We start from the raw sequence: 71,820 nt of genomic DNA, 5'->3' as shown, positions 1-71,820 counted from the left end.
AGAGGCAGGGAATCGGATGTGCGGAATCAAAGATGGGGAATAAGAGGTGGGGAATCAGAATCCGGGAATCAGATATGGGGAATCAGAGGTGGGGAATCAGAGGTGGTGATTCAGAGATGGGGAATCAGAGGCGGGGAATCAGAGGCAGGGAATCAGACGCGGGGAATCAGAGGTGGTGATTCAGAGATGGGGAATCAGAGGCGGGGAATCAGAGGCAGGGAATCAGACGCGGGGAATCAGAGGTGGGGAATCAGAGCTGGGGAATCAGAGGCGGGGAATCAGAGGCAGGGAATCAGACGCGGGGTATCAGAGGCGGGGAATCAGAGCTGGGGAATCAGAGGCGGGAAATCAGAGTTGGGGAATCAGAGGCGGGGAATCAGATATGGGGAATCAGAGGCGGGGAATTAGAGGCGGGGAATCAGAGGCAGGGAATCAGAGATGAGGAATCAGAGGCAGGGCATCAGAGGCAGGGAATCAGACGCGGGGTATCAGCGGCGGGGAATCAGAGCTGGGGAATCAGAGGCGGGGAATCAGAGTTGGGGAATCAGAGGCGGGGAATCAGATATGGGGAAACAGAGTCGGAGAATCAGAGGCTGGGAAACAGAGGAGGAGAATCAGATATAGGGAATCAGAGGTGGGGAATCATAGGTTGGGAATCAGAGGTAGGGAATCAGACGCGGGGAATCAGAGGCGGGGAATGACAGGCAGGGAATCGGATGTGCGGAATGAGAGATGGGGAATCAGAGGTGGGGAATCAGAGTCCGGGAATCAGATATGGGGAAACAGAGGCGGGGAATCAGAGGCGGGGAAACAAAGTCGGGGAATCAGATATGGGGAATCAGAGGTGGGGAATCAGAGGTTGGGAATCAGATGCGGGGAATCAGAGGCGGGGAATCAGAGGCAGGGAATCAGAGATGGGGAATCAGAGGCAGGGAATCAGAATCAGAAGCGGGGAATCAGAGGCCGGGAATCAGAGGCCGGGAATCAGACGCCGGGAATCAGAGGCCGGGAATCAGTGGTGGGGATTCAGAGTCCGGGAATAAGAGGCAGGGAAACAGAGGCAGGGAATCAGATATGGGGAATCAGAGGTGGCGAATCAGAGGCAGTGAATCAGTGATGGGGAAGCAGAGGTGGGGAATCAGATGTGATGAATTAGAGATGGGGAATCAGAGGCGGGGTATCAGAGGCGGCGAATCAGAGGCAGGGAAACAGAGGCGGGGAATCAGGGGCGGGGAATCAGTGGCAGGGAATCAGAGTCCGGGAATCAGAGGCCGGGAATCAGATGCCCTGAATAAGAGGACTGGGAATCAGAGGTGGGGAATCAGAGCCCGGGAATCAGAGATGGGGAATCAGAGGCGGGGAATGAGATATGGGGAATCAGAGGCGGCGAATCAGAGGCGGGGAAACAGAGGCGGGGAATCAGATATGGTGAATCAGAGTTGGCGAATCAAAGGCGGTGAATCAGAGATGGGGAATCAGAGGCGGTGAATCAGAGATGGGGTATCAGAGGCGGGTAATTAGAGGCAGGGAATCAAACACGGGGAGTCAGAGCTGGGGAATCAGAGGCGGGGAATCAGAGTTGGGGAATCAGAGGCGGGGAATCAGATATGGGGAAACAGAGGCGGGGAATCAGAGGCAGGGAAACAGAGGCGAGGAATCAGATATGGGGAATCAGAGGTGTGGAATCAGTGGTTGGGAATCAGAGGCAGGGAATCAGAGGCGGGGAATAAGAGCTGGGGAATCAGAGGCGGGGAATCAGAATTGGGGAATCAGAGGTGGTGAATCAGAGATGGGGATTCAGAGGCGGGGAATCAGAGGCAGGGAATCGGACGCGGGGAATCAGAGGCGGGGAATCATAGCTGGCGTATCAGAGGCGGGGAATCAGAGTTGGGGAATCAGAAGCGGGGAATCAGATATGGGGAATAAGAGGCGGGGTATCAGAGGCGGGGAAACTGTGGCGGGGAATCAGATATGGGGAATCAGAGATGGGAAATCAGAGGCGGGGAATCAGAATTGGGGAATCAGAGATGGGGAATCAGAGATGGGGAATCAGAGGCGGGGAATCAGACGCAGGGAATCAGAGGTGGTGAATTTGAGATGGGGATTCAGAGGCGGGGAATTAGAGGCAGGGAATCAGAAGCTGGGAATCAGAGGCGGGGAATCATAGCTGGCGAATCAGAGGCGGGGAATCAGAGTTGGGGAATCTGAAGTGGAGAATCAGATATGGGGAATCAGAGGCGGGGAATCAGAGTCGGGGAAACAGAGGCGGGGAATCAGATATGGGGAATCAGAGGTGGGGAATCAGAGGTGATGAATCAGAGATGGGGAATCAGAGGCGGGGAATCAGAGGCAGGGAATCAGACGCGGGGAATCAGAGGTGGGGAATCAGAGCTGGGGAATCAGAGGCGGGGAATCAGAGGCAGGGAATCAGATGCGGGGTATCAGAGGTGGGGAATCAGAGCTGGGGAATCAGAGGCGGGGTATCATGGTTGGGGAATCAGAGGCGGGGAATCAGATATGGGGAAACAGAGTCAGAGAATCAGAGGCTGGGAAACAGAGGCGGAGAATCAGATATAGGGAATCAGAGGTGGGGAATCATAGATTGGGAATCAGAGGTAAGGAATCAGACGCGGGGAATCAGAGGCGGGGAATCAGAGGCAGGGAATCGGATGTGCGGAATCAAAGATGGGGAATAAGAGGTGGGGAATCAGAATCCGGGAATCAGATATGGGGAATCAGAGGTGGGGAATCAGAGGTGGTGATTCAGAGATGGGGAATCAGAGGCGGGGAATCAGAGGCAGGGAATCAGACGCGGGGAATCAGAGGTGGTGATTCAGAGATGGGGAATCAGAGGCGGGGAATCAGAGGCAGGGAATCAGACGCGGGGAATCAGAGGTGGGGAATCAGAGCTGGGGAATCAGAGGCGGGGAATCAGAGGCAGGGAATCAGACGCGGGGTATCAGAGGCGGGGAATCAGAGCTGGGGAATCAGAGGCGGGAAATCAGAGTTGGGGAATCAGAGGCGGGGAATCAGATATGGGGAATCAGAGGCGGGGAATTAGAGGCGGGGAATCAGAGGCAGGGAATCAGAGATGAGGAATCAGAGGCAGGGCATCAGAGGCAGGGTATCAGACGCGGGGTATCAGCGGCGGGGAATCAGAGCTGGGGAATCAGAGGCGGGGAATCAGAGTTGGGGAATCAGAGGCGGGGAATCAGATATGGGGAAACAGAGTCGGAGAATCAGAGGCTGGGAAACAGAGGAGGAGAATCAGATATAGGGAATCAGAGGTGGGGAATCATAGGTTGGGAATCAGAGGTAGGGAATCAGACGCGGGGAATCAGAGGCGGGGAATGACAGGCAGGGAATCGGATGTGCGGAATGAGAGATGGGGAATCAGAGGTGGGGAATCAGAGTCCGGGAATCAGATATGGGGAAACAGAGGCGGGGAATCAGAGGCGGGGAAACAAAGTCGGGGAATCAGATATGGGGAATCAGAGGTGGGGAATCAGAGGTTGGGAATCAGATGCGGGGAATCAGAGGCGGGGAATCAGAGGCAGGGAATCAGAGATGGGGAATCAGAGGCAGGGAATCAGAATCAGAAGCGGGGAATCAGAGGCCGGGAATCAGAGGCCGGGAATCAGACGCCGGGAATCAGAGGCCGGGAATCAGTGGTGGGGATTCAGAGTCCGGGAATAAGAGGCAGGGAAACAGAGGCAGGGAATCAGATATGGGGAATCAGTGGTGGCGAATCAGAGGCAGTGAATCAGTGATGGGGAAGCAGAGGTGGGGAATCAGATGTGATGAATTAGAGATGGGGAATCAGAGGCGGGGTATCAGAGGCGGCGAATCAGAGGCAGGGAAACAGAGGCGGGGAATCAGGGGCGGGGAATCAGTGGCAGGGAATCAGAGTCCGGGAATCAGAGGCCGGGAATCAGATGCCCTGAATAAGAGGACTGGGAATCAGAGGTGGGGAATCAGAGTCCGGGAATCAGAGATGGGGAATCAGAGGCGGGGAATGAGATATGGGGAATCAGAGGCGGCGAATCAGAGGCGGGGAAACAGAGGCGGGGAATCAGATATGGTGAATCAGAGTTGGCGAATCAAAGGCGGTGAATCAGAGATGGGGAATCAGAGGCGGTGAATCAGAGATGGGGTATCAGAGGCGGGTAATTAGAGGCAGGGAATCAAACACGGGGAGTCAGAGCTGGGGAATCAGAGGCGGGGAATCAGAGTTGGGGAATCAGAGGCGGGGAATCAGATATGGGGAAACAGAGGCGGGGAATCAGAGGCAGGGAAACAGAGGCGAGGAATCAGATATGGGGAATCAGAGGTGTGGAATCAGTGGTTGGGAATCAGAGGCAGGGAATCAGAGGCGGGGAATAAGAGCTGGGGAATCAGAGGCGGGGAATCAGAATTGGGGAATCAGAGGTGGTGAATCAGAGATGGGGAATCAGAGGCGGGGAATCAGAGGTGGGGAATCAGAGGCGGGAAATCATAGCTGGCGAATCAGAGGCGGGGAATCAGAGTCGGGGAAACAGAGGCGGGGAATCAGATATGAGGAATCAGAGGTGGGGAATCAGAGGTTGTGAATCAGAGATGGGGAATCAGAGGCAGGGAATCAGAGGTGGGGAATCAGAGGCGGGGAATCAGAGGCGGGGAATCAGAGGCAGGGTATCAGAGGCAGGGAATCAGATGTGGGGAATCAGAGATGGGGAATCAGAGGCAGGGAATCAGAATCAGAAGCGGGGAATCAGAGACCGGGAATCAGAGGCCGGGAATCAGAGGCCTGGAATCAGATGCCGGGAATCAGAGGTGGGGAAACAGACGTGGGGAATCAGATATGGGGAATCAGAGGTGGGGAATCAGAGGTTGAGAATCAGAGGCAGGGAATCAGAGGCGGGGTATCAGAGCTGGGGAATCAGAGGCGGGGAATCAGAATTGGGGAATCAGAGATGGGGAAACAGAGATGGGGAATCAGAGGCGGGGAATCAGACGCAGGGAATCAGAGGTGGTGAATCAGAGATGGGGATTCAGAGGCGGGGAATCAGAGGCAGGGAATCGGACGCGGGGAATCAGAGGCGGGGAATCATAGCTGGCATATCAGAGGCGGGGAATCAGAGTTGGGGAATCAGAAGCGGGGAATCAGATATGGGGAATAAGAGGCGGGGTATCAGAGGCGGGGAAACTGTGGCGGGGAATCAGATATGGGGAATCAGAGATGGGAAATCAGAGGCGGGGAATCAGAATTGGGGAATCAGAGATGGGGAATCAGAGATGGGGAATCAGAGGCGGGGAATCAGACGCAGGGAATCAGAGGTGGTGAATTTGAGATGGGGATTCAGAGGCGGGGAATTAGAGGCAGGGAATCAGAAGCTGGGAATCAGAGGCGGGGAATCATAGCTGGCGAATCAGAGGCGGGGAATCAGAGTTGGGGAATCTGAAGTGGAGAATCAGATATGGGGAATCAGAGGCGGGGAATCAGAGTCGGGGAAACAGAGGCGGGGAATCAGATATGGGGAATCAGAGGTGGGGAATCAGAGGTGATGAATCAGAGATGGGGAATCAGAGGCGGGGAATCAGAGGCAGGGAATCAGACGCGGGGAATCAGAGGTGGGGAATCAGAGCTGGGGAATCAGAGGCGGGGAATCAGAGGCAGGGAATCAGATGCGGGGTATCAGAGGTGGGGAATCAGAGCTGGGGAATCAGAGGCGGGGTATCATGGTTGGGGAATCAGAGGCGGGGAATCAGATATGGGGAAACAGAGTCAGAGAATCAGAGGCTGGGAAACAGAGGCGGAGAATCAGATATAGGGAATCAGAGGTGGGGAATCATAGATTGGGAATCAGAGGTAAGGAATCAGACGCGGGGAATCAGAGGCGGGGAATCAGAGGCAGGGAATCGGATGTGCGGAATCAAAGATGGGGAATAAGAGGTGGGGAATCAGAATCCGGGAATCAGATATGGGGAAACAGAGTCGGAGAATCAGAGGCTGGGAAACAGAGGAGGAGAATCAGATATAGGGAATCAGAGGTGGGGAATCATAGGTTGGGAATCAGAGGTAGGGAATCAGACGCGGGGAATCAGAGGCGGGGAATGACAGGCAGGGAATCGGATGTGCGGAATGAGAGATGGGGAATCAGAGGTGGGGAATCAGAGTCCGGGAATCAGATATGGGGAAACAGAGGCGGGGAATCAGAGGCGGGGAAACAAAGTCGGGGAATCAGATATGGGGAATCAGAGGTGGGGAATCAGAGGTTGGGAATCAGATGCGGGGAATCAGAGGCGGGGAATCAGAGGCAGGGAATCAGAGATGGGGAATCAGAGGCAGGGAATCAGAATCAGAAGCGGGGAATCAGAGGCCGGGAATCAGAGGCCGGGAATCAGACGCCGGGAATCAGAGGCCGGGAATCAGTGGTGGGGATTCAGAGTCCGGGAATAAGAGGCAGGGAAACAGAGGCAGGGAATCAGATATGGGGAATCAGAGGTGGCGAATCAGAGGCAGTGAATCAGTGATGGGGAAGCAGAGGTGGGGAATCAGATGTGATGAATTAGAGATGGGGAATCAGAGGCGGGGTATCAGAGGCGGCGAATCAGAGGCAGGGAAACAGAGGCGGGGAATCAGGGGCGGGGAATCAGTGGCAGGGAATCAGAGTCCGGGAATCAGAGGCCGGGAATCAGATGCCCTGAATAAGAGGACTGGGAATCAGAGGTGGGGAATCAGAGTCCGGGAATCAGAGATGGGGAATCAGAGGCGGGGAATGAGATATGGGGAATCAGAGGCGGCGAATCAGAGGCGGGGAAACAGAGGCGGGGAATCAGATATGGTGAATCAGAGTTGGCGAATCAAAGGCGGTGAATCAGAGATGGGGAATCAGAGGCGGTGAATCAGAGATGGGGTATCAGAGGCGGGTAATTAGAGGCAGGGAATCAAACACGGGGAGTCAGAGCTGGGGAATCAGAGGCGGGGAATCAGAGTTGGGGAATCAGAGGCGGGGAATCAGATATGGGGAAACAGAGGCGGGGAATCAGAGGCAGGGAAACAGAGGCGAGGAATCAGATATGGGGAATCAGAGGTGTGGAATCAGTGGTTGGGAATCAGAGGCAGGGAATCAGAGGCGGGGAATAAGAGCTGGGGAATCAGAGGCGGGGAATCAGAATTGGGGAATCAGAGGTGGTGAATCAGAGATGGGGATTCAGAGGCGGGGAATCAGAGGCAGGGAATCGGACGCGGGGAATCAGAGGCGGGGAATCATAGCTGGCGTATCAGAGGCGGGGAATCAGAGTTGGGGAATCAGAAGCGGGGAATCAGATATGGGGAATAAGAGGCGGGGTATCAGAGGCGGGGAAACTGTGGCGGGGAATCAGATATGGGGAATCAGAGATGGGAAATCAGAGGCGGGGAATCAGAATTGGGGAATCAGAGATGGGGAATCAGAGATGGGGAATCAGAGGCGGGGAATCAGACGCAGGGAATCAGAGGTGGTGAATTTGAGATGGGGATTCAGAGGCGGGGAATTAGAGGCAGGGAATCAGAAGCTGGGAATCAGAGGCGGGGAATCATAGCTGGCGAATCAGAGGCGGGGAATCAGAGTTGGGGAATCTGAAGTGGAGAATCAGATATGGGGAATCAGAGGCGGGGAATCAGAGTCGGGGAAACAGAGGCGGGGAATCAGATATGGGGAATCAGAGGTGGGGAATCAGAGGTGATGAATCAGAGATGGGGAATCAGAGGCGGGGAATCAGAGGCAGGGAATCAGACGCGGGGAATCGGAGGTGGGGAATCAGAGCTGGGGAATCAGAGGCGGGGAATCAGAGGCAGGGAATCAGATGCGGGGTATCAGAGGTGGGGAATCAGAGCTGGGGAATCAGAGGCGGGGTATCATGGTTGGGGAATCAGAGGCGGGGAATCAGATATGGGGAAACAGAGTCAGAGAATCAGAGGCTGGGAAACAGAGGCGGAGAATCAGATATAGGGAATCAGAGGTGGGGAATCATAGATTGGGAATCAGAGGTAAGGAATCAGACGCGGGGAATCAGAGGCGGGGAATCAGAGGCAGGGAATCGGATGTGCGGAATCAAAGATGGGGAATAAGAGGTGGGGAATCAGAATCCGGGAATCAGATATGGGGAATCAGAGGTGGGGAATCAGAAGTGGTGATTCAGAGATGGGGAATCAGAGGCGGGGAATCAGAGGCAGGGAATCAGACGCGGGGAATCAGAGGTGGTGATTCAGAGATGGGGAATCAGAGGCGGGGAATCAGAGGCAGGGAATCAGACGCGGGGAATCAGAGGTGGGGAATCAGAGCTGGGGAATCAGAGGCGGGGAATCAGAGGCAGGGAATCAGACGCGGGGTATCAGAGGCGGGGAATCAGAGCTGGGGAATCAGAGGCGGGAAATCAGAGTTGGGGAATCAGAGGCGGGGAATCAGATATGGGGAATCAGAGGCGGGGAATTAGAGGCGGGGAATCAGAGGCAGGGAATCAGAGATGAGGAATCAGAGGCAGGGCATCAGAGGCAGGGAATCAGACGCGGGGTATCAGCGGCGGGGAATCAGAGCTGGGGAATCAGAGGCGGGGAATCAGAGTTGGGGAATCAGAGGCGGGGAATCAGATATGGGGAAACAGAGTCGGAGAATCAGAGGCTGGGAAACAGAGGAGGAGAATCAGATATAGGGAATCAGAGGTGGGGAATCATAGGTTGGGAATCAGAGGTAGGGAATCAGACGCGGGGAATCAGAGGCGGGGAATGACAGGCAGGGAATCGGATGTGCGGAATGAGAGATGGGGAATCAGAGGTGGGGAATCAGAGTCCGGGAATCAGATATGGGGAAACAGAGGCGGGGAATCAGAGGCGGGGAAACAAAGTCGGGGAATCAGATATGGGGAATCAGAGGTGGGGAATCAGAGGTTGGGAATCAGATGCGGGGAATCAGAGGCGGGGAATCAGAGGCAGGGAATCAGAGATGGGGAATCAGAGGCAGGGAATCAGAATCAGAAGCGGGGAATCAGAGGCCGGGAATCAGAGGCCGGGAATCAGAGGCCGGGAATCAGAGGCCGGGAATCAGTGGTGGGGATTCAGAGTCCGGGAATAAGAGGCAGGGAAACAGAGGCAGGGAATCAGATATGGGGAATCAGAGGTGGCGAATCAGAGGCAGTGAATCAGTGATGGGGAAGCAGAGGTGGGGAATCAGATGTGATGAATTAGAGATGGGGAATCAGAGGCGGGGTATCAGAGGCGGCGAATCAGAGGCAGGGAAACAGAGGCGGGGAATCAGGGGCGGGGAATCAGTGGCAGGGAATCAGAGTCCGGGAATCAGAGGCCGGGAATCAGATGCCCTGAATAAGAGGACTGGGAATCAGAGGTGGGGAATCAGAGTCCGGGAATCAGAGGCGGGGAAACAGAGGCGGGGAATCAGATATGGTGAATCAGAGTTGGCGAATCAAAGGCGGTGAATCAGAGATGGGGAATCAGAGGCGGTGAATCAGAGATGGGGTATCAGAGGCGGGTAATTAGAGGCAGGGAATCAAACACGGGGAGTCAGAGCTGGGGAATCAGAGGCGGGGAATCAGAGTTGGGGAATCAGAGGCGGGGAATCAGATATGGGGAAACAGAGGCGGGGAATCAGAGGCAGGGAAACAGAGGCGAGGAATCAGATATGGGGAATCAGAGGTGTGGAATCAGTGGTTGGGAATCAGAGGCAGGGAATCAGAGGCGGGGAATAAGAGCTGGGGAATCAGAGGCGGGGAATCAGAATTGGGGAATCAGAGGTGGTGAATCAGAGATGGGGAATCAGAGGCGGGGAATCAGAGGCAGGGAATCAGACACGTGAAACCAGAGGCGGGGAATCATAGCTGGCGAATCAGAGGCGGGGAATCAGAGGTGGGGAATCAGAGGCGGGAAATCATAGCTGGCGAATCAGAGGCGGGGAATCAGAGTCGGGGAAACAGAGGCGGGGAATCAGATATGAGGAATCAGAGGTGGGGAATCAGAGGTTGTGAATCAGAGATGGGGAATCAGAGGCAGGGAATCAGAGGTGGGGAATCAGAGGCGGGGAATCAGAGGCGGGGAATCAGAGGCAGGGTATCAGAGGCAGGGAATCAGATGTGGGGAATCAGAGATGGGGAATCAGAGGCAGGGAATCAGAATCAGAAGCGGGGAATCAGAGACCGGGAATCAGAGGCCGGGAATCAGAGGCCTGGAATCAGATGCCGGGAATCAGAGGTGGGGAAACAGACGTGGGGAATCAGATATGGGGAATCAGAGGTGGGGAATCAGAGGTTGAGAATCAGAGGCAGGGAATCAGAGGCGGGGTATCAGAGCTGGGGAATCAGAGGCGGGGAATCAGAATTGGGGAATCAGAGATGGGGAAACAGAGATGGGGAATCAGAGGCGGGGAATCAGACGCAGGGAATCAGAGGTGGTGAATCAGAGATGGGGATTCAGAGGCGGGGAATCAGAGGCAGGGAATCGGACGCGGGGAATCAGAGGCGGGGAATCATAGCTGGCATATCAGAGGCGGGGAATCAGAGTTGGGGAATCAGAAGCGGGGAATCAGATATGGGGAATAAGAGGCGGGGTATCAGAGGCGGGGAAACTGTGGCGGGGAATCAGATATGGGGAATCAGAGATGGGAAATCAGAGGCGGGGAATCAGAATTGGGGAATCAGAGATGGGGAATCAGAGATGGGGAATCAGAGGCGGGGAATCAGACGCAGGGAATCAGAGGTGGTGAATTTGAGATGGGGATTCAGAGGCGGGGAATTAGAGGCAGGGAATCAGAAGCTGGGAATCAGAGGCGGGGAATCATAGCTGGCGAATCAGAGGCGGGGAATCAGAGTTGGGGAATCTGAAGTGGAGAATCAGATATGGGGAATCAGAGGCGGGGAATCAGAGTCGGGGAAACAGAGGCGGGGAATCAGATATGGGGAATCAGAGGTGGGGAATCAGAGGTGATGAATCAGAGATGGGGAATCAGAGGCGGGGAATCAGAGGCAGGGAATCAGACGCGGGGAATCAGAGGTGGGGAATCAGAGCTGGGGAATCAGAGGCGGGGAATCAGAGGCAGGGAATCAGATGCGGGGTATCAGAGGTGGGGAATCAGAGCTGGGGAATCAGAGGCGGGGTATCATGGTTGGGGAATCAGAGGCGGGGAATCAGATATGGGGAAACAGAGTCAGAGAATCAGAGGCTGGGAAACAGAGGCGGAGAATCAGATATAGGGAATCAGAGGTGGGGAATCATAGATTGGGAATCAGAGGTAAGGAATCAGACGCGGGGAATCAGAGGCGGGGAATCAGAGGCAGGGAATCGGATGTGCGGAATCAAAGATGGGGAATAAGAGGTGGGGAATCAGAATCCGGGAATCAGATATGGGGAAACAGAGGCGGGGAATCAGAGGCGGGGAAACAGAGGCGGGGCATCAGATATGGGGAATCAGATGTGGGGAATCAGAGGTTGGGAATCAGAGGCGGGGAATCAAATGTGGGGATCAGAGGCAGGGAATCAGAGACAGGGAATCAGATGTGGGGAATCAGAGATGGGGAATCAGAGGCAGGGAATCAGAATCAGAAGCGGGGAATCAGAGGCCGGGAATCAGAGGCCGGGAATCAGAGGCCGGTAATCAGAGGCCGGGAATCAGAGGCCGGGAATCAGAGGTGGGGACTCAGAGTCCGGGAATCAGAGGCGGGGAATCTGAGGCGGGGAAACAGAGGCGGGGAATCAGATATGGGGAATCAGAGGTGGGGAATCAGAGTTGGGGAATCAGAGGCGGGGAATCAGATATGGGGAAACAGAGGCGGGGAATCAGAGGCAGGGAAACAGAGGCGAGGAATCAGATATGGGGAATCAGAGGTGTGGAATCAGTGGTTGGGAATCAGAGGCAGGGAATCAGAGGCGGGGAATCAGAGCTGGGGAATCAGAGGCGGGGAATCAGAATTGGGGAATCAGAGGTGGTGAATCAGAGATGGGGAATCAGAGGCGGGGAATCAGAGGCAGGGAATCAGACACGTGAAACCAGAGGCGGGGAATCAGAGCTGGGGAATCAGAGGCGGGGAATCAGAGTTGGGGAATCAGAGGCGGGGAATCAGATATGGGGAATCAGAGGCGGGGAATCAGAGGCGGGGAATCAGAGGCAGGGAATCAGAGATTAGGAATCAGAGGCAGGGCATCAGAGGCAGGGAATCAGACGCGTGGTATCAGAGGTGGGGAATTAGACCTGGGGAATCAGGGGCAGGGAATCAGAGTTGGGGAATCAAAGGCGAGGAATCAGATATGGGGAAACAGAGGTGGGGAATCATAGGTTGGGAATGAGAGGTAGGGAATCAGACGCAGGGAATCAGAGGCAGGGAATCGGATGTGCGGAATCAGAGATGGGGAATCAGAGGCGGGGAAACAGAGGCGGATAATCAGATATGGGGAATCAGAGGTGGGGAATCAGAGGCGGGGAATCAGAGGCGGGGAATCAGAGGCAGGGTATCAGAGGCAGGGAATCAGATGTGGGGAATCAGAGATGGGGAATCAGAGGCAGGGAATCAGAATCAGAAGCGGGGAATCTGAGGCCGGGAATCAGAGGCCGGGAATCAGAGGCCTGGAATCAGAGGCCGGGAATCAGAGGTGGGGAAACAGACGCAGGGAATCAGATATGGGGAATCAGAGGTGGGGAATCAGAGGTTGAGAATCAGAGGCAGGGAATCAGAGGCGGGGTATCAGTGCTGGGGAATCAGAGGCGGGGAATCAGAATTGGGGAATCAGAGATGGGGAATCAGATATGGGGAATCAGAGGTGGGGAATCAGAGGTGATGAATCAGAGATGGGGAATCAGAGGCGGGGAGTCAGAGGCAGGGAATCAGACGCGGGGAATCAGAGGTGGGGAATCAGAGCTGGGGAATCAGGGGCGGGGAATCAGAGGCAGGGAATCAGACGCGGGGTATCAGAGGCGGGGAATCAGAGCTGGGGAATCAGAGGCGGGGAATCAGAGTTGGGGAATCAGAGGCGGGGAATCAGATATGGGGAAACAGAGTCAGAGAATCAGAGGCTGCGAAACAGAGGCGGAAAATCAGATATAGGGAATCAGAGGTGGGGAATCAAGGGTTGTGAATCAGAGATAGGGAATCAGACGCGGGGAATCAGAGGCGGGGAATCAGAGGCAGGGAATCAGAGGCAGGGAATCAGATGTGGGGAATCAGAGATGGGGAATCAGAGGCAGGGAATCAGAATCAGAAGCGGGGAATCAGAGACCGGGAATCAGAGGCCGGGAATCAGAGTCCTGGAATCAGATGCCGGGAATCAGAGGTGGGGAAACAGACGTGGGGAATCAGATATGGGGAATCAGAGGTGGGGAATCAGAGGTTGAGAATCAGAGGCAGGGAATCAGAGGCGGGGTATCAGAGCTGGGGAATCAGAGGCGGGGAATCAGAATTGGGGAATCAGAGATGGGGAATCAGAGATGGGGAATCAGAGGCGGGGAATCAGACGCAGGGAATCAGAGGTGGTGAATTAGAGATGGGGATTCAGAGGCGTGGAATCAGAGGCAGGGAATCGGACGCGGGGAATCAGAGGCGGGGAATCATAGCTGGCGTATCAGAGGCGGGGAATCAGAGTTGGGGAATCAGAAGCGGGGAATCAGATATGGGGAATCAGAGGCGGGGTATCAGAGGCGGGGAAACTGTGGCGGGGAATCAGATATGGGGAATCTGAGATGGGGAATCACAGGCGGGGAATCAGAATTGGGGAATCAGAGATGGGGAATCAGAGATGGGGAATCAGAGGCGGGGAATCAGACGCAGGGAATCAGAGGTGGTGAATCAGAGATGGGGATTCAGAGGCGGGGAATTAGAGGCAGGGAATCAGAAGCTGGGAATCAGAGGCGGGGAATCATAGCTGGCGAATCAGAGGCGGGGAATCAGAGTTGGGGAATCTGAAGTGGAGAATCAGATATGGGGAATCAGAGGCGGGGAATCAGAGTCGGGGAAACAGAGGCGGGGAATCAGATATGGGGAATCAGAGGTGGGGAATCAGAGGTGATGAATCAGAGATGGGGAATCAGAGGCGGGGAATCAGAGGCAGGGAATCAGACGCGGGGAATCAGAGGTGGGGAATCAGAGCTGGGGAATCAGAGGCGGGGAATCAGAGGCAGGGAATCAGATGCGGGGTATCAGAGGTGGGGAATCAGAGCTGGGGAATCAGAGGCGGGGTATCAGGGTTGGGGAATCAGAGGCGGGGAATCAGATATGGGGAAACAGAGTCAGAGAATCAGAGGCTGGGAAACAGAGGCGGAGAATCAGATATAGTGAATCAGAGGTGGGGAATCATAGATTGGGAATCAGAGGAAAGGAATCAGACACGGGGAATCAGAGGCGGGGAATCAGAGGCAGGGAATCGGATGAGCGGAATCAAAGATGGGGAATCAGAGGTGGTGAATCAGAATCCGGGAATCAGATATGGGGAAACAGTGGCGGGGAATCAGAGGTGGGGAAACAGAGGCGGGGCATCAGATATGGGGAATCAGAGGTGGGGAATCAGAGGTTGGGAATCAGAGGCGGGGAATCAAATGTGGGGATCAGAGGCAGGGAATCAGAGGCAGGAAATCAGATGTGGGGAATCAGAGATGGGGAATCAGAGGCAGGGAATCAGAATCAGAAGCGGGGAATCAGAGGCCGGGAATCAGAGGCCGGGAATCAGAGGCCGGGAATCAGAGGCCGGGAATCAGAGGCCGGGAATCAGAGGCCGGGAATCAGAGGTGGGGACTCAGAGTCCGGGAATCAGAGGCGGGGAATCTGAGGCGGGGAAACAGAGGCGGGGAATCAGACGCGGGGAATCAGAGGCGGGGAATCAGAGCTGGGGAATCAGAGGCGGGGAATCAGAGTTGGGGAATCAGAGGCGGGGAATCAGATATGGGGAATCAGAGGCGGGGAATCAGAGGCGGGGAATCAGAGGCAGGGAATCAGAGATTAGGAATCAGAGGCAGGGCATCAGAGGCAGGGAATCAGACGCGTGGTATCAGAGGTGGGGAATTAGACCTGGGGAATCAGGGGCAGGGAATCAGAGTTGGGGAATCAAAGGCGAGGAATCAGATATGGGGAAACAGAGGCGGGAAATCATAGGCTGGGAAACAGAGGCGGAGAATCAGATATAGGGAATCAGAGGTGGGGAATCATAGGTTGGGAATGAGAGGTAGGGAATCAGACGCAGGGAATCAGAGGCAGGGAATCGGATGTGCGGAATCAGAGATGGGTAATCTGAGCTGGGGAATCAGAGTCCGGGAATCAGATATGGGGAAACAGAGGTGGGAAATCAGAGGCGGGGAAACAGAGGCGGATAATCAGATATGGGGAATCAGAGGTGGGGAATCAGAGGCGGGGAATCAGAGGCGGGGAATCAGAGGCAAGGTATCAGAGGCAGGGAATCAGATGTGGGGAATCAGAGATGGGGAATCAGAGGCAGGGAATCAGATGCGGGGAATCAGAGCGGGGGAATCAGGGGCGGGGAATCAGAGTTGGGGAATCAGAGGCGGGGAATCAGATATGGGGAATCAGAGGTGGGGAATCATAGGTTGGGAATCAGAGGTAGGGAATCAGACGCAGGGAATCAGAGGCGGGGAATCAGAGGCAGGGAATCGGATGTGCGGAATCAGAGATGGGTAATCTGAGCTGGGGAATCAGAGTCCGGGAATCAGATATGGGGAAACAGAGGCGGGGAATCAGAGGCGGGGAAACAGAGGCGGGGAATCAGATATGGGGAATCAGAGGTGGGGAATCAGAGGCGGGGAATCAGAGGCGGGGAATCAGAGGCAGGGTATCAGAGGCAGGGAATCAGATGTGGGGAATCAGAGATGGGGAATCAGAGGCAGGGAATCAGAATCAGAAGCGGGGAATCAGAGGCCGGGAATCAGAGGCCGGGAATCAGAGGCCTGGAATCAGATGCCGGGAATCAGAGGTGGGGAAACAGACGTGGGGAATCAGATATGGGGAATCAGAGGTGGGGAATCAGAGGTTCAGAATCAGAGGCAGGGAATCAGAGGCGGGGAATCAGAATTGGGGAATCAGAGATGGGGAATCAGAGATGGGGAATCAGAGGCGGGGAATCAGATATGGGGAAACAGAGGCGGGGAATCAGATATGGGGAATCAGAGGTGGGGAATCAGAGGTGGTGATTCAGAGATGGGGAATCAGAGGCGGGGAATCAGAGGCAGGGAATCAGACGCGGGGAATCAGAGCTGGGGAATCAGAGCTGGGGAATCAGAGGCGGGGAATCAGAGGCAGGGAATCAGACGCGGGGTATCAGAGGCGGGGAATCAGAGCTGGGGAATCAGAGGCGGGAAATCAGAGTTGGGGAATCAGAGGCGGGGAATCAGATATGGGGAATCAGAGGCGGGGAATTAGAGGCGGGGAATCAGAGGCAGGGAATCAGAGATGAGGAATCAGAGGCAGGGCATCAGAGGCAGGGAATCAGACGCGGGGTATCAGCGGCGGGGAATCAGAGCTGGGGAATCAGAGGCGGGGAATCAGAGTTGGGGAATCAGAGGCGGGGAATCAGATATGGGGAAACAGAGTCGGAGAATCAGAGGCTGGGAAACAGAGGAGGAGAATCAGATATAGGGAATCAGAGGTGGGGAATCATAGGTTGGGAATCAGAGGTAGGGAATCAGACGCGGGGAATCAGAGGCGGGGAATGACAGGCAGGGAATCGGATGTGCGGAATGAGAGATGGGGAATCAGAGGTGGGGAATCAGAGTCCGGGAATCAGATATGGGGAAACAGAGGCGGGGAATCAGAGGCGGGGAAACAAAGTCGGGGAATCAGATATGGGGAATCAGAGGTGGGGAATCAGAGGTTGGGAATCAGATGCGGGGAATCAGAGGCGGGGAATCAGAGGCAGGGAATCAGAGATGGGGAATCAGAGGCAGGGAATCAGAATCAGAAGCGGGGAATCAGAGGCCGGGAATCAGAGGCCGGGAATCAGACGCCGGGAATCAGAGGCCGGGAATCAGTGGTGGGGATTCAGAGTCCGGGAATAAGAGGCAGGGAAACAGAGGCAGGGAATCAGATATGGGGAATCAGAGGTGGCGAATCAGAGGCAGTGAATCAGTGATGGGGAAGCAGAGGTGGGGAATCAGATGTGATGAATTAGAGATGGGGAATCAGAGGCGGGGTATCAGAGGCGGCGAATCAGAGGCAGGGAAACAGAGGCGGGGAATCAGGGGCGGGGAATCAGTGGCAGGGAATCAGAGTCCGGGAATCAGAGGCCGGGAATCAGATGCCCTGAATAAGAGGACTGGGAATCAGAGGTGGGGAATCAGAGTCCGGGAATCAGAGATGGGGAATCAGAGGCGGGGAATGAGATATGGGGAATCAGAGGCGGCGAATCAGAGGCGGGGAAACAGAGGCGGGGAATCAGATATGGTGAATCAGAGTTGGCGAATCAAAGGCGGTGAATCAGAGATGGGGAATCAGAGGCGGTGAATCAGAGATGGGGTATCAGAGGCGGGTAATTAGAGGCAGGGAATCAAACACGGGGAGTCAGAGCTGGGGAATCAGAGGCGGGGAATCAGAGTTGGGGAATCAGAGGCGGGGAATCAGATATGGGGAAACAGAGGCGGGGAATCAGAGGCAGGGAAACAGAGGCGAGGAATCAGATATGGGGAATCAGAGGTGTGGAATCAGTGGTTGGGAATCAGAGGCAGGGAATCAGAGGCGGGGAATAAGAGCTGGGGAATCAGAGGCGGGGAATCAGAATTGGGGAATCAGAGGTGGTGAATCAGAGATGGGGAATCAGAGGCGGGGAATCAGAGGCAGGGAATCAGACACGTGAAACCAGAGGCGGGGAATCATAGCTGGCGAATCAGAGGCGGGGAATCAGAGGTGGGGAATCAGAGGCGGGAAATCATAGCTGGCGAATCAGAGGCGGGGAATCAGAGTCGGGGAAACAGAGGCGGGGAATCAGATATGAGGAATCAGAGGTGGGGAATCAGAGGTTGTGAATCAGAGATGGGGAATCAGAGGCAGGGAATCAGAGGTGGGGAATCAGAGGCGGGGAATCAGAGGCGGGGAATCAGAGGCAGGGTATCAGAGGCAGGGAATCAGATGTGGGGAATCAGAGATGGGGAATCAGAGGCAGGGAATCAGAATCAGAAGCGAGGAATCAGAGACCGGGAATCAGAGGCCGGGAATCAGAGGCCTGGAATCAGATGCCGGGAATCAGAGGTGGGGAAACAGACGTGGGGAATCAGATATGGGGAATCAGAGGTGGGGAATCAGAGGTTGGGAATCAGAGGCAGGGAATCAGAGGCGGGGTATCAGAGCTGGGGAATCAGAGGCGGGGAATCAGAATTGGGGAATCAGAGATGGGGAAACAGAGATGGGGAATCAGAGGCGGGGAATCAGACGCAGGGAATCAGAGGTGGTGAATCAGAGATGGGGATTCAGAGGCGGGGAATCAGAGGCAGGGAATCGGACGCGGGGAATCAGAGGCGGGGAATCATAGCTGGCGTATCAGAGGCGGGGAATCAGAGTTGGGGAATCAGAAGCGGGGAATCAGATATGGGGAATAAGAGGCGGGGTATCAGAGGCGGGGAAACTGTGGCGGGGAATCAGATATGGGGAATCAGAGATGGGAAATCAGAGGCGGGGAATCAGAATTGGGGAATCAGAGATGGGGAATCAGAGATGGGGAATCAGAGGCGGGGAATCAGACGCAGGGAATCAGAGGTGGTGAATTTGAGATGGGGATTCAGAGGCGGGGAATTAGAGGCAGGGAATCAGAAGCTGGGAATCAGAGGCGGGGAATCATAGCTGGCGAATCAGAGGCGGGGAATCAGAGTTGGGGAATCTGAAGTGGAGAATCAGATATGGGGAATCAGAGGCGGGGAATCAGAGTCGGGGAAACAGAGGCGGGGAATCAGATATGGGGAATCAGAGGTGGGGAATCAGAGGTGATGAATCAGAGATGGTGAATCAGAGGCGGGGAATCAGAGGCAGGGAATCAGACGCGGGGAATCAGAGGTGGGGAATCAGAGCTGGGGAATCAGAGGCGGGGAATCAGAGGCAGGGAATCAGATGCGGGGTATCAGAGGTGGGGAATCAGAGCTGGGGAATCAGAGGCGGGGTATCATGGTTGGGGAATCAGAGGCGGGGAATCAGATATGGGGAAACAGAGTCAGAGAATCAGAGGCTGGGAAACAGAGGCGGAGAATCAGATATAGGGAATCAGAGGTGGGGAATCATAGATTGGGAATCAGAGGTAAGGAATCAGACGCGGGGAATCAGAGGCGGGGAATCAGAGGCAGGGAATCGGATGTGCGGAATCAAAGATGGGGAATAAGAGGTGGGGAATCAGAATCCGGGAATCAGATATGGGGAAACAGAGGCGGGGAATCAGAGGCGGGGAAACAGAGGCGGGGCATCAGATATGGGGAATCAGATGTGGGGAATCAGAGGTTGGGAATCAGAGGCGGGGAATCAAATGTGGGGATCAGAGGCAGGGAATCAGAGACAGGGAATCAGATGTGGGGAATCAGAGATGGGGAATCAGAGGCAGGGAATCAGAATCAGAAGCGGGGAATCAGAGGCCGGGAATCAGAGGCCGGGAATCAGAGGCCGGTAATCAGAGGCCGGGAATCAGAGGCCGGGAATCAGAGGTGGGGACTCAGAGTCCGGGAATCAGAGGCGGGGAATCTGAGGCGGGGAAACAGAGGCGGGGAATCAGATATGGGGAATCAGAGGTGGGGAATCAGAGTTGGGGAATCAGAGGCGGGGAATCAGATATGGGGAAACAGAGGCGGGGAATCAGAGGCAGGGAAACAGAGGCGAGGAATCAGATATGGGGAATCAGAGGTGTGGAATCAGTGGTTGGGAATCAGAGGCAGGGAATCAGAGGCGGGGAATCAGAGCTGGGGAATCAGAGGCGGGGAATCAGAATTGGGGAATCAGAGGTGGTGAATCAGAGATGGGGAATCAGAGGCGGGGAATCAGAGGCAGGGAATCAGACACGTGAAACCAGAGGCGGGGAATCAGAGCTGGGGAATCAGAGGCGGGGAATCAGAGTTGGGGAATCAGAGGCGGGGAATCAGATATGGGGAATCAGAGGCGGGGAATCAGAGGCGGGGAATCAGAGGCAGGGAATCAGAGATTAGGAATCAGAGGCAGGGCATCAGAGGCAGGGAATCAGACGCGTGGTATCAGAGGTGGGGAATTAGACCTGGGGAATCAGGGGCAGGGAATCAGAGTTGGGGAATCAAAGGCGAGGAATCAGATATGGGGAAACAGAGGTGGGGAATCATAGGTTGGGAATGAGAGGTAGGGAATCAGACGCAGGGAATCAGAGGCAGGGAATCGGATGTGCGGAATCAGAGATGGGGAATCAGAGGCGGGGAAACAGAGGCGGATAATCAGATATGGGGAATCAGAGGTGGGGAATCAGAGGCGGGGAATCAGAGGCGGGGAATCAGAGGCAGGGTATCAGAGGCAGGGAATCAGATGTGGGGAATCAGAGATGGGGAATCAGAGGCAGGGAATCAGAATCAGAAGCGGGGAATCTGAGGCCGGGAATCAGAGGCCGGGAATCAGAGGCCTGGAATCAGAGGCCGGGAATCAGAGGTGGGGAAACAGACGCGGGGAATCAGATATGGGGAATCAGAGGTGGGGAATCAGAGGTTGAGAATCAGAGGCAGGGAATCAGAGGCGGGGTATCAGTGCTGGGGAATCAGAGGCGGGGAATCAGAATTGGGGAATCAGAGATGGGGAATCAGATATGGGGAATCAGAGGTGGGGAATCAGAGGTGATGAATCAGAGATGGGGAATCAGAGGCGGGGAGTCAGAGGCAGGGAATCAGACGCGGGGAATCAGAGGTGGGGAATCAGAGCTGGGGAATCAGGGGCGGGGAATCAGAGGCAGGGAATCAGACGCGGGGTATCAGAGGCGGGGAATCAGAGCTGGGGAATCAGAGGCGGGGAATCAGAGTTGGGGAATCAGAGGCGGGGAATCAGATATGGGGAAACAGAGTCAGAGAATCAGAGGCTGGGAAACAGAGGCGGAAAATCAGATATAGGGAATCAGAGGTGGGGAATCAAGGGTTGTGAATCAGAGATAGGGAATCAGACGCGGGGAATCAGAGGCGGGGAATCAGAGGCAGGGAATCGGATGTGCGGAATGAGAGATGGGGAATCAGAGGTGGGGAATCAGAGTCCGGGAATCAGATATGGGGAAACAGAGGCGGGGAATCAGAGGCGGGGAAACAAAGTCGGGGAATCAGATATGGGGAATCAGAGGTGGGGAATCAGAGGTTGGGAATCAGATGCGGGGAATCAGAGGCGGGGAATCAGAGGCAGGGAATCAGAGATGGGGAATCAGAGGCAGGGAATCAGAATCAGAAGCGGGGAATCAGAGGCCGGGAATCAGAGGCCGGGAATCAGACGCCGGGAATCAGAGGCCGGGAATCAGTGGTGGGGATTCAGAGGCCGGGAATCAGAGGCCGGGAATCAGAGGCCGGGAATCAGAGGTGGGGACTCAGAGTCCGGGAATCAGAGGCGGGGAATCTGAGGCGGGGAAACAGAGGCGGGGAATCAGACGCGGGGAATCAGAGGCGGGGAATCAGAGCTGGGGAATCAGAGGCGGGGAATCAGAGTTGGGGAATCAGAGGCGGGGAATCAGATATGGGGAATCAGAGGCGGGGAATCAGAGGCGGGGAATCAGAGGCAGGGAATCAGAGATTAGGAATCAGAGGCAGGGCATCAGAGGCAGGGAATCAGACGCGTGGTATCAGAGGTGGGGAATTAGACCTGGGGAATCAGGGGCAGGGAATCAGAGTTGGGGAATCAAAGGCGAGGAATCAGATATGGGGAAACAGAGGCGGGAAATCATAGGCTGGGAAACAGAGGCGGAGAATCAGATATAGGGAATCAGAGGTGGGGAATCAAAGGTTGGGAATGAGAGGTAGGGAATCAGACGCAGGGAATCAGAGGCAGGGAATCGGATGTGCGGAATCAGAGATGGGTAATCTGAGCTGGGGAATCAGAGTCCGGGAATCAGATATGGGGAAACAGAGGTGGGAAATCAGAGGCGGGGAAACAGATGCGGATAATCAGATATGGGGAATCAGAGGTGGGGAATCAGAGGCGGGGAATCAGAGGCGGGGAATCAGAGGCAAGGTATCAGAGGCAGGGAATCAGATGTGGGGAATCAGAGATGGGGAATCAGAGGCAGGGAATCAGATGCGGGGAATCAGAGCGGGGGAATCAGGGGCGGGGAATCAGAGGCTGGGAAACAGAGGCGGAGAATCAGATATAGGGAATCAGAGGTGGGGAATCATAGGTTGGGAATCAGAGGTAGGGAATCAGACGCAGGGAATCAGAGGCGGGGAATCAGAGGCAGGGAATCGGATGTGCGGAATCAGAGATGGGTAATCTGAGCTGGGGAATCAGAGTCCGGGAATCAGATATGGGGAAACAGAGGCGGGGAATCAGAGGCGGGGAAACAGAGGCGGGGAATCAGATATGGGGAATCAGAGGTGGGGAATCAGAGGCGGGGAATCAGAGGCGGGGAATCAGAGGCGGGGAATCAGAATTGGGGACTCAGAGATGGGGAATCAGAGATGGGGAATCAGAGGCGGGGAATCAGATATGGGGAAACAGAGGCGGGGAATCAGATATGGGGAATCAGAGGTGGGGAATCAGAGGTGGTGATTCAGAGATGGGGAATCAGAGGCGGGGAATCAGAGGCAGGGAATCAGACGCGGGGAATCAGAGGTGGTGATTCAGAGATGGGGAATCAGAGGCGGGGAATCAGAGGCAGGGAATCAGACGCGGGGAATCAGAGGTGGGGAATCAGAGCTGGGGAATCAGAGGCGGGGAATCAGAGGCAGGGAATCAGACGCGGGGTATCAGAGGCGGGGAATCAGAGCTGGGGAATCAGAGGCGGGAAATCAGAGTTGGGGAATCAGAGGCGGGGAATCAGATATGGGGAATCAGAGGCGGGGAATTAGAGGCGGGGAATCAGAGGCAGGGAATCAGAGATGAGGAATCAGAGGCAGGGCATCAGAGGCAGGGAATCAGACGCGGGGTATCAGCGGCGGGGAATCAGAGCTGGGGAATCAGAGGCGGGGAATCAGAGTTGGGGAATCAGAGGCGGGGAATCAGATATGGGGAAACAGAGTCGGAGAATCAGAGGCTGGGAAACAGAGGAGGAGAATCAGATATAGGGAATCAGAGGTGGGGAATCATAGGTTGGGAATCAGAGGTAGGGAATCAGACGCGGGGAATCAGAGGCGGGGAATGACAGGCAGGGAATCGGATGTGCGGAATGAGAGATGGGGAATCAGAGGTGGGGAATCAGAGTCCGGGAATCAGATATGGGGAAACAGAGGCGGGGAATCAGAGGCGGGGAAACAAAGTCGGGGAATCAGATATGGGGAATCAGAGGTGGGGAATCAGAGGTTGGGAATCAGATGCGGGGAATCAGAGGCGGGGAATCAGAGGCAGGGAATCAGAGATGGGGAATCAGAGGCAGGGAATCAGAATCAGAAGCGGGGAATCAGAGGCCGGGAATCAGAGGCCGGGAATCAGACGCCGGGAATCAGAGGCCGGGAATCAGTGGTGGGGATTCAGAGTCCGGGAATAAGAGGCAGGGAAACAGAGGCAGGGAATCAGATATGGGGAATCAGAGGTGGCGAATCAGAGGCAGTGAATCAGTGATGGGGAAGCAGAGGTGGGGAATCAGATGTGATGAATTAGAGATGGGGAATCAGAGGCGGGGTATCAGAGGCGGCGAATCAGAGGCAGGGAAACAGAGGCGGGGAATCAGGGGCGGGGAATCAGTGGCAGGGAATCAGAGTCCGCGAATCAGAGGCCGGGAATCAGATGCCCTGAATAAGAGGACTGGGAATCAGAGGTGGGGAATCAGAGTCCGGGAATCAGAGATGGGGAATCAGAGGCGGGGAATGAGATATGGGGAATCAGAGGCGGCGAATCAGAGGCGGGGAAACAGAGGCGGGGAATCAGATATGGTGAATCAGAGTTGGCGAATCAAAGGCGGTGAATCAGAGATGGGGAATCAGAGGCGGTGAATCAGAGATGGGGTATCAGAGGCGGGTAATTAGAGGCAGGGAATCAAACACGGGGAGTCAGAGCTGGGGAATCAGAGGCGGGGAATCAGAGTTGGGGAATCAGAGGCGGGGAATCAGATATGGGGAAACAGAGGCGGGGAATCAGAGGCAGGGAAACAGAGGCGAGGAATCAGATATGGGGAATCAGAGGTGTGGAATCAGTGGTTGGGAATCAGAGGCAGGGAATCAGAGGCGGGGAATAAGAGCTGGGGAATCAGAGGCGGGGAATCAGAATTGGGGAATCAGAGGTGGTGAATCAGAGATGGGGAATCAGAGGCGGGGAATCAGAGGCAGGGAATCAGACACGTGAAACCAGAGGCGGGGAATCATAGCTGGCGAATCAGAGGCGGGGAATCAGAGGTGGGGAATCAGAGGCGGGAAATCATAGCTGGCGAATCAGAGGCGGGGAATCAGAGTCGGGGAAACAGAGGCGGGGAATCAGATATGAGGAATCAGAGGTGGGGAATCAGAGGTTGTGAATCAGAGATGGGGAATCAGAGGCAGGGAATCAGAGGTGGGGAATCAGAGGCGGGGAATCAGAGGCGGGGAATCAGAGGCAGGGTATCAGAGGCAGGGAATCAGATGTGGGGAATCAGAGATGGGGAATCAGAGGCAGGGAATCAGAATCAGAAGCGGGGAATCAGAGACCGGGAATCAGAGGCCGGGAATCAGAGGCCTGGAATCAGATGCCGGGAATCAGAGGTGGGGAAACAGACGTGGGGAATCAGATATGGGGAATCAGAGGTGGGGAATCAGAGGTTGAGAATCAGAGGCAGGGAATCAGAGGCGGGGTATCAGAGCTGGGGAATCAGAGGCGGGGAATCAGAATTGGGGAATCAGAGATGGGGAAACAGAGATGGGGAATCAGAGGCGGGGAATCAGACGCAGGGAATCAGAGGTGGTGAATCAGAGATGGGGATTCAGAGGCGGGGAATCAGAGGCAGGGAATCGGACGCGGGGAATCAGAGGCGGGGAATCATAGCTGGCATATCAGAGGCGGGGAATCAGAGTTGGGGAATCAGAAGCGGGGAATCAGATATGGGGAATAAGAGGCGGGGTATCAGAGGCGGGGAAACTGTGGCGGGGAATCAGATATGGGGAATCAGAGATGGGAAATCAGAGGCGGGGAATCAGAATTGGGGAATCAGAGATGGGGAATCAGAGATGGGGAATCAGAGGCGGGGAATCAGACGCAGGGAATCAGAGGTGGTGAATTTGAGATGGGGATTCAGAGGCGGGGAATTAGAGGCAGGGAATCAGAAGCTGGGAATCAGAGGCGGGGAATCATAGCTGGCGAATCAGAGGCGGGGAATCAGAGTTGGGGAATCTGAAGTGGAGAATCAGATATGGGGAATCAGAGGCGGGGAATCAGAGTCGGGGAAACAGAGGCGGGGAATCAGATATGGGGAATCAGAGGTGGGGAATCAGAGGTGATGAATCAGAGATGGGGAATCAGAGGCGGGGAATCAGAGGCAGGGAATCAGACGCGGGGAATCAGAGGTGGGGAATCAGAGCTGGGGAATCAGAGGCGGGGAATCAGAGGCAGGGAATCAGATGCGGGGTATCAGAGGTGGGGAATCAGAGCTGGGGAATCAGAGGCGGGGTATCATGGTTGGGGAATCAGAGGCGGGGAATCAGATATGGGGAAACAGAGTCAGAGAATCAGAGGCTGGGAAACAGAGGCGGAGAATCAGATATAGGGAATCAGAGGTGGGGAATCATAGATTGGGAATCAGAGGTAAGGAATCAGACGCGGGGAATCAGAGGCGGGGAATCAGAGGCAGGGAATCGGATGTGCGGAATCAAAGATGGGGAATAAGAGGTGGGGAATCAGAATCCGGGAATCAGATATGGGGAAACAGAGGCGGGGAATCAGAGGCGGGGAAACAGAGGCGGGGCATCAGATATGGGGAATCAGATGTGGGGAATCAGAGGTTGGGAATCAGAGGCGGGGAATCAAATGTGGGGATCAGAGGCAGGGAATCAGAGACAGGGAATCAGATGTGGGGAATCAGAGATGGGGAATCAGAGGCAGGGAATCAGAATCAGAAGCGGGGAATCAGAGGCCGGGAATCAGAGGCCGGGAATCAGAGGCCGGTAATCAGAGGCCGGGAATCAGAGGCCGGGAATCAGAGGTGGGGACTCAGAGTCCGGGAATCAGAGGCGGGGAATCTGAGGCGGGGAAACAGAGGCGGGGAATCAGATATGGGGAATCAGAGGTGGGGAATCAGAGTTGGGGAATCAGAGGCGGGGAATCAGATATGGGGAAACAGAGGTGGGGAATCAGAGGCAGGGAAACAGAGGCGAGGAATCAGATATGGGGAATCAGAGGTGTGGAATCAGTGGTTGGGAATCAGAGGCAGGGAATCAGAGGCGGGGAATCAGAGCTGGGGAATCAGAGGCGGGGAATCAGAATTGGGGAATCAGAGGTGGTGAATCAGAGATGAGGAATCAGAGGCGGGGAATCAGAGGCAGGGAATCAGACACGTGAAACCAGAGGCGGGGAATCAGAGCTGGGGAATCAGAGGCGGGGAATCAGAGTTGGGGAATCAGAGGCGGGGAATCAGATATGGGGAATCAGAGGCGGGGAATCAGAGGCGGGGAATCAGAGGCAGGGAATCAGAGATTAGGAATCAGAGGCAGGGCATCAGAGGCAGGGAATCAGACGCGTGGTATCAGAGGTGGGGAATTAGACCTGGGGAATCAGGGGCAGGGAATCAGAGTTGGGGAATCAAAGGCGAGGAATCAGATATGGGGAAACAGAGGTGGGGAATCATAGGTTGGGAATGAGAGGTAGGGAATCAGACGCAGGGAATCAGAGGCAGGGAATCGGATGTGCGGAATCAGAGATGGGGAATCAGAGGCGGGGAAACAGAGGCGGATAATCAGATATGGGGAATCAGAGGTGGGGAATCAGAGGCGGGGAATCAGAGGCGGGGAATCAGAGGCAGGGTATCAGAGGCAGGGAATCAGATGTGGGGAATCAGAGATGGGGAATCAGAGGCAGGGAATCAGAATCAGAAGCGGGGAATCTGAGGCCGGGAATCAGAGGCCGGGAATCAGAGGCCTGGAATCAGAGGCCGGGAATCAGAGGTGGGGAAACAGACGCAGGGAATCAGATATGGGGAATCAGAGGTGGGGAATCAGAGGTTGAGAATCAGAGGCAGGGAATCAGAGGCGTGGTATCAGTGCTGGGGAATCAGAGGCGGGGAATCAGAATTGGGGAATCAGAGATGGGGAATCAGATATGGGGAATCAGAGGTGGGGAATCAGAGGTGATGAATCAGAGATGGGGAATCAGAGGCGGGGAGTCAGAGGCAGGGAATCAGACGCGGGGAATCAGAGGTGGGGAATCAGAGCTGGGGAATCAGGGGCGGGGAATCAGAGGCAGGGAATCAGACGCGGGGTATCAGAGGCGGGGAATCAGAGCTGGGGAATCAGAGGCGGGGAATCAGAGTTGGGGAATCAGAGGCGGGGAATCAGATATGGGGAAACAGAGTCAGAGAATCAGAGGCTGCGAAACAGAGGCGGAAAATCAGATATAGGGAATCAGAGGTGGGGAATCAAGGGTTGTGAATCAGAGATAGGGAATCAGACGCGGGGAATCAGAGGCGGGGAATCAGAGGCAGGGAATCAGAGGCAGGGAATCAGATGTGGGGAATCAGAGATGGGGAATCAGAGGCAGGGAATCAGAATCAGAAGCGGGGAATCAGAGACCGGGAATCAGAGGCCGGGAATCAGAGTCCTGGAATCAGATGCCGGGAATCAGAGGTGGGGAAACAGACGTGGGGAATCAGATATGGGGAATCAGAGGTGGGGAATCAGAGGTTGAGAATCAGAGGCAGGGAATCAGAGGCGGGGTATCAGAGCTGGGGAATCAGAGGCGGGGAATCAGAATTGGGGAATCAGAGATGGGGAATCAGAGATGGGGAATCAGAGGCGGGGAATCAGACGCAGGGAATCAGAGGTGGTGAATTAGAGATGGGGATTCAGAGGCGTGGAATCAGAGGCAGGGAATCGGACGCGGGGAATCAGAGGCGGGGAATCATAGCTGGCGTATCAGAGGCGGGGAATCAGAGTTGGGGAATCAGAAGCGGGGAATCAGATATGGGGAATCAGAGGCGGGGTATCAGAGGCGGGGAAACTGTGGCGGGGAATCAGATATGGGGAATCAGAGATGGGGAATCACAGGCGGGGAATCAGAATTGGGGAATCAGAGATGGGGAATCAGAGATGGGGAATCAGAGGCGGGGAATCAGACGCAGGGAATCAGAGGTGGTGAATCAGAGATGGGGATTCAGAGGCGGGGAATTAGAGGCAGGGAATCAGAAGCTGGGAATCAGAGGCGGGGAATCATAGCTGGCGAATCAGAGGCGGGGAATCAGAGTTGGGGAATCTGAAGTGGAGAATCAGATATGGGGAATCAGAGGCGGGGAATCAGAGTCGGGGAAACAGAGGCGGGGAATCAGATATGGGGAATCAGAGGTGGGGAATCAGAGGTGATGAATCAGAGATGGGGAATCAGAGGCGGGGAATCAGAGGCAGGGAATCAGACGCGGGGAATCAGAGGTGGGGAATCAGAGCTGGGGAATCAGAGGCGGGGAATCAGAGGCAGGGAATCAGATGCGGGGTATCAGAGGTGGGGAATCAGAGCTGGGGAATCAGAGGCGGGGTATCAGGGTTGGGGAATCAGAGGCGGGGAATCAGATATGGGGAAACAGAGTCAGAGAATCAGAGGCTGGGAAACAGAGGCGGAGAATCAGATATAGTGAATCAGAGGTGGGGAATCATAGATTGGGAATCAGAGGTAAGGAATCAGACACGGGGAATCAGAGGCGGGGAATCAGAGGCAGGGAATCGGATGAGCGGAATCAAAGATGGGGAATCAGAGGTGGTGAATCAGAATCCGGGAATCAGATATGGGGAAACAGTGGCGGGGAATCAGAGGTGGGGAAACAGAGGCGGGGCATCAGATATGGGGAATCAGAGGTGGGGAATCAGAGGTTGGGAATCAGAGGCGGGGAATCAAATGTGGGGATCAGAGGCAGGGAATCAGAGGCAGGAAATCAGATGTGGGGAATCAGAGATGGGGAATCAGAGGCAGGGAATCAGAATCAGAAGCGGGGAATCAGAGGCCGGGAATCAGAGGCCGGGAATCAGAGGCCGGGAATCAGAGGCCGGGAATCAGAGGCCGGGAATCAGAGGCCGGGAATCAGAGGTGGGGACTCAGAGTCCGGGAATCAGAGGCGGGGAATCTGAGGCGGGGAAACAGAGGCGGGGAATCAGACGCGGGGAATCAGAGGCGGGGAATCAGAGCTGGGGAATCAGAGGCGGGGAATCAGAGTTGGGGAATCAGAGGCGGGGAATCAGATATGGGGAATCAGAGGCGGGGAATCAGAGGCGGGGAATCAGAGGCAGGGAATCAGAGATTAGGAATCAGAGGCAGGGCATCAGAGGCAGGGAATCAGACGCGTGGTATCAGAGGTGGGGAATTAGACCTGGGGAATCAGGGGCAGGGAATCAGAGTTGGGGAATCAAAGGCGAGGAATCAGATATGGGGAAACAGAGGCGGGAAATCATAGGCTGGGAAACAGAGGCGGAGAATCAGATATAGGGAATCAGAGGTGGGGAATCATAGGTTGGGAATGAGAGGTAGGGAATCAGACGCAGGGAATCAGAGGCAGGGAATCGGATGTGCGGAATCAGAGATGGGTAATCTGAGCTGGGGAATCAGAGTCCGGGAATCAGATATGGGGAAACAGAGGTGGGAAATCAGAGGCGGGGAAACAGAGGCGGATAATCAGATATGGGGAATCAGAGGTGGGGAATCAGAGGCGGGGAATCAGAGGCGGGGAATCAGAGGCAAGGTATCAGAGGCAGGGAATCAGATGTGGGGAATCAGAGATGGGGAATCAGAGGCAGGGAATCAGATGCGGGGAATCAGAGCGGGGGAATCAGGGGCGGGGAATCAGAGTTGGGGAATCAGAGGCGGGGAATCAGATATGGGGAATCAGAGGTGGGGAATCATAGGTTGGGAATCAGAGGTAGGGAATCAGACGCAGGGAATCAGAGGCGGGGAATCAGAGGCAGGGAATCGGATGTGCGGAATCAGAGATGGGTAATCTGAGCTGGGGAATCAGAGTCCGGGAATCAGATATGGGGAAACAGAGGCGGGGAATCAGAGGCGGGGAAACAGAGGCGGGGAATCAGATATGGGGAATCAGAGGTGGGGAATCAGAGGCGGGGAATCAGAGGCGGGGAATCAGAGGCAGGGTATCAGAGGCAGGGAATCAGATGTGGGGAATCAGAGATGGGGAATCAGAGGCAGGGAATCAGAATCAGAAGCGGGGAATCAGAGGCCGGGAATCAGAGGCCGGGAATCAGAGGCCTGGAATCAGATGCCGGGAATCAGAGGTGGGGAAACAGACGTGGGGAATCAGATATGGGGAATCAGAGGTGGGGAATCAGAGGTTCAGAATCAGAGGCAGGGAATCAGAGGCGGGGAATCAGAATTGGGGAATCAGAGATGGGGAATCAGAGATGGGGAATCAGAGGCGGGGAATCAGATATGGGGAAACAGAGGCGGGGAATCAGATATGGGGAATCAGAGGTGGGGAATCAGAGGTGGTGATTCAGAGATGGGGAATCAGAGGCGGGGAATCAGAGGCAGGGAATCAGACGCGGGGAATCAGAGCTGGGGAATCAGAGCTGGGGAATCAGAGGCGGGGAATCAGAGGCAGGGAATCAGACGCGGGGTATCAGAGGCGGGGAATCAGAGCTGGGGAATCAGAGGCGGGAAATCAGAGTTGGGGAATCAGAGGCGGGGAATCAGATATGGGGAATCAGAGGCGGGGAATTAGAGGCGGGGAATCAGAGGCAGGGAATCAGAGATGAGGAATCAGAGGCAGGGCATCAGAGGCAGGGAATCAGACGCGGGGTATCAGCGGCGGGGAATCAGAGCTGGGGAATCAGAGGCGGGGAATCAGAGTTGGGGAATCAGAGGCGGGGAATCAGATATGGGGAAACAGAGTCGGAGAATCAGAGGCTGGGAAACAGAGGAGGAGAATCAGATATAGGGAATCAGAGGTGGGGAATCATAGGTTGGGAATCAAAGGTAGGGAATCAGACGCGGGGAATCAGAGGCGGGGAATGACAGGCAGGGAATCGGATGTGCGGAATGAGAGATGGGGAATCAGAGGTGGGGAATCAGAGTCCGGGAATCAGATATTGGGAAACAGAGGCGGGGAATCAGAGGCGGGGAAACAAAGTCGGGGAATCAGATATGGGGAATCAGAGGTGGGGAATCAGAGGTTGGGAATCAGATGCGGGGAATCAGAGGCGGGGAATCAGAGGCAGGGAATCAGAGATGGGGAATCAGAGGCAGGGAATCAGAATCAGAAGCGGGGAATCAGAGGCCGGGAATCAGAGGCCGGGAATCAGACGCCGGGAATCAGAGGCCGGGAATCAGTGGTGGGGATTCAGAGTCCGGGAATAAGAGGCAGGGAAACAGAGGCAGGGAATCAGATATGGGGAATCAGAGGTGGCGAATCAGAGGCAGTGAATCAGTGATGGGGAAGCAGAGGTGGGGAATCAGATGTGATGAATTAGAGATGGGGAATCAGAGGCGGGGTATCAGAGGCGGCGAATCAGAGGCAGGGAAACAGAGGCGGGGAATCAGGGGCGGGGAATCAGTGGCAGGGAATCAGAGTCCGGGAATCAGAGGCCGGGAATCAGATGCCCTGAATAAGAGGACTGGGAATCAGAGGTGGGGAATCAGAGTCCGGGAATCAGAGATGGGGAATCAGAGGCGGGGAATGAGATATGGGGAATCAGAGGCGGCGAATCAGAGGCGGGGAAACAGAGGCGGGGAATCAGATATGGTGAATCAGAGTTGGCGAATCAAAGGCGGTGAATCAGAGATGGGGAATCAGAGGCGGTGAATCAGAGATGGGGTATCAGAGGCGGGTAATTAGAGGCAGGGAATCAAACACGGGGAGTCAGAGCTGGGGAATCAGAGGCGGGGAATCAGAGTTGGGGAATCAGAGGCGGGGAATCAGATATGGGGAAACAGAGGCGGGGAATCAGAGGCAGGGAAACAGAGGCGAGGAATCAGATATGGGGAATCAGAGGTGTGGAATCAGTGGTTGGGAATCAGAGGCAGGGAATCAGAGGCGGGGAATAAGAGCTGGGGAATCAGAGGCGGGGAATCAGAATTGGGGAATCAGAGGTGGTGAATCAGAGATGGGGAATCAGAGGCGGGGAATCAGAGGCAGGGAATCAGACACGTGAAACCAGAGGCGGGGAATCATAGCTGGCGAATCAGAGGCGGGGAATCAGAGGTGGGGAATCAGAGGCGGGAAATCATAGCTGGCGAATCAGAGGCGGGGAATCAGAGTCGGGGAAACAGAGGCGGGGAATCAGATATGAGGAATCAGAGGTGGGGAATCAGAGGTTGTGAATCAGAGATGGGGAATCAGAGGCAGGGAATCAGAGGTGGGGAATCAGAGGCGGGGAATCAGAGGCGGGGAATCAGAGGCAGGGTATCAGAGGCAGGGAATCAGATGTGGGGAATCAGAGATGGGGAATCAGAGGCAGGGAATCAGAATCAGAAGCGGGGAATCAGAGACCGGGAATCAGAGGCCGGGAATCAGAGGCCTGGAATCAGATGCCGGGAATCAGAGGTGGGGAAACAGACGTGGGGAATCAGATATGGGGAATCAGAGGTGGGGAATCAGAGGTTGAGAATCAGAGGCAGGGAATCAGAGGCGGGGTATCAGAGCTGGGGAATCAGAGGCGGGGAATCAGAATTGGGGAATCAGAGATGGGGAAACAGAGATGGGGAATCAGAGGCGGGGAATCAGACGCAGGGAATCAGAGGTGGTGAATCAGAGATGGGGATTCAGAGGCGGGGAATCAGAGGCAGGGAATCGGACGCGGGGAATCAGAGGCGGGGAATCATAGCTGGCGTATCAGAGGCGGGGAATCAGAGTTGGGGAATCAGAAGCGGGGAATCAGATATGGGGAATAAGAGGCGGGGTATCAGAGGCGGGGAAACTGTGGCGGGGAATCAGATATGGGGAATCAGAGATGGGAAATCAGAGGCGGGGAATCAGAATTGGGGAATCAGAGATGGGGAATCAGAGATGGGGAATCAGAGGCGGGGAATCAGACGCAGGGAATCAGAGGTGGTGAATTTGAGATGGGGATTCAGAGGCGGGGAATTAGAGGCAGGGAATCAGAAGCTGGGAATCAGAGGCGGGGAATCATAGCTGGCGAATCAGAGGCGGGGAATCAGAGTTGGGGAATCTGAAGTGGAGAATCAGATATGGGGAATCAGAGGCGGGGAATCAGAGTCGGGGAAACAGAGGCGGGGAATCAGATATGGGGAATCAGAGGTGGGGAATCAGAGGTGATGAATCAGAGATGGGGAATCAGAGGCGGGGAATCAGAGGCAGGGAATCAGACGCGGGGAATCAGAGGTGGGGAATCAGAGCTGGGGAATCAGAGGCGGGGAATCAGAGGCAGGGAATCAGATGCGGGGTATCAGAGGTGGGGAATCAGAGCTGGGGAATCAGAGGCGGGGTATCATGGTTGGGGAATCAGAGGCGGGGAATCAGATATGGGGAAACAGAGTCAGAGAATCAGAGGCTGGGAAACAGAGGCGGAGAATCAGATATAGGGAATCAGAGGTGGGGAATCATAGATTGGGAATCAGAGGTAAGGAATCAGACGCGGGGAATCAGAGGCGGGGAATCAGAGGCAGGGAATCGGATGTGCGGAATCAAAGATGGGGAATAAGAGGTGGGGAATCAGAATCCGGGAATCAGATATGGGGAAACAGAGGCGGGGAATCAGAGGCGGGGAAACAGAGGCGGGGCATCAGATATGGGGAATCAGATGTGGGGAATCAGAGGTTGGGAATCAGAGGCGGGGAATCAAATGTGGGGATCAGAGGCAGGGAATCAGAGACAGGGAATCAGATGTGGGGAATCAGAGATGGGGAATCAGAGGCAGGGAATCAGAATCAGAAGCGGGGAATCAGAGGCCGGGAATCAGAGGCCGGGAATCAGAGGCCGGTAATCAGAGGCCGGGAATCAGAGGCCGGGAATCAGAGGTGGGGACTCAGAGTCCGGGAATCAGAGGCGGGGAATCTGAGGCGGGGAAACAGAGGCGGGGAATCAGATATGGGGAATCAGAGGTGGGGAATCAGAGTTGGGGAATCAGAAGCGGGGAATCAGAGGCGGGGAAACAGAGGAGGGGAATCAGATATGGGGAATCATAGGTAGGGAATCAGAGGTGGTGAATCAGAGATGGGGAATCAGAGGCGGGGAATCAGAGGCAGGGAATCAGACGCAGGGAATCAGAGGCGGGGAATCAGAGCTGGGGGATCAGAGGCGGGGAATCAGAGTTGGGGTATCAGAGGCGGGGATTTAGATATGTGGAAACAGAGGCGGGGAATCAGAGTCGAGGAAACAGAGGCGGGGAATCAGATATGGGGAATCAGAGGTGGGGAATCAGAGGTGATGAATCAGAGATGGGGAATCAGAGGCGGGGAATCAGAGGCAGGGAATCAGACGCGGGGAATCAGAGGTGGGGAATCAGAGCTGGGGAATCAGAGGCGGGGAATCAGAGGCAGGGAATCAGACGCGTGGTATCAGAGGTGGGGAATTAGACCTGGGGAATCAGGGGCAGGGAATCAGAGTTGGGGAATCAAAGGCGAGGAATCAGATATGGGGAAACAGAGGTGGGGAATCATAGGTTGGGAATGAGAGGTAGGGAATCAGACGCAGGGAATCAGAGGCAGGGAATCGGATGTGCGGAATCAGAGATGGGGAATCAGAGGCGGGGAAACAGAGGCGGATAATCAGATATGGGGAATCAGAGGTGGGGAATCAGAGGCGGGGAATCAGAGGCGGGGAATCAGAGGCAGGGTATCAGAGGCAGGGAATCAGATGTGGGGAATCAGAGATGGGGAATCAGAGGCAGGGAATCAGAATCAGAAGCGGGGAATCTGAGGCCGGGAATCAGAGGCCGGGAATCAGAGGCCTGGAATCAGAGGCCGGGAATCAGAGGTGGGGAAACAGACGCGGGGAATCAGATATGGGGAATCAGAGGTGGGGAATCAGAGGTTGAGAATCAGAGGCAGGGAATCAGAGGCGGGGTATCAGTGCTGGGGAATCAGAGGCGGGGAATCAGAATTGGGGAATCAGAGATGGGGAATCAGATATGGGGAATCAGAGGTGGGGAATCAGAGGTGATGAATCAGAGATGGGGAATCAGAGGCGGGGAGTCAGAGGCAGGGAATCAGACGCGGGGAATCAGAGGTGGGGAATCAGAGCTGGGGAATCAGGGGCGGGGAATCAGAGGCAGGGAATCAGACGCGGGGTATCAGAGGCGGGGAATCAGAGCTGGGGAATCAGAGGCGGGGAATCAGAGTTGGGGAATCAGAGGCGGGGAATCAGATATGGGGAAACAGAGTCAGAGAATCAGAGGCTGGGAAACAGAGGCGGAAAATCAGATATAGGGAATCAGAGGTGGGGAATCAAGGGTTGTGAATCAGAGATAGGGAATCAGACGCGGGGAATCAGAGGCGGGGAATCAGAGGCAGGGAATCGGATGTGCGGAATGAGAGATGGGGAATCAGAGGTGGGGAATCAGAGTCCGGGAATCAGATATGGGGATACAGAGGCGGGGAATCAGAGGCGGGGAAACAAAGTCGGGGAATCAGATATGGGGAATCAGAGGTGGGGAATCAGAGGTTGGGAATCAGATGCGGGGAATCAGAGGCGGGGAATCAGAGGCAGGGAATCAGAGATGGGGAATCAGAGGCAGGGAATCAGAATCAGAAGCGGGGAATCAGAGGCCGGGAATCAGAGGCCGGGAATCAGACGCCGGGAATCAGAGGCCGGGAATCAGTGGTGGGGATTCAGAGTCCGGGAATAAGAGGCAGGGAAACAGAGGCAGGGAATCAGATATGGGGAATCAGAGGTGGCGAATCAGAGGCAGTGAATCAGTGATGGGGAAGCAGAGGTGGGGAATCAGATGTGATGAATTAGAGATGGGGAATCAGAGGCGGGGTATCAGAGGCGGCGAATCAGAGGCAGGGAAACAGAGGCGGGGAATCAGGGGCGGGGAATCAGTGGCAGGGAATCAGAGTCCGGGAATCAGAGGCCGGGAATCAGATGCCCTGAATAAGAGGACTGGGAATCAGAGGTGGGGAATCAGAGTCCGGGAATCAGAGATGGGGAATCAGAGGCGGGGAATGAGATATGGGGAATCAGAGGCGGCGAATCAGAGGCGGGGAAACAGAGGCGGGGAATCAGATATGGTGAATCAGAGTTGGCGAATCAAAGGCGGTGAATCAGAGATGGGGAATCAGAGGCGGTGAATCAGAGATGGGGTATCAGAGGCGGGTAATTAGAGGCAGGGAATCAAACACGGGGAGTCAGAGCTGGGGAATCAGAGGCGGGGAATCAGAGTTGGGGAATCAGAGGCGGGGAATCAGATATGGGGAAACAGAGGCGGGGAATCAGAGGCAGGGAAACAGAGGCGAGGAATCAGATATGGGGAATCAGAGGTGTGGAATCAGTGGTTGGGAATCAGAGGCAGGGAATCAGAGGCGGGGAATAAGAGCTGGGGAATCAGAGGCGGGGAATCAGAATTGGGGAATCAGAGGTGGTGAATCAGAGATGGGGAATCAGAGGCGGGGAATCAGAGGCAGGGAATCAGACACGTGAAACCAGAGGCGGGGAATCATAGCTGGCGAATCAGAGGTGGGGAATCAGAGGCGGGAAATCATAGCTGGCGAATCATAGCTGGCGAATCAGAGGCGGGGAATCAGAGTCGGGGAAACAGAGGCGGGGAATCAGATATGAGGAATCAGAGGTGGGGAATCAGAGGTTGTGAATCAGAGATGGGGAATCAGAGGCAGGGAATCAGAGGTGGGGAATCAGAGCTGGGGAATCAGGGGCGGGGAATCAGAGGCAGGGAATCAGACGCGGGGTATCAGAGGCGGGGAATCAGAGCTGGGGAATCAGAGGCGGGGAATCAGAGTTGGGGAATCAGAGGCGGGGAATCAGATATGGGGAAACAGAGTCAGAGAATCAGAGGCTGCGAAACAGAGGCGGAAAATCAGATATAGGGAATCAGAGGTGGGGAATCAAGGGTTGTGAATCAGAGATAGGGAATCAGACGCGGGGAATCAGAGGCGGGGAATCAGAGGCAGGGAATCAGAGGCAGGGAATCAGATGTGGGGAATCAGAGATGGGGAATCAGAGGCAGGGAATCAGAATCAGAAGCGGGGAATCAGAGACCGGGAATCAGAGGCCGGGAATCAGAGTCCTGGAATCAGATGCCGGGAATCAGAGGTGGGGAAACAGACGTGGGGAATCAGATATGGGGAATCAGAGGTGGGGAATCAGAGGTTGAGAATCAGAGGCAGGGAATCAGAGGCGGGGTATCAGAGCTGGGGAATCAGAGGCGGGGAATCAGAATTGGGGAATCAGAGATGGGGAATCAGAGATGGGGAATCAGAGGCGGGGAATCAGACGCAGGGAATCAGAGGTGGTGAATTAGAGATGGGGATTCAGAGGCGTGGAATCAGAGGCAGGGAATCGGACGCGGGGAATCAGAGGCGGGGAATCATAGCTGGCGTATCAGAGGCGGGGAATCAGAGTTGGGGAATCAGAAGCGGGGAATCAGATATGGGGAATCAGAGGCGGGGTATCAGAAGCGGGGAAACTGTGGCGGGGAATCAGATATGGGGAATCAGAGATGGGGAATCACAGGCGGGGAATCAGAATTGGGGAATCAGAGATGGGGAATCAGAGATGGGGAATCAGAGGCGGGGAATCAGACGCAGGGAATCAGAGGTGGTGAATCAGAGATGGGGATTCAGAGGCGGGGAATTAGAGGCAGGGAATCAGAAGCTGGGAATCAGAGGCGGGGAATCATAGCTGGCGAATCAGAGGCGGGGAATCAGAGTTGGGGAATCTGAAGTGGAGAATCAGATATGGGGAATCAGAGGCGGGGAATCAGAGTCGGGGAAACAGAGGCGGGGAATCAGATATGGGGAATCAGAGGTGGGGAATCAGAGGTGATGAATCAGAGATGGGGAATCAGAGGCGGGGAATCAGAGGCAGGGAATCAGACGCGGGGAATCAGAGGTGGGGAATCAGAGCTGGGGAATCAGAGGCGGGGAATCAGAGGCAGGGAATCAGATGCGGGGTATCAGAGGTGGGGAATCAGAGCTGGGGAATCAGAGGCGGGGTATCAGGGTTGGGGAATCAGAGGCGGGGAATCAGATATGGGGAAACAGAGTCAGAGAATCAGAGGCTGGGAAACAGAGGCGGAGAATCAGATATAGTGAATCAGAGGTGGGGAATCATAGATTGGGAATCAGAGGTAAGGAATCAGACACGGGGAATCAGAGGCGGGGAATCAGAGGCAGGGAATCGGATGAGCGGAATCAAAGATGGGGAATCAGAGGTGGTGAATCAGAATCCGGGAATCAGATATGGGGAAACAGTGGCGGGGAATCAGAGGTGGGGAAACAGAGGCGGGGCATCAGATATGGGGAATCAGAGGTGGGGAATCAGAGGTTGGGAATCAGAGGCGGGGAATCAAATGTGGGGATCAGAGGCAGGGAATCAGAGGCAGGAAATCAGATGTGGGGAATCAGAGATGGGGAATCAGAGGCAGGGAATCAGAATCAGAAGCGGGGAATCAGAGGCCGGGAATCAGAGGCCGGGAATCAGAGGCCGGGAATCAGAGGCCGGGAATCAGAGGCCGGGAATCAGAGGCCGGGAATCAGAGGTGGGGACTCAGAGTCCGGGAATCAGAGGCGGGGAATCTGAGGCGGGGAAACAGAGGCGGGGAATCAGACGCGGGGAATCAGAGGCGGGGAATCAGAGCTGGGGAATCAGAGGCGGGGAATCAGAGTTGGGGAATCAGAGGCGGGGAATCAGATATGGGGAATCAGAGGCGGGGAATCAGAGGCGGGGAATCAGAGGCAGGGAATCAGAGATTAGGAATCAGAGGCAGGGCATCAGAGGCAGGGAATCAGACGCGTGGTATCAGAGGTGGGGAATTAGACCTGGGGAATCAGGGGCAGGGAATCAGAGTTGGGGAATCAAAGGCGAGGAATCAGATATGGGGAAACAGAGGCGGGAAATCATAGGCTGGGAAACAGAGGCGGAGAATCAGATATAGGGAATCAGAGGTGGGGAATCATAGGTTGGGAATGAGAGGTAGGGAATCAGACGCAGGGAATCAGAGGCAGGGAATCGGATGTGCGGAATCAGAGATGGGTAATCTGAGCTGGGGAATCAGAGTCCGGGAATCAGATATGGGGAAACAGAGGTGGGAAATCAGAGGCGGGGAAACAGAGGCGGATAATCAGATATGGGGAATCAGAGGTGGGGAATCAGAGGCGGGGAATCAGAGGCGGGGAATCAGAGGCAAGGTATCAGAGGCAGGGAATCAGATGTGGGGAATCAGAGATGGGGAATCAGAGGCAGGGAATCAGATGCGGGGAATCAGAGCGGGGGAATCAGGGGCGGGGAATCAGAGTTGGGGAATCAGAGGCGGGGAATCAGATATGGGGAATCAGAGGTGGGGAATCATAGGTTGGGAATCAGAGGTAGGGAATCAGACGCAGGGAATCAGAGGCGGGGAATCAGAGGCAGGGAATCGGATGTGCGGAATCAGAGATGGGTAATCTGAGCTGGGGAATCAGAGTCCGGGAATCAGATATGGGGAAACAGAGGCGGGGAATCAGAGGCGGGGAAACAGAGGCGGGGAATCAGATATGGGGAATCAGAGGTGGGGAATCAGAGGCGGGGAATCAGAGGCGGGGAATCAGAGGCAGGGTATCAGAGGCAGGGAATCAGATGTGGGGAATCAGAGATGGGGAATCAGAGGCAGGGAATCAGAATCAGAAGCGGGGAATCAGAGGCCGGGAATCAGAGGCCGGGAATCAGAGGCCTGGAATCAGATGCCGGGAATCAGAGGTGGGGAAACAGACGTGGGGAATCAGATATGGGGAATCAGAGGTGGGGAATCAGAGGTTCAGAATCAGAGGCAGGGAATCAGAGGCGGGGAATCAGAATTGGGGAATCAGAGATGGGGAATCAGAGATGGGGAATCAGAGGCGGGGAATCAGATATGGGGAAACAGAGGCGGGGAATCAGATATGGGGAATCAGAGGTGGGGAATCAGAGGTGGTGATTCAGAGATGGGGAATCAGAGGCGGGGAATCAGAGGCAGGGAATCAGACGCGGGGAATCAGAGGTGGGGAATCAGAGCTGGGGAATCAGAGGCGGGGAATCAGAGGCAGGGAATCAGACGCGGGGTATCAGAGGCGGGGAATCAGAGCTGGGGAATCAGAGGCGGGAAATCAGAGTTGGGGAATCAGAGGCGGGGAATCAGATATGGGGAATCAGAGGCGGGGAATTAGAGGCGGGGAATCAGAGGCAGGGAATCAGAGATGAGGAATCAGAGGCAGGGCATCAGAGGCAGGGAATCAGACGCGGGGTATCAGCGGCGGGGAATCAGAGCTGGGGAATCAGAGGCGGGGAATCAGAGTTGGGGAATCAGAGGCGGGGAATCAGATATGGGGAAACAGAGTCGGAGAATCAGAGGCTGGGAAACAGAGGAGGAGAATCAGATATAGGGAATCAGAGGTGGGGAATCATAGGTTGGGAATCAAAGGTAGGGAATCAGACGCGGGGAATCAGAGGCGGGGAATGACAGGCAGGGAATCGGATGTGCGGAATGAGAGATGGGGAATCAGAGGTGGGGAATCAGAGTCCGGGAATCAGATATGGGGAAACAGAGGCGGGGAATCAGAGGCGGGGAAACAAAGTCGGGGAATCAGATATGGGGAATCAGAGGTGGGGAATCAGAGGTTGGGAATCAGATGCGGGGAATCAGAGGCGGGGAATCAGAGGCAGGGAATCAGAGATGGGGAATCAGAGGCAGGGAATCAGAATCAGAAGCGGGGAATCAGAGGCCGGGAATCAGAGGCCGGGAATCAGACGCCGGGAATCAGAGGCCGGGAATCAGTGGTGGGGATTCAGAGTCCGGGAATAAGAGGCAGGGAAACAGAGGCAGGGAATCAGATATGGGGAATCAGAGGTGGCGAATCAGAGGCAGTGAATCAGTGATGGGGAAGCAGAGGTGGGGAATCAGATGTGATGAATTAGAGATGGGGAATCAGAGGCGGGGTATCAGAGGCGGCGAATCAGAGGCAGGGAAACAGAGGCGGGGAATCAGGGGCGGGGAATCAGTGGCAGGGAATCAGAGTCCGGGAATCAGAGGCCGGGAATCAGATGCCCTGAATAAGAGGACTGGGAATCAGAGGTGGGGAATCAGAGTCCGGGAATCAGAGATGGGGAATCAGAGGCGGGGAATGAGATATGGGGAATCAGAGGCGGCGAATCAGAGGCGGGGAAACAGAGGCGGGGAATCAGATATGGTGAATCAGAGTTGGCGAATCAAAGGCGGTGAATCAGAGATGGGGAATCAGAGGCGGTGAATCAGAGATGGGGTATCAGAGGCGGGTAATTAGAGGCAGGGAATCAAACACGGGGAGTCAGAGCTGGGGAATCAGAGGCGGGGAATCAGAGTTGGGGAATCAGAGGCGGGGAATCAGATATGGGGAAACAGAGGCGGGGAATCAGAGGCAGGGAAACAGAGGCGAGGAATCAGATATGGGGAATCAGAGGTGTGGAATCAGTGGTTGGGAATCAGAGGCAGGGAATCAGAGGCGGGGAATAAGAGCTGGGGAATCAGAGGCGGGGAATCAGAATTGGGGAATCAGAGGTGGTGAATCAGAGATGGGGAATCAGAGGCGGGGAATCAGAGGCAGGGAATCAGACACGTGAAACCAGAGGCGGGGAATCATAGCTGGCGAATCAGAGGCGGGGAATCAGAGGTGGGGAATCAGAGGCGGGAAATCATAGCTGGCGAATCAGAGGCGGGGAATCAGAGTCGGGGAAACAGAGGCGGGGAATCAGATATGAGGAATCAGAGGTGGGGAATCAGAGGTTGTGAATCAGAGATGGGGAATCAGAGGCAGGGAATCAGAGGTGGGGAATCAGAGGCGGGGAATCAGAGGCGGGGAATCAGAGGCAGGGTATCAGAGGCAGGGAATCAGATGTGGGGAATCAGAGATGGGGAATCAGAGGCAGGGAATCAGAATCAGAAGCGGGGAATCAGAGACCGGGAATCAGAGGCCGGGAATCAGAGGCCTGGAATCAGATGCCGGGAATCAGAGGTGGGGAAACAGACGTGGGGAATCAGATATGGGGAATCAGAGGTGGGGAATCAGAGGTTGAGAATCAGAGGCAGGGAATCAGAGGCGGGGTATCAGAGCTGGGGAATCAGAGGCGGGGAATCAGAATTGGGGAATCAGAGATGGGGAAACAGAGATGGGGAATCAGAGGCGGGGAATCAGACGCAGGGAATCAGAGGTGGTGAATCAGAGATGGGGATTCAGAGGCGGGGAATCAGAGGCAGGGAATCGGACGCGGGGAATCAGAGGCGGGGAATCATAGCTGGCGTATCAGAGGCGGGGAATCAGAGTTGGGGAATCAGAAGCGGGGAATCAGATATGGGGAATAAGAGGCGGGGTATCAGAGGCGGGGAAACTGTGGCGGGGAATCAGATATGGGGAATCAGAGATGGGAAATCAGAGGCGGGGAATCAGAATTGGGGAATCAGAGATGGGGAATCAGAGATGGGGAATCAGAGGCGGGGAATCAGACGCAGGGAATCAGAGGTGGTGAATTTGAGATGGGGATTCAGAGGCGGGGAATTAGAGGCAGGGAATCAGAAGCTGGGAATCAGAGGCGGGGAATCATAGCTGGCGAATCAGAGGCGGGGAATCAGAGTTGGGGAATCTGAAGTGGAGAATCAGATATGGGGAATCAGAGGCGGGGAATCAGAGTCGGGGAAACAGAGGCGGGGAATCAGATATGGGGAATCAGAGGTGGGGAATCAGAGGTGATGAATCAGAGATGGGGAATCAGAGGCGGGGAATCAGAGGCAGGGAATCAGACGCGGGGAATCAGAGGTGGGGAATCAGAGCTGGGGAATCAGAGGCGGGGAATCAGAGGCAGGGAATCAGATGCGGGGTATCAGAGGTGGGGAATCAGAGCTGGGGAATCAGAGGCGGGGTATCATGGTTGGGGAATCAGAGGCGGGGAATCAGATATGGGGAAACAGAGTCAGAGAATCAGAGGCTGGGAAACAGAGGCGGAGAATCAGATATAGGGAATCAGAGGTGGGGAATCATAGATTGGGAATCAGAGGTAAGGAATCAGACGCGGGGAATCAGAGGCGGGGAATCAGAGGCAGGGAATCGGATGTGCGGAATCAAAGATGGGGAATAAGAGGTGGGGAATCAGAATCCGGGAATCAGATATGGGGAAACAGAGGCGGGGAATCAGAGGCGGGGAAACAGAGGCGGGGCATCAGATATGGGGAATCAGATGTGGGGAATCAGAGGTTGGGAATCAGAGGCGGGGAATCAAATGTGGGGATCAGAGGCAGGGAATCAGAGACAGGGAATCAGATGTGGGGAATCAGAGATGGGGAATCAGAGGCAGGGAATCAGAATCAGAAGCGGGGAATCAGAGGCCGGGAATCAGAGGCCGGGAATCAGAGGCCGGTAATCAGAGGCCGGGAATCAGAGGCCGGGAATCAGAGGTGGGGACTCAGAGTCCGGGAATCAGAGGCGGGGAATCTGAGGCGGGGAAACAGAGGCGGGGAATCAGATATGGGGAATCAGAGGTGGGGAATCAGAGTTGGGGAATCAGAGGCGGGGAATCAGAGGCGGGGAAACAGAGGAGGGGAATCAGATATGGGGAATCATAGGTAGGGAATCAGAGGTGGTGAATCAGAGATGGGGAATCAGAGGCGGGGAATCAGAGGCAGGGAATCAGACGCAGGGAATCAGAGGCGGGGAATCAGAGCTGGGGGATCAGAGGCGGGGAATCAGAGTTGGGGTATCAGAGGCGGGGATTTAGATATGTGGAAACAGAGGCGGGGAATCAGAGTCGAGGAAACAGAGGCGGGGAATCAGATATGGGGAATCAGAGGTGGGGAATCAGAGGTGATGAATCAGAGATGGGGAATCAGAGGCGGGGAATCAGAGGCAGGGAATCAGACGCGGGGAATCAGAGGTGGGGAATCAGAGCTGGGGAATCAGAGGCGGGGAATCAGAGGCAGGGAATCAGACGCGTGGTATCAGAGGTGGGGAATTAGACCTGGGGAATCAGGGGCAGGGAATCAGAGTTGGGGAATCAAAGGCGAGGAATCAGATATGGGGAAACAGAGGTGGGGAATCATAGGTTGGGAATGAGAGGTAGGGAATCAGACGCAGGGAATCAGAGGCAGGGAATCGGATGTGCGGAATCAGAGATGGGGAATCAGAGGCGGGGAAACAGAGGCGGATAATCAGATATGGGGAATCAGAGGTGGGGAATCAGAGGCGGGGAATCAGAGGCGGGGAATCAGAGGCAGGGTATCAGAGGCAGGGAATCAGATGTGGGGAATCAGAGATGGGGAATCAGAGGCAGGGAATCAGAATCAGAAGCGGGGAATCTGAGGCCGGGAATCAGAGGCCGGGAATCAGAGGCCTGGAATCAGAGGCCGGGAATCAGAGGTGGGGAAACAGACGCGGGGAATCAGATATGGGGAATCAGAGGTGGGGAATCAGAGGTTGAGAATCAGAGGCAGGGAATCAGAGGCGGGGTATCAGTGCTGGGGAATCAGAGGCGGGGAATCAGAATTGGGGAATCAGAGATGGGGAATCAGATATGGGGAATCAGAGGTGGGGAATCAGAGGTGATGAATCAGAGATGGGGAATCAGAGGCGGGGAGTCAGAGGCAGGGAATCAGACGCGGGGAATCAGAGGTGGGGAATCAGAGCTGGGGAATCAGGGGCGGGGAATCAGAGGCAGGGAATCAGACGCGGGGTATCAGAGGCGGGGAATCAGAGCTGGGGAATCAGAGGCGGGGAATCAGAGTTGGGGAATCAGAGGCGGGGAATCAGATATGGGGAAACAGAGTCAGAGAATCAGAGGCTGGGAAACAGAGGCGGAAAATCAGATATAGGGAATCAGAGGTGGGGAATCAAGGGTTGTGAATCAGAGATAGGGAATCAGACGCGGGGAATCAGAGGCGGGGAATCAGAGGCAGGGAATCGGATGTGCGGAATGAGAGATGGGGAATCAGAGGTGGGGAATCAGAGTCCGGGAATCAGATATGGGGATACAGAGGCGGGGAATCAGAGGCGGGGAAACAAAGTCGGGGAATCAGATATGGGGAATCAGAGGTGGGGAATCAGAGGTTGGGAATCAGATGCGGGGAATCAGAGGCGGGGAATCAGAGGCAGGGAATCAGAGATGGGGAATCAGAGGCAGGGAATCAGAATCAGAAGCGGGGAATCAGAGGCCGGGAATCAGAGGCCGGGAATCAGACGCCGGGAATCAGAGGCCGGGAATCAGTGGTGGGGATTCAGAGTCCGGGAATAAGAGGCAGGGAAACAGAGGCAGGGAATCAGATATGGGGAATCAGAGGTGGCGAATCAGAGGCAGTGAATCAGTGATGGGGAAGCAGAGGTGGGGAATCAGATGTGATGAATTAGAGATGGGGAATCAGAGGCGGGGTATCAGAGGCGGCGAATCAGAGGCAGGGAAACAGAGGCGGGGAATCAGGGGCGGGGAATCAGTGGCAGGGAATCAGAGTCCGGGAATCAGAGGCCGGGAATCAGATGCCCTGAATAAGAGGACTGGGAATCAGAGGTGGGGAATCAGAGTCCGGGAATCAGAGATGGGGAATCAGAGGCGGGGAATGAGATATGGGGAATCAGAGGCGGCGAATCAGAGGCGGGGAAACAGAGGCGGGGAATCAGATATGGTGAATCAGAGTTGGCGAATCAAAGGCGGTGAATCAGAGATGGGGAATCAGAGGCGGTGAATCAGAGATGGGGTATCAGAGGCGGGTAATTAGAGGCAGGGAATCAAACACGGGGAGTCAGAGCTGGGGAATCAGAGGCGGGGAATCAGAGTTGGGGAATCAGAGGCGGGGAATCAGATATGGGGAAACAGAGGCGGGGAATCAGAGGCAGGGAAACAGAGGCGAGGAATCAGATATGGGGAATCAGAGGTGTGGAATCAGTGGTTGGGAATCAGAGGCAGGGAATCAGAGGCGGGGAATAAGAGCTGGGGAATCAGAGGCGGGGAATCAGAATTGGGGAATCAGAGGTGGTGAATCAGAGATGGGGAATCAGAGGCGGGGAATCAGAGGCAGGGAATCAGACACGTGAAACCAGAGGCGGGGAATCATAGCTGGCGAATCAGAGGCGGGGAATCAGAGGCGGGAAATCATAGCTGGCGAATCATAGCTGGCGAATCAGAGGCGGGGAATCAGAGTCGGGGAAACAGAGGCGGGGAATCAGATATGAGGAATCAGAGGTGGGGAATCAGAGGTTGTGAATCAGAGATGGGGAATCAGAGGCAGGGAATCAGAGGTGGGGAATCAGAGGCGGGGAATCAGAGGCGGGGAATCAGAGGCAGGGTATCAGAGGCAGGGAATCAGATGTGGGGAATCAGAGATGGGGAATCAGAGGCAGGGAATCAGAATCAGAAGCGGGGAATCAGAGACCGGGAATCAGAGGCCGGGAATCAGAGGCCTGGAATCAGATGCCGGGAATCAGAGGTGGGGAAACAGACGTGGGGAATCAGATATGGGGAATCAGAGGTGGGGAATCAGAGGTTGAGAATCAGAGGCAGGGAATCAGAGGCGGGGTATCAGAGCTGGGGAATCAGAGGCGGGGAATCAGAATTGGGGAATCAGAGATGGGGAAACAGAGATGGGGAATCAGAGGCGGGGAATCAGACGCAGGGAATCAGAGGTGGTGAATCAGAGATGGGGATTCAGAGGCGGGGAATCAGAGGCAGGGAATCGGACGCGGGGAATCAGAGGCGGGGAATCATAGCTGGCGTATCAGAGGCGGGGAATCAGAGTTGGGGAATCAGAAGCGGGGAATCAGATATGGGGAATAAGAGGCGGGGTATCAGAGGCGGGGAAACTGTGGCGGGGAATCAGATATGGGGAATCAGAGATGGGAAATCAGAGGCGGGGAATCAGAATTGGGGAATCAGAGATGGGGAATCAGAGATGGGGAATCAGAGGCGGGGAATCAGACGCAGGGAATCAGAGGTGGTGAATTTGAGATGGGGATTCAGAGGCGGGGAATTAGAGGCAGGGAATCAGAAGCTGGGAATCAGAGGCGGGGAATCATAGCTGGCGAATCAGAGGCGGGGAATCAGAGTTGGGGAATCTGAAGTGGAGAATCAGATATGGGGAATCAGAGGCGGGGAATCAGAGTCGGGGAAACAGAGGCGGGGAATCAGATATGGGGAATCAGAGGTGGGGAATCAGAGGTGATGAATCAGAGATGGGGAATCAGAGGCGGGGAATCAGAGGCAGGGAATCAGACGCGGGGAATCAGAGGTGGGGAATCAGAGCTGGGGAATCAGAGGCGGGGAATCAGAGGCAGGGAATCAGATGCGGGGTATCAGAGGTGGGGAATCAGAGCTGGGGAATCAGAGGCGGGGTATCATGGTTGGGGAATCAGAGGCGGGGAATCAGATATGGGGAAACAGAGTCAGAGAATCAGAGGCTGGGAAACAGAGGCGGAGAATCAGATATAGGGAATCAGAGGTGGGGAATCATAGATTGGGAATCAGAGGTAAGGAATCAGACGCGGGGAATCAGAGGCGGGGAATCAGAGGCAGGGAATCGGATGTGCGGAATCAAAGATGGGGAATAAGAGGTGGGGAATCAGAATCCGGGAATCAGATATGGGGAAACAGAGGCGGGGAATCAGATATGGGGAATCAGAGGTGGCGAATCAGAGGCAGTGAATCAGTGATGGGGAAGCAGAGGTGGGGAATCAGATGTGATGAATTAGAGATGGGGAATCAGAGGCGGGGTATCAGAGGCAGGGAATCAGATATGGGGAATCAGAGGTGGCGAATCAGAGGCAGTGAATCAGTGATGGGGAAGCAGAGGTGGGGAATCAGATGTGATGAATTAGAGATGGGGAATCAGAGGCGGGGTATCAGAGGCGGCGAATCAGAGGCAGGGAAACAGAGGCGGGGAATCAGGGGCGGGGAATCAGTGGCAGGGAATCAGAGTCCGGGAATCAGAGGCCGGGAATCAGATGCCCTGAATAAGAGGACTGGGAATCAGAGGTGGGGAATCAGAGTCCGGGAATCAGAGATGGGGAATCAGAGGCGGGGAATGAGATATGGGGAATCAGAGGCGGCGAATCAGAGGCGGGGAAACAGAGGCGGGGAATCAGATATGGTGAATCAGAGTTGGCGAATCAAAGGCGGTGAATCAGAGATGGGGAATCAGAGGCGGTGAATCAGAGATGGGGTATCAGAGGCGGGTAATTAGAGGCAGGGAATCAAACACGGGGAGTCAGAGCTGGGGAATCAGAGGCGGGGAATCAGAGTTGGGGAATCAGAGGCGGGGAATCAGATATGGGGAAACAGAGGCGGGGAATCAGAGGCAGGGAAACAGAGGCGAGGAATCAGATATGGGGAATCAGAGGTGTGGAATCAGTGGTTGGGAATCAGAGGCAGGGAATCAGAGGCGGGGAATAAGAGCTGGGGAATCAGAGGCGGGGAATCAGAATTGGGGAATCAGAGGTGGTGAATCAGAGATGGGGAATCAGAGGCGGGGAATCAGAGGCAGGGAATCAGACACGTGAAACCAGAGGCGGGGAATCATAGCTGGCGAATCAGAGGCGGGGAATCAGAGTCGGGGAAACAGAGGCGGGGAATCAGATATGAGGAATCAGAGGTGGGGAATCAGAGGTTGTGAATCAGAGATGGGGAATCAGAGGCAGGGAATCAGAGGTGGGGAATCAGAGGCGGGGAATCAGAGGCGGGGAATCAGAGGCAGGGTATCAGAGGCAGGGAATCAGATGTGGGGAATCAGAGATGGGGAATCAGAGGCAGGGAATCAGAATCAGAAGCGGGGAATCAGAGACCGGGAATCAGAGGCCGGGAATCAGAGGCCTGGAATCAGATGCCGGGAATCAGAGGTGGGGAAACAGACGTGGGGAATCAGATATGGGGAATCAGAGGTGGGGAATCAGAGGTTGAGAATCAGAGGCAGGGAATCAGAGGCGGGGTATCAGAGCTGGGGAATCAGAGGCGGGGAATCAGAATTGGGGAATCAGAGATGGGGAAACAGAGATGGGGAATCAGAGGCGGGGAATCAGACGCAGGGAATCAGAGGTGGTGAATCAGAGATGGGGATTCAGAGGCGGGGAATCAGAGGCAGGGAATCGGACGCGGGGAATCAGAGGCGGGGAATCATAGCTGGCGTATCAGAGGCGGGGAATCAGAGTTGGGGAATCAGAAGCGGGGAATCAGATATGGGGAATAAGAGGCGGGGTATCAGAGGCGGGGAAACTGTGGCGGGGAATCAGATATGGGGAATCAGAGATGGGAAATCAGAGGCGGGGAATCAGAATTGGGGAATCAGAGATGGGGAATCAGAGATGGGGAATCAGAGGCGGGGAATCAGACGCAGGGAATCAGAGGTGGTGAATTTGAGATGGGGATTCAGAGGCGGGGAATTAGAGGCAGGGAATCAGAAGCTGGGAATCAGAGGCGGGGAATCATAGCTGGCGAATCAGAGGCGGGGAATCAGAGTTGGGGAATCTGAAGTGGAGAATCAGATATGGGGAATCAGAGGCGGGGAATCAGAGTCGGGGAAACAGAGGCGGGGAATCAGATATGGGGAATCAGAGGTGGGGAATCAGAGGTGATGAATCAGAGATGGGGAATCAGAGGCGGGGAATCAGAGGCAGGGAATCAGACGCGGGGAATCAGAGGTGGGGAATCAGAGCTGGGGAATCAGAGGCGGGGAATCAGAGGCAGGGAATCAGATGCGGGGTATCAGAGGTGGGGAATCAGAGCTGGGGAATCAGAGGCGGGGTATCATGGTTGGGGAATCAGAGGCGGGGAATCAGATATGGGGAAACAGAGTCAGAGAATCAGAGGCTGGGAAACAGAGGCGGAGAATCAGATATAGGGAATCAGAGGTGGGGAATCATAGATTGGGAATCAGAGGTAAGGAATCAGACGCGGGGAATCAGAGGCGGGGAATCAGAGGCAGGGAATCGGATGTGCGGAATCAAAGATGGGGAATAAGAGGTGGGGAATCAGAATCCGGGAATCAGATATGGGGAAACAGAGGCGGGGAATCAGAGGCGGGGAAACAGAGGCGGGGCATCAGATATGGGGAATCAGATGTGGGGAATCAGAGGTTGGGAATCAGAGGCGGGGAATCAAATGTGGGGATCAGAGGCAGGGAATCAGAGACAGGGAATCAGATGTGGGGAATCAGAGATGGGGAATCAGAGGCAGGGAATCAGAATCAGAAGCGGGGAATCAGAGGCCGGGAATCAGAGGCCGGGAATCAGAGGCCGGTAATCAGAGGCCGGGAATCAGAGGCCGGGAATCAGAGGTGGGGACTCAGAGTCCGGGAATCAGAGGCGGGGAATCTGAGGCGGGGAAACAGAGGCGGGGAATCAGATATGGGGAATCAGAGGCGGGGAATCAGAGGCAGGGAAACAGAGGCGAGGAATCAGATATGGGGAATCAGAGGTGTGGAATCAGTGGTTGGGAATCAGAGGCAGGGAATCAGAGGCGGGGAATCAGAGCTGGGGAATCAGAGGCGGGGAATCAGAATTGGGGAATCAGAGGTGGTGAATCAGAGATGGGGAATCAGAGGCGGGGAATCAGAGGCAGGGAATCAGACACGTGAAACCAGAGGCGGGGAATCAGAGCTGGGGAATCAGAGGCGGGGAATCAGAGTTGGGGAATCAGAGGCGGGGAATCAGATATGGGGAATCAGAGGCGGGGAATCAGAGGCGGGGAATCAGAGGCAGGGAATCAGAGATTAGGAATCAGAGGCAGGGCATCAGAGGCAGGGAATCAGACGCGTGGTATCAGAGGTGGGGAATTAGACCTGGGGAATCAGGGGCAGGGAATCAGAGTTGGGGAATCAAAGGCGAGGAATCAGATATGGGGAAACAGAGGTGGGGAATCATAGGTTGGGAATGAGAGGTAGGGAATCAGACGCAGGGAATCAGAGGCAGGGAATCGGATGTGCGGAATCAGAGATGGGGAATCAGAGGCGGGGAAACAGAGGCGGATAATCAGATATGGGGAATCAGAGGTGGGGAATCAGAGGCGGGGAATCAGAGGCGGGGAATCAGAGGCAGGGTATCAGAGGCAGGGAATCAGATGTGGGGAATCAGAGATGGGGAATCAGAGGCAGGGAATCAGAATCAGAAGCGGGGAATCTGAGGCCGGAAATCAGAGGCCGGGAATCAGAGGCCTGGAATCAGAGGCCGGGAATCAGAGGTGGGGAAACAGACGCGGGGAATCAGATATGGGGAATCAGAGGTGGGGAATCAGAGGTTGAGAATCAGAGGCAGGGAATCAGAGGCGGGGTATCAGTGCTGGGGAATCAGAGGCGGGGAATCAGAATTGGGGAATCAGAGATGGGGAATCAGATATGGGGAATCAGAGGTGGGGAATCAGAGGTGATGAATCAGAGATGGGGAATCAGAGGCGGGGAGTCAGAGGCAGGGAATCAGACGCGGGGAATCAGAGGTGGGGAATCAGAGCTGGGGAATCAGGGGCGGGGAATCAGAGGCAGGGAATCAGACGCAGGGTATCAGAGGCGGGGAATCAGAGCTGGGGAATCAGAGGCGGGGAATCAGAGTTGGGGAATCAGAGGCGGGGAATCAGATATGGGGAAACAGAGTCAGAGAATCAGAGGCTGGGAAACAGAGGCGGAAAATCAGATATAGGGAATCAGAGGTGGGGAATCAAGGGTTGTGAATCAGAGATAGGGAATCAGACGCGGGGAATCAGAGGCGGGGAATCAGAGGCAGGGAATCGGATGTGCGGAATCAGAGATGGGGAATCAGTGGTGGGGAATCAGAGTCCGGGAATCAGATATGGTGAAACAGAGGCGGGGAATCAGATTTGGGGAATCAGAGGTGGGGAATCAGAGGTGGTGATTCAGAGATGGGGAATCAGAGGCGGGGAATCAGAGGTGGGGAATCAGAGCTGGGGAATCAGAGGCGGGGAATCAGAGGCAGGGAATCAGACGCGGGGTATCAGAGGCGGGGAATCAGAGTTGGGGATTCAGAGGCAGGGAATCAGAGGCCGGGAATCAGAGGCCGGGAATCAGAGGTGGGGAATCTGAGGCGGGGAAACAGAGGCGGGGAATCAAATATGGGGAATCAGAGGTGGGGAATCAGAGGTGGTGAATCAGAGATGGGGAATCAGAGGGGGGGAATCAGAGGCAGGGAATCAGACGCGGGGAATCAGAGGCTGGGAATCAGAACTGGGGAATCAGAGGCGGGGAATCAGAGGCGGGGAATCAGAGGCAGAGAATCAGAGATTAGGAATCAGAGGCAGGGCATCAGAGGCAGGGAATCAGACGTGGGGTATCAGAGGAGGGGAATCAGAGCGGGGGAATCAGGGGCGGGGAATCAGAGTTGGGGAATCAGAGGCTGGGAATCAGATATGGGGAAACAGAGGCGGGGAATCAGAGGCTGGGAAACAGAGGCAGAGAATCAGATATAGGGAATCAGAGGTGGGGAATCATAGGTTGGGAATCAGAGGTAGGGAATCAGACGCAGGGAATCAGAGGCGGGGAATCAGAGGCAGGGAATCGGATGTGCGGAATCAGAGATGGGTAATCTGAGCTGGGGAATCAGAGTCCAGGAATCAGATATGGGGAAACAGAGGCGGGGAATCAGAGGCGGGGAAACAGAGGCGGGGAATCAGATATGGGGAATCAGAGGTGGGGAATCAGAGGCGGGGAATCAGAGGTGGGGAATCAGAGGCAGGGTATCAGAGGCAGGGAATCAGATGTGGGGAATCAGAGATGGGGAATCAGAGGCAGGGAATCAGAATCAGAAGCGGGGAATCAGAGGCCGGGAATCAGAGGCCGGGAATCAGAGGCCTGGAATCAGATGCCGGGAATCAGAGGTGGGGAAACAGACGTGGGGAATCAGATATGGGGAATCAGAGGTGGGGAATCAGAGGTTCAGAATCAGAGGCAGGGAATCAGAGGCGGGGTATCAGAGCTGGGGAATCAGAAGCGGGGAATCAGAATTGGGGAATCAGAGATGGGGAATCAGAGATGGGGAATCAGAGGCGGGGAATCAGACGCAGGGAATCAGAGGTGTTGAATCAGAGATGGGGATTCAGAGGCGTGGAATCAGAGGCAGGGAATCAGATGCGGGGAATCAGAGGCGGGGAATCATAGCTGGCGAATCAGAGGCGGGGAATCAGAGTTGGGGAATCAGAAGCGGGGAATCAGGTATGGGGAATCAGAGGCGGGGTATCAGAGGCGGGGAAACTGTGGCGGGGAATCAGATATGGGGAATCAGAGGTGGGGAATCAGAGGTGATGAATCAGAGATGGGGAATCAGAGGCGGGGAATCAGAGGCAGGGAATCAGAAGCGGGGAATCAGAGGTGGGGAATCAGAGCTGGGGAATCAGAGGCGGGGAATCAGAGGCAGGGTATGAGACGCGGGGTATCAGAGGCGGGGAATCAGAGCTGGGGAATCAGAGGTGGGGAATCAGAGTTGGGGAATCAGAGGCGGGGAATCAGATATGGGGAAACAGAGTCGGAGAATCAGAGGCTGGGAAACAGAGGCGGAGAATCAGATATAGGGAATCAGAGGTGGGGAATCAAGGGTTGTGAATCAGAGGTAGGGAATCAGACGCGGGGAATCAGAGGCGGGGAATCAGAGGCAGGGAATCGGATGTGCGGAATCAGAGATGGGGAATCAGAGGTGGGGAATCAGAGTCCGGGAATCAGAGGCAGGGTATCAGAGGCAGGGAATCAGATGTGGGGAATCAGAGATGGGGAATCAGAGGCAGGGAATCAGAATCAGAAGCGGGGAATCAGAGGCCGGGAATCAGAGGCCGGGAATCAGAGGCCTGGAATCAGATGCCGGGAATCAGAGGAGGGGAAACAGACGTGGGGAATCAGATATGGGGAATCAGAGGTGGGGAATCAGAGGTTCAGAATCAGAGGCAGGGAATCAGAGGCGGGGTATCAGAGCTGGGGAATCAGAAGCGGGGAATCAGAATTGGGGAATCAGAGATGGGGAATCAGAGATGGGGAATCAGAGGCGGGGAATCAGACGCAGGGAATCAGAGGTGTTGAATCAGAGATGGGGATTCAGAGGCGTGGAATCAGAGGCAGGGAATCAGACGCGGGGAATCAGAGGCGGGGAATCATAGCTGGCGAATCAGAGGCGGGGAATCAGAGTTGGGGAATCAGAAGCGGGGAATCAGGTATGGGGAATCAGAGGCGGGGTATCAGAGGCGGGGAAACTGTGGCGGGGAATCAGATATGGGGAATCAGAGGTGGGGAATCAGAGGTGATGAATCAGAGATGGGGAATCAGAGGCGGGGAATCAGAGGCAGGGAATCAGAAGCGGGGAATCAGAGGTGGGGAATCAGAGCTGGGGAATCAGAGGCGGGGAATCAGAGGCAGGGTATGAGACGCGGGGTATCAGAGGCGGGGAATCAGAGCTGGGGAATCAGAGGCGGGGAATCAGAGTTGGGGAATCAGAGGCGGGGAATCAGATATGGGGAAACATAGTCGGAGAATCAGAGGCTGGGAAACAGAGGCGGAGAATCAGATATAGGGAATCAGAGGTGGGGAATCAAGGGTTGTGAATCAGAGGTAGGGAATCAGACGCGGGGAATCAGAGGCGGGGAATCAGAGGCGGGGAATCAGAGGCAGGGAATCGGATGTGCGGAATCAGAGATGGGGAATCAGAGGTGGGGAATCAGAGTCCGGGAATCAGATATGGGGAAACAGAGGCGGGGAATCAGATATGGGGAATCACAGGTGGGGAATCAGAGGTGGTGATTCAGAGATGGGGAATCGGAGGCGGGGAATCAGAGGCAGGGAATCAGACGCGGGGAATCAGAGGTGGGGAATCAGAGCTGGGGAATCAGAGGCGGGGAATCAGAGGCAGGGAATCAGACGCTGGGTATCAGAGGCGGGGAATCAGAGCTGGGGAATCAGAGGCGGGAAATCAGAGTTGGGGAATCAGAGGCGGGGAATCAGATATGGGGAATCAGAGGCGGGGAATTAGAGGCGGGGAATCAGAGGCAGGGAATCAGAGATGAGGAATCAGAGGCAGGGCATCAGAGGCAGGGAATCAGACGCGGGGTATCAGCGGCGGGGAATCAGAGCTGGGGAATCAGAGGCGGGGAATCAGAGTTGGGGAATCAGAGGCGGGGAATCAGATATGGGGAAACAGAGTCGGAGAATCAGAGGCTGGGAAACAGAGGCGGAGAATCAGATATAGGGAATCAGAGGTGGGGAATCATAGGTTGGGAATCAGAGGTAGGGAATCAGACGCGGGGAATCAGAGGCGGGGAATCAGAGGCAGGGAATCGGATGTGCGGAATTAGACATGGGGAATCAGAGGTGGGGAATCAGAGTCCGGGAATCAGATATGGGGAAACAGAGGCGGGGTATCAGAGGCGGGGAAACAGAGGCGGGGAATCAGATATGGGGAATCAGAGGTGGGGACTCAGAGGTTGGGAATCTGATGCGGGGAATCAGAGGCGGGGAATCAGAGGCAGGGAATCAGAGGCAGGGAATCAGATGAGGGGAATCAGAGATGGGGAATCAGAGGCAGGGAATCAGAATCAGAAGCGGGGAATCAGAGGCCGGGAATCAGAGGCCGGGAATCAGAGGCCGGGAATCAGAGGCTGGGAATCAGTGGTGGGGATTCAGAGTCCGGGAATAAGAGGCAGGGAAACAGAGGCAGGGAATCAGATATGGGGAATCAGAGGTGGCGAATCAGAGGCAGTGAATCAGTGATGGGGAAGCAGAGGTGGGGAATCAGATTTGATGAATTAGAGATGGGGAATCAGAGGCGGGGTATCAGAGGCGGCGAATCTGAGGCAGGGAAACAGAGGCGGGGAATCAGATATGGGGAATCAGAGGTGGAGAATCAGGGGCGGGGAATCAGTGGCAGGGAATCAGAGTCCGGGAATCAGAGGCCGGGAATCAGATGCCGGGAATAAGAGGACTGGGAATCAGAGGTGGGGAATCAGAGTCCGGGAATCAGAGATGGGGAATCAGAGGCGGGGAATGAGATATGGGGAATCAGAGGCGGGGAATCAGAGGCGGGGAAACAGAGGCGGGGAATCAGATATGGTGAATCAGAGTTGGCGAATCAAAGGCGGTGAATCAGAGATGGGGAATCAGAGGCGGTGAATCAGAGATGGGGTATCAGAGGCGGGTAATCAGAGGCAGGGAATCAAACACGGGGAGTCAGAGCTGGGGAATCAGAGGCGGGAAATCAGATATGGGGAATCAGAGGTGTGGAATCAGTGGTTGGGAATCAGAGGCAGGGAATCAGAGGCGGGGAATCAGATATGGGGAATCAGAGGTGTGGAATCAGTGGTTGGGAATCAGAGGCAGGGAATCAGAGGCGGGGAATCAGAGCTGGGGAATCAGAGGCGGGGAATCAGAATTGGGGAATCAGAGGTGGTGAATCAGAGATGGGGAATCAGAGGCGGGGAATCAGAGGCAGGGAATCAGACACGTGAAACCAGAGGCGGGGAATCATAGCTGGCGAATCAGAGGCGGGGAATCAGAGGTGGGGAATCAGAGGCAGGGAATCATAGCTGGCGAATCAGAGGCGGGGAATCAGAGTCGGGGAAACAGAGGCGGGGAATCAGATATGGGGAATCAGAGGTGGGGAATCAGAGGTTGTGAATCAGAGATGGGGAATCAGAGGCAGGGAATCAGAGGTGGGGAATCAGAGGCAGGGAATCGGATGTGCGGAATCAGAGATGGGGAATCAGAGGTGGGGAATCAGCGGCAGGGAATCAGATATGGGGAATCAGAGGTGGGGAAGCAGAGGTTGTGAATAAGAGATGGGGAATCACAGGCGGGGAATCAGAGGCAGGGAATCAGAGCTGGGGAATCAGAGGCGGGGAATCAGAGCTGGGGAATCAGAGGCGGGGAATCAGAGTTGGGGAATCAGAGGCGGGGAATCAGAGTTGGGGAAACTGAGGCGGGGAATCAGAGGCGGGGAAACAGAGGCGGGGAATCAGATATGGGGATTCAGAGGTGGGGAATCAGAGGTTGGGAATCAGAGGCAGGGAATCAGATTTGGGGAATCAGAGATGGGGAATCAGAGATGGGGAATCAGAGGCGGGGAATCAGAGACGCAGGGTATCAGAGGCGGGGAATCAGAGCTGGGGAATCAGAGGCGGGGTATCAGATGCGGGGAACCAGAGGCGGGGAATCAGAGATGCAGGGTATCAGAGGCGGGGAATCAGAGCTGGGGAATCAGAGGCGGGGTATCAGACGCGGGGAATCAGAGGCGGGGTATCAGATATGGGGAATCAGAGGCGGGGAATCAGAGGCGGGGAAACAGAGGAGGGGAATCAGATATGGGGAATCATAGGTAGGGAATCAGAGGTGGTGAATCAGAGATGGGGAATCAGAGGCGGGGAATCAGAGGCAGGGAATCAGACGCAGGGAATCAGAGGCGGGGAATCAGAGCTGGGGGATCAGAGGCGGGGAATCAGAGTTGGGGTATCAGAGGCGGGGATTTAGATATGTGGAAACAGAGGCGGGGAATCAGAGTCGAGGAAACAGAGGCGGGGAATCAGATATGGGGAATCAGAGGTGGGGAATCAGAGGTGATGAATCAGAGATGGGGAATCAGAGGCGGGGAATCAGAGGCAGGGAATCAGACGCGGGGAATCAGAGGTGGGGAATCAGAGCTGGGGAATCAGAGGCGGGGAATCAGAGGCAGGGAATCAGACGCGGGGTATCAGAGGCGGGGAATCAGAGCTGGGGAATCAGAGGCGGGGAATCAGAGTTTGGGAATCAGAGGCGGGGAATCAGATATGGGGAAACAGTGTCAGAGAATCAGAGGCTGGGAAACAGACGCGGGGAATCAGAGGCTGGGAATCAGAACTGGGGAATCAGAGGCGGGGAATCAGAGGCGGGGAATCAGAGGCAGAGAATCAGAGATTAGGAATCAGAGGCAGGGCATCAGAGGCAGGGAATCAGACGCGGGGTATCAGAGGAGGGGAATCAGAGCGGGGGAATCAGGGGCGGGGAATCAGAGTTGGGGAATCAGAGGCGGGGAATCAGATATGGGGAAACAGAGGCGGTGAATCAGAGGCTGGGAAACAGAGGCGGAGAATCAGATATAGGGAATCAGAGGTGGGGAATCATAGGTTGGGAATCAGAGGTAGGGAATCAGACGCAGGGAATCAGAGGCGGGGAATCAGAGGCAGGGAATCGGATGTGCGGAATCAGAGATGGGTAATCTGAGCTGGGGAATCAGAGTCCGGGAATCAGATATGGGGAAACAGAGGCGGGAAATCAGAGGCGGGGAAGCAGAGGCGGGGAATCAGATATGGGGAATCAGAGGTGGGGAATCAGAGGCGGGGAATCAGAGGCGGGGAATCAGAGGCAGGGTATCAGAGGCAGGGAATCAGATGTGGGGAATCAGAGATGGGAAATCAGAGGCAGGGAATCAGAATCAGAAGCGGGGAATCAGAGGCCGGGAATCAGAGGCCGGGAATCAGAGGCCTGGAATCAGATGCCGGGAATCAGAGGTGGGGAAACAGACGTGGGGAATCAGATATGGGGAATCAGAGGTGGGGAATCAGAGGTTGAGAATCAGAGGCAGGGAATCAGAGGCGGGGTATCAGAGCTGGGGAATCAGAGGCGGGGAATCAGAATTGGGGAATCAGAGATGGGGAATCAGAGATGGGGAATCAGAGGCGGGGAATCAGACGCAGGGAATCAGAGGTGGTGAATCAGAGATGGGGAATCAGAGGCAGGGAATCATAGCTGGCGAATCAGAGGCGGGGAATCAGAATTGGGGAATCAGAGATGGGGAATCAGACACGTGAAACCAGAGGCGGGGAATCATAGCTGGCGAATCAGAGGCGGGGAATCAGAGGTGGGGAATCAGAGGTGGGGAATCATAGCTGGCGAATCAGAGGCGGGGAATCAGAGTCGGGGAAACAGAGGCGGGGAATCAGATATGGGGAATCAGAGGTGGGGAATCAGAGGTTGTGAATCAGAGATGGGGAATCAGAGGCAGGGAATCAGAGGTGGGGAATCAGAGGCAGGGAATCGGATGTGCGGAATCAGAGATGGGGAATCAGAGGTGGGGAATCAGCGGCAGGGAATCAGATATGGGGAATCAGAGGTGGGGAAGCAGAGGTTGTGAATAAGAGATGGGGAATCACAGGCGGGGAATCAGAGGCAGGGAATCAGAGCTGGGGAATCAGAGGCGGGGAATCAGAGCTGGGGAATCAGAGGCGGGGAATCAGAGTTGGGGAATCAGAGGCGGGGAATCAGAGTTGGGGAAACTGAGGCGGGGAATCAGAGGCGGGGAAACAGAGGCGGGGAATCAGATATGGGGATTCAGAGGTGGGGAATCAGAGGTTGGGAATCAGAGGCAGGGAATCAGATTTGGGGAATCAGAGATGGGGAATCAGAGATGGGGAATCAGAGGCGGGGAATCAGAGACGCAGGGTATCAGAGGCGGGGAATCAGAGCTGGGGAATCAGAGGCGGGGTATCAGATGCGGGGAACCAGAGGCGGGGAATCAGAGACGCAGGGTATCAGAGGCGGGGAGTCAGAGCTGGGGAATCAGAGGCGGGGTATCAGACGCGGGGAATCAGAGGCGGGGTATCAGATATGGGGAATCAGAGGCGGGGAATCAGAGGCGGGGAAACAGAGGAGGGGAATCAGATATGGGGAATCATAGGTAGGGAATCAGAGGTGGTGAATCAGAGATGGGGAATCAGAGGCGGGGAATCAGAGGCAGGGAATCAGACGCAGGGAATCAGAGGCGGGGAATCAGAGCTGGGGGATCAGAGGCGGGGAATCAGAGTTGGGGTATCAGAGGCGGGGATTTAGATATGTGGAAACAGAGGCGGGGAATCAGAGTCGAGGAAACAGAGGCGGGGAATCAGATATGGGGAATCAGAGGTGGGGAATCAGAGGTGATGAATCAGAGATGGGGAATCAGAGGCGGGGAATCAGAGGCAGGGAATCAGACGCGGGGAATCAGAGGTGGGGAATCAGAGCTGGGGAATCAGAGGCGGGGAATCAGAGGCAGGGAATCAGACGCGGGGTATCAGAGGCGGGGAATCAGAGCTGGGGAATCAGAGGCGGGGAATCAGAGTTTGGGAATCAGAGGCGGGGAATCAGATATGGGGAAACAGAGTCAGAGAATCAGAGGCTGGGAAACAGACGCGGGGAATCAGAGGCTGGGAATCAGAACTGGGGAATCAGAGGCGGGGAATCAGAGGCGGGGAATCAGAGGCAGAGAATCAGAGATTAGGAATCAGAGGCAGGGCATCAGAGGCAGGGAATCAGACGCGGGGTATCAGAGGAGGGGAATCAGAGCGGGGGAATCAGGGGCGGGGAATCAGAGTTGGGGAATCAGAGGCGGGGAATCAGATATGGGGAAACAGAGGCGGTGAATCAGAGGCTGGGAAACAGAGGCGGAGAATCAGATATAGGGAATCAGAGGTGGGGAATCATAGGTTGGGAATCAGAGGTAGGGAATCAGACGCAGGGAATCAGAGGCGGGGAATCAGAGGCAGGGAATCGGATGTGCGGAATCAGAGATGGGTAATCTGAGCTGGGGAATCAGAGTCCGGGAATCAGATATGGGGAAACAGAGGCGGGAAATCAGAGGCGGGGAAGCAGAGGCGGGGAATCAGATATGGGGAATCAGAGGTGGGGAATCAGAGGCGGGGAATCAGAGGCGGGGAATCAGAGGCAGGGTATCAGAGGCAGGGAATCAGATGTGGGGAATCAGAGATGGGAAATCAGAGGCAGGGAATCAGAATCAGAAGCGGGGAATCAGAGGCCGGGAATCAGAGGCCGGGAATCAGAGGCCTGGAATCAGATGCCGGGAATCAGAGGTGGGGAAACAGACGTGGGGAATCAGATATGGGGAATCAGAGGTGGGGAATCAGAGGTTGAGAATCAGAGGCAGGGAATCAGAGGCGGGGTATCAGAGCTGGGGAATCAGAGGCGGGGAATCAGAATTGGGGAATCAGAGATGGGGAATCAGAGATGGGGAATCAGAGGCGGGGAATCAGACGCAGGGAATCAGAGGTGGTGAATCAGAGATGGGGATTCAGAGGCGTGGAATCAGATGCAGGGAATCAGACGCGGGGAATCAGAGGCGGGGAATCATAGCTGGCGAATCAGAGTCGGGGAATCAGAGTTGGGGAATCAGAAGCGGGGAATCAGATATGGGGAATCAGAGGCGGGGTATCAGAGGCGGGGAAACTGTGGCGGGGAATCAGATATGGGGAATCAGAGGTGGGGAATCAGAGGTGGGGAATCAGAGGCAGGGTATCAGACGCGGGGTATCAGAGGCGGGGAATCAGAGCTGGGGAATCAGAGGCGGGGAATCAGAGTTGGGGAATCAGAGGCGCGGAATCAGATATGGGGAAACAGAGTCGGAGAATCAGAGGCTGGGAAACAGAGGCGGAGAATCAGATATAGGGAATCAGAGGTGGGGAATCAAGGGTTGTGAATCAGAGGTAGGGAATCAGACGCGGGGAATCAGAGGCGGGGAATCAGAGGCAGGGAATCGGATGTGCGGAATCAGAGATGGGGAATCAGAGGTGGGGAATCAGAGTCCGGGAATCAGATATGGGGAAACAGAGGCGGGGAATCAGATATGGGGAATCAGAGGTGGGGAATCAGAGGTGGTGATTCAGAGATGGGGAATCAGAGGCGTGGAATCAGAGGCAGGGAATCAGACGCGGGGAATCAGAGGTGGGGAATCAGAGCTGGGAATCAGAGGCGGGGAATCAGAGGCAGGGAATCAGACGCGGGGTATCAGAGGCGGGGAATCAGAGCTGGGGAATAAGAGGCGGGAAATCAGAGTTGGGGAATCAGAGGCGGGGATTCAGATATGGGGAATCAGAGGCGGGGAATTAGAGGCGGGGAATCAGAGGCAGGGAATCAGAGATGAGGAATCAGAGGCAGGGCATCAGAGGCAGGGAATCAGACGCGGGGTATCAGCGGCGGGGAATCAGAGCTGGGGAATCAGAGGCGGGGAATCAGAGTTGGGGAATCAGAGGCGGGGAATCAGATATGGGGAAACAGAGTCGGAGAATCAGAGGCTGGGAAACAGAGGAGGAGAATCAGATATAGGGAATCAGAGGTGGGGAATCATAGGTTGGGAATCAGAGGTAGGGAATCAGACGCGGGGAATCAGAGGCGGGGAATCAGAGGCAGGGAATCGGATGTGCGGAATTAGAGATGGGGAATCAGAGGTGGGGAATCAGAGTCCGGGAATCAGATATGGGGAAACAGAGGCGGGGAATCAGAGGCGGGGAAACAAAGTCGGGGAATCAGATATGGGGAATCAGAGGTGGGGAATCAGAGGTTGGGAATCAGATGCGGGGAATCAGAGGCGGGGAATCAGAGGCAGGGAATCAGAGGCAGGGAATCAGATGTGGGGAATCAGAGATGGGGAATCAGAGGCAGGGAATCAGAATCAGAAGCGGGGAATCAGAGGCCGGGAATCAGACACCGGGAATCAGAGGCCGGGAATCAGAGGCCGGGAATCAGTGGTGGGGATTCAGAGTCCGGGAATAAGAGGCAGGGAAACAGAGGCAGGGAATCAGATATGGGGAATCAGAGGTGGCGAATCAGAGGCAGTGAATCAGTGATGGGGAAGCAGAGGTGGGGAATCAGATGTGATGAATTAGAGATGGGGAATCAGAGGCGGGGTATCAGAGGCGGCGAATCAGAGGCAGGGAAACAGAGGCGGGGAATCAGATATGGGGAATCAGAGGTGGAGAATAAGGGGCGGGGAATCAGTGGCAGGGAATCAGAGTCCGGGAATCAGAGGCCGGGAATCAGATGCCGGGAATAAGAGGACTGGGAATCAGAGGTGGGGAATCAGAGACCGGGAATCAGAGATGGGGAATCAGAGGCGGGGAATGTGATATGGGGAATCAGAGGCGGGGAATCAGAGGCGGGGAAACAGAGGCGGGGAATCAGATATGGTGAATCAGAGTTGGCGAATCAAAGGCGGTGAATCAGAGATGGGGAATCAGAGGCGGTGAATCAGAGATGGGGTATCAGAGGCGGGTAATCAGAGGCAGGGAATCAAACACGGGGAGTCAGAGCTGGGGAATCAGAGGCGGGGAATCAGAGTTGGGGAATCAGAGGCGGGGAATCAGATATGGGGAAACAGAGGCGGGGAATCAGATATGGGGAATCAGAGATGTGGAATCAGTGGTTGGGAATCAGAGGCAGGGAATCAGAGGCGGGGAATCAGAGCTGGGGAATCAGAGGCGGGGAATAAGAATTGGGGAATCAGAGGTGGTGAATCAGAGATGGGGAATCAGAGGCGGGGAATCAGAGGCAGGGAATCAGACACGTGAAACCAGAGGCGGGGAATCATAGCTGGCGAATCAGAGGCGGGGAATCAGAGATGTGGAATCAGAGGCGGGGATTCATAGCTGGCGAATCAGAGGCGGGGAATCAGAGTCGGGGAAACAGAGGCGGGGAATCAGATATGGGGAATCAGAGGTGGGGAATCAGAGGTTGTGAATCAGAGATGGGGAATCAGAGGCAGGGAATCAGAGGTGGGGAATCAGAGGCAGGGAATCAGACGCGGGGAATCAGAGGTGGGGAATCAGAGCTGGGGAATCAGAGGCAGGGAATCAGAGGCAGGGAATCAGACGCGGGGTATCAGAGGCGGGGAATCAGAGCTGGGGAATCAGAGGCGGGGAATCAGAGTTTGGGAATCAGAGGCGGGGAATCAGATATGGGGAAACAGAGTCAGAGAATCAGAGGCTGGGAAACAGACGCGGGGAATCAGAGGCTGGGAATCAGAACTGGGGAATCGGAGCGGGGGAATCAGGGGCGGGGAATCAGAGTTGGGGAATCAGAGGCGGGGAATCAGATATGGGGAAACAGAGGCGGGGAATCAGAGGCTGGGAAACAGAGGCGGAGAATCAGATATAGGGAATCAGAGGTGGGGAATCATAGGTTGGGAATCAGAGGTAGGGAATCAGACGCAGCGAATCAGAGGCGGGGAATCAGAGGCAGGGAATCGGATGTGCGGAATCGGAGATGGGTAATCTGAGCTGGGGAATCAGAGTCCGGGAATCAGATATGGGGAAACAGAGGCGGGGAATCAGAGGCGGGGAAACAGAGGCGGGGAATCAGATATGGGGAATCAGAGGTGGGGAATCAGAGGCGGGGAATCAGACGCGGGGAATCAGAGGCGGGGAATCATAGCTGGCGAATCAGAGGCGGGGAATCAGAGTTGGGGAATCAGAAGCGGGGAATCAGGTATGGGGAATCAGAGGCGGGGTATCAGAGGCGGGGAAACTGTGGCGGGGAATCAGATATGGGGAATCAGAGGTGGGGAATCAGAGGTGATGAATCAGAGATGGGGAATCAGAGGCGGGGAATCAGAGGCAGGGAATCAGAAGCGGGGAATCAGAGGTGGGGAATCAGAGCTGGGGAATCAGAGGCGGGGAATCAGAGGCAGGGTATGAGACGCGGGGTATCAGAGGCGGGGAATCAGAGCTGGGGAATCAGAGGCGGGGAATCAGAGTTGGGGAATCAGAGGCGGGGAATCAGATATGGGGAAACAGAGTCGGAGAATCAGAGGCTGGGAAACAGAGGCGGAGAATCAGATATAGGGAATCAGAGGTGGGGAATCAAGGGTTGTGAATCAGAGGTAGGGAATCAGACGCGGGGAATCAGAGGCGGGGAATCAGAGGCAGGGAATCGGATGTGCGGAATCAGAGATGGGGAATCAGAGGTGGGGAATCAGAGTCCGGGAATCAGAGGCAGGGTATCAGAGGCAGGGAATCAGATGTGGGGAATCAGAGATGGGGAATCAGAGGCAGGGAATCAGAATCAGAAGCGGGGAATCAGAGGCCGGGAATCAGAGGCCGGGAATCAGAGGCCTGGAATCAGATGCCGGGAATCAGAGGTGGGGAAACAGACGTGGGGAATCAGATATGGGGAATCAGAGGTGGGGAATCAGAGGTTCAGAATCAGAGGCAGGGAATCAGAGGCGGGGTATCAGAGCTGGGGAATCAGAAGCGGGGAATCAGAATTGGGGAATCAGAGATGGGGAATCAGAGATGGGGAATCAGAGGCGGGGAATCAGACGCAGGGAATCAGAGGTGTTGAATTAGAGATGGGGATTCAGAGGCGTGGAATCAGAGGCAGGGAATCAGACGCGGGGAATCAGAGGCGGGGAATCATAGCTAGCGAATCAGAGGCGGGGAATCAGAGTTGGGGAATCAGAAGCGGGGAATCAGGTATGGGGAATCAGAGGCGGGGTATCAGAGGCGGGGAAACTGTGGCGGGGAATCAGATATGGGGAATCAGAGGTGGGGAATCAGAGGTGATGAATCAGAGATGGGGAATCAGAGGCGGGGAATCAGAGGCAGGGAATCAGAAGCGGGGAATCAGAGGTGGGGAATCAGAGCTGGGGAATCAGAGGCGGGGAATCAGAGGCAGGGTATGAGACGCGGGGTATCAGAGGCGGGGAATCAGAGCTGGGGAATCAGAGGCGGGGAATCAGAGTTGGGGAATCAGAGGCGGGGAATCAGATATGGGGAAACATAGTCGGAGAATCAGAGGCTGGGAAACAGAGGCGGAGAATCAGATATAGGGAATCAGAGGTGGGGAATCAAGGGTTGTGAATCAGAGGTAGGGAATCAGACGCGGGGAATCAGAGGCGGGGAATCAGAGGCGGGGAATCAGAATTGGGGAATCAGAGGTGGTGAATCAGAGATGGGGAATCAGAGGCGGGGAATCAGAGGCAGGGAATCAGACACGTGAAACCAGAGGCGGGGAATCATAGCTGGCGAATCAGAGGCGGGGAATCAGAGGTGGGGAATCAGAGGCAGGGAATCATAGCTGGCGAATCAGAGGCGGGGAATCAGAGTCGGGGAAACAGAGGCGGGGAATCAGATATGGGGAATCAGAGGTGGGGAATCAGAGGTTGTGAATCAGAGATGGGGAATCAGAGGCAGGGAATCAGAGGTGGGGAATCAGAGGCAGGGAATCGGATGTGCGGAATCAGAGATGGGGAATCAGAGGTGGGGAATCAGCGGCAGGGAATCAGATATGGGGAATCAGAGGTGGGGAAGCAGAGGTTGTGAATAAGAGATGGGGAATCACAGGCGGGGAATCAGAGGCAGGGAATCAGAGCTGGGGAATCAGAGGCGGGGAATCAGAGCTGGGGAATCAGAGGCGGGGAATCAGAGTTGGGGAATCAGAGGCGGGGAATCAGAGTTGGGGAAACTGAGGCGGGGAATCAGAGGCGGGGAAACAGAGGCGGGGAATCAGATATGGGGATTCAGAGGTGGGGAATCAGAGGTTGGGAATCAGAGGCAGGGAATCAGATTTGGGGAATCAGAGATGGGGAATCAGAGATGGGGAATCAGAGGCGGGGAATCAGAGACGCAGGGTATCAGAGGCGGGGAATCAGAGCTGGGGAATCAGAGGCGGGGTATCAGATGCGGGGAACCAGAGGCGGGGAATCAGAGACGCAGGGTATCAGAGGCGGGGAATCAGAGCTGGGGAATCAGAGGCGGGGTATCAGACGCGGGGAATCAGAGGCGGGGTATCAGATATGGGGAATCAGAGGCTTGGAATCAGAGGCGGGGAAACAGAGGAGGGGAATCAGATATGGGGAATCATAGGTAGGGAATCAGAGGTGGTGAATCAGAGATGGGGAATCAGAGGCGGGGAATCAGAGGCAGGGAATCAGACGCAGGGAATCAGAGGCGGGGAATCAGAGCTGGGGGATCAGAGGCGGGGAATCAGAGTTGGGGTATCAGAGGCGGGGATTTAGATATGTGGAAACAGAGGCGGGGAATCAGAGTCGAGGAAACAGAGGCGGGGAATCAGATATGGGGAATCAGAGGTGGGGAATCAGAGGTGATGAATCAGAGATGGGGAATCAGAGGCGGGGAATCAGAGGCAGGGAATCAGACGCGGGGAATCAGATGTGGGGAATCAGAGCTGTGGAATCAGAGGCGGGGAATCAGAGGCAGGGAATCAGACGCGGGGTATCAGAGGCGGGGAATCAGAGCTGGGGAATCAGAGGCGGGGAATCAGAGTTTGGGAATCAGAGGCGGGGAATCAGATATGGGGAAACAGAGTCAGAGAATCAGAGGCTGGGAAACAGACGCGGGGAATCAGAGGCTGGGAATCAGAACTGGGGAATCAGAGGCGGGGAATCAGAGGCGGGGAATCAGAGGCAGAGAATCAGAGATTAGGAATCAGAGGCAGGGCATCAGAGGCAGGGAATCAGACGCGGGGTATCAGAGGAGGGGAATCAGAGCGGGGGAATCAGGGGCGGGGAATCAGAGTTGGGGAATCAGAGGCGGGGAATCAGATATGGGGAAACAGAGGCGGTGAATCAGAGGCTGGGAAACAGAGGCGGAGATTCAGATATAGGGAATCAGAGGTGGGGAATCATAGGTTGGGAATCAGAGGTAGGGAATCAGACGCAGGGAATCAGAGGCGGGGAATCAGAGGCAGGGAATCGGATGTGCGGAATCAGAGATGGGTAATCTGAGCTGGGGAATCAGAGTCCTGGAATCAGATATGGGGAAACAGAGGCGGGGAATCAGAGGCGGGGAAACAGAGGCGGGGAATCAGATATGGGGAATCAGAGGTGGGGAATCAGAGGCGGGGAATCAGAGGCGGGGAATCAGAGGCAGGGTATCAGAGGCAGGGAATCAGATGTGGGGAATCAGAGATGGGAAATCAGAGGCAGGGAATCAGAATCAGAAGCGGGGAATCAGAGGCCGGGAATCAGAGGCCGGGAATCAGAGGCCTGGAATCAGATGCCGGGAATCAGAGGTGGGGAAACAGACGTGGGGAATCAGATATGGGGAATCAGAGGTGGGGAATCAGAGGTTGAGAATCAGAGGCAGGGAATCAGAGGCGGGGTATCAGAGCTGGGGAATCAGAGGCGGGGAATCAGAATTGGGGAATCAGAGATGGGGAATCAGAGATGGGGAATCAGAGGCGGGGAATCAGACGCAGGGAATCAGAGGTGGTGAATCAGAGATGGGGATTCAGAGGCGTGGAATCAGATGCAGGGAATCAGACGCGGGGAATCAGAGGCGGGGAATCATAGCTGGCGAATCAGAGTCGGGGAATCAGAGTTGGGGAATCAGAAGCGGGGAATCAGATATGGGGAATCAGAGGTGGGGAATCAGAGGTGGGGAATCAGAGGCAGGGTATCAGACGCGGGGTATCAGAGGCGGGGAATCAGAGCTGGGGAATCAGAGGCGGGGAATCAGAGTTGGGGAATCAGAGGCGCGGAATCAGATATGGGGAAACAGAGTCGGAGAATCAGAGGCTGGGAAACAGAGGCGGAGAATCAGATATAGGGAATCAGAGGTGGGGAATCAAAGGTTGTGAATCAGAGGTAGGGAATCAGACGCGGGGAATCAGAGGCGGGGAATCAGAGGCAGGGAATCGGATGTGCGGAATCAGAGATGGGGAATCAGAGGTGGGGAATCAGAGTCCGGGAATCAGATATGGGGAAACAGAGGCGGGGAATCAGATATGGGGAATCAGAGGTGGGGAATCAGAGGTGGTGATTCAGAGATGGGGAATCAGAGGCGTGGAATCAGAGGCAGGGAATCAGACGCGGGGAATCAGAGGTGGGGAATCAGAGCTGGGAATCAGAGGCGGGGAATCAGAGGCAGGGAATCAGATGCGGGGTATCAGAGGCGGGGAATCAGAGCTGGGGAATAAGAGGCGGGAAATCAGAGTTGGGGAATCAGAGGCGGGGAATCAGATATGGGGAATCAGAGGCGGGGAATTAGAGGCGGGGAATCAGAGGCAGGGAATCAGAGATGAGGAATCAGAGGCAGGGCATCAGAGGCAGGGAATCAGACGCGGGGTATCAGCGGCGGGGAATCAGAGCTGGGGAATCAGAGGCGGGGAATCAGAGTTGGGGAATCAGAGGCGGGGAATCAGATATGGGGAAACAGAGTCGGAGAATCAGAGGCTGGGAAACAGAGGAGGAGAATCAGATATAGGGAATCAGAGGTGGGGAATCATAGGTTGGGAATCAGAGGTAGGGAATCAGACGCGGGGAATCAGAGGCGGGGAATCAGAGGCAGGGAATCGGATGTGCGGAATTAGAGATGGGGAATCAGAGGTGGGGAATCAGAGTCCGGGAATCAGATATGGGGAAACAGAGGCGGGGAATCAGAGGCGGGGAAACAAAGTCGGGGAATCAGATATGGGGAATCAGAGGTGGGGAATCAGAGGTTGGGAATCAGATGCGGGGAATCAGAGGCGGGGAATCAGAGGCAGGGAATCAGAGGCAGGGAATCAGATGTGGGGAATCAGAGATGGGGAATCAGAGGCAGGGAATCAGAATCAGAAGCGGGGAATCAGAGGCCGGGAATCAGAGGCCGGGAATCAGAGGCCGGGAATCAGAGGCCGGGAATCAGTGGTGGGGATTCAGAGTCCGGGAATAAGAGGCAGGGAAACAGAGGCAGGGAATCAGATATGGGGAATCAGAGGTGGCGAATCAGAGGCAGTGAATCAGTGATGGGGAAGCAGAGGTGGGGAATCAGATGTGATGAATTAGAGATGGGGAATCAGAGGCGGGGTATCAGAGGCGGCGAATCAGAGGCAGGGAAACAGAGGCGGGGAATCAGATATGGGGAATCAGAGGTGGAGAATAAGGGGCGGGGAATCAGTGGCAGGGAATCAGAGTCCGGGAATCAGAGGCCGGGAATCAGATGCCGGGAATAAGAGGACTGGGAATCAGAGGTGGGGAATCAGAGACCGGGAATCAGAGATGGGGAATCAGAGGCGGGGAATGAGATATGGGGAATCAGAGGCGGGGAATCAGAGGCGGGGAAACAGAGGTGGGGAATCAGATATGGTGAATCAGAGTTGGCGAATCAAAGGCGGTGAATCAGAGATGGGGAATCAGAGGCGGTGAATCAGAGATGGGGTATCAGAGGCGGGTAATCAGAGGCAGGGAATCAAACACGGGGAGTCAGAGCTGGGGAATCAGAGGCGGGGAATCAGAGTTGGGGAATCAGAGGCGGGGAATCAGATATGGGGAAACAGAGGCGGGGAATCAGATATGGGGAATCAGAGATGTGGAATCAGTGGTTGGGAATCAGAGGCAGGGAATCAGAGGCGGGGAATCAGAGCTGGGGAATCAGAGGCGGGGAATAAGAATTGGGGAATCAGAGGTGGTGAATCAGAGATGGGGAATCAGAGGCGGGGAATCAGAGGCAGGGAATCAGACACGTGAAACCAGAGGCGGGGAATCATAGCTGGCGAATCAGAGGCGGGGAATCAGAGATGTGGAATCAGAGGCGGGGATTCATAGCTGGCGAATCAGAGGCGGGGAATCAGAGTCGGGGAAACAGAGGCGGGGAATCAGATATGGGGAATCAGAGGTGGGGAATCAGAGGTTGTGAATCAGAGATGGGGAATCAGAGGCAGGGAATCAGAGGTGGGGAATCAGAGGCAGGGAATCAGACGCGGGGAATCAGAGGTGGGGAATCAGAGCTGGGGAATCAGAGGCAGGGAATCAGAGGCAGGGAATCAGACGCGGGGTATCAGAGGCGGGGAATCAGAGCTGGGGAATCAGAGGCGGGGAATCAGAGTTTGGGAATCAGAGGCGGGGAATCAGATATGGGGAAACAGAGTCAGAGAATCAGAGGCTGGGAAACAGACGCGGGGAATCAGAGGCTGGGAATCAGAACTGGGGAATCAGAGCGGGGGAATCAGGGGCGGGGAATCAGAGTTGGGGAATCAGAGGCGGGGAATCAGATATGGGGAAACAGAGGCGGGGAATCAGAGGCTGGGAAACAGAGGCGGAGAATCAGATATAGGGAATCAGAGGTGGGGAATCATAGGTTGGAAATCAGAGGTAGGGAATCAGACGCAGCGAATCAGAGGCGGGGAATCAGAGGCAGGGAATCGGATGTGCGGAATCGGAGATGGGTAATCTGAGCTGGGGAATCAGAGTCCGGGAATCAGATATGGGGAAACAGAGGCGGGGAATCAGAGGCGGGGAAACAGAGGCGGGGAATCAGATATGGGGAATCAGAGGTGGGGAATCAGAGGCGGGGAATCAGACGCGGGGAATCAGAGGCGGGGAATCATAGCTGGCGAATCAGAGGCGGGGAATCAGAGTTGGGGAATCAGAAGCGGGGAATCAGGTATGGGGAATCAGAGGCGGGGTATCAGAGGCGGGGAAACTGTGGCGGGGAATCAGATATGGGGAATCAGAGGTGGGGAATCAGAGGTGATGAATCAGAGATGGGGAATCAGAGGCGGGGAATCAGAGGCAGGGAATCAGAAGCGGGGAATCAGAGGTGGGGAATCAGAGCTGGGGAATCAGAGGCGGGGAATCAGAGGCAGGGAATGAGACGCGGGGTATCAGAGGCGGGGAATCAGAGCTGGGGAATCAGAGGCGGGGAATCAGAGTTGGGGAATCAGAGGCGGGGAATCAGATATGGGGAAACAGAGTCGGAGAATCAGAGGCTGGGAAACAGAGGCGGAGAAT

Source organism: Narcine bancroftii, chromosome 2 (genome assembly GCF_036971445.1).
Source record: "Narcine bancroftii isolate sNarBan1 chromosome 2, sNarBan1.hap1, whole genome shotgun sequence".
In the NCBI taxonomy this organism is placed as follows: Eukaryota; Metazoa; Chordata; class Chondrichthyes; order Torpediniformes; family Narcinidae; genus Narcine; species Narcine bancroftii.
This window is presented reverse-complemented; position numbering follows the sequence as displayed.